The sequence below is a fragment of the Aythya ferina genome (assembly GCF_964211825.1).
Source record: "Aythya ferina genome assembly, chromosome: 3".
NCBI lineage: Eukaryota > Metazoa > Chordata > Aves > Anseriformes > Anatidae > Aythya > Aythya ferina.
The window spans coordinates 79688754-79758550 of NC_140298.1; the positions used below are offsets into that span (position 1 = coordinate 79688754).

The following is a 69797-nucleotide window of genomic DNA, read 5'->3' on the forward strand; positions in this document are numbered from 1 at the left end:
TCCCATTCCTATCTAACTTGGAAGTAAACATTGAATGTTATCGTTGGGGAAGAAAGGTTTGAAATCTTTCAACAGTTTCAGGTGCAATGGCAGAAAGGAAGGATCAACAGGACAGGATAAGTTGCTTATCTTTTTTGAGGAGCCAGCTCAGAACACATCCCTTCCTTCAGCATTGCTTCAGGCTATACACGCTCCCCACTGCTAAAGCCATATAGTAAAATACCCAGCGGAGCATAGCATATGCTCAAAAGCTTTAGAATCTTAGCAGGCAATCCAAGCCTAATTCCCATCATTAATCTGCCCCGAGATCCTCACTGTCTCAAACTCAGTAATTCTGCCACACTGTAGATACCGTAACATGGATTTCCCTGCAAGGAATCACCTCATTTTCCTAAGGGAGCTTGTACCACATACCTGTTAGTTATGCCTGGTCACAGCAAGAATGCACATCAATGCAAAACATCCCAGAGTTTCCTCCTTAACATGCTCCCTTGCGGGGGGGACATGGGTCCCAGGTTCAGGTATTGACCCTGCTTAATTTAGAGACAAGTTCCTTCTAATCAACAATACAGGAAACTCTCAGTCATGTATATGTCTGTACATTTTTGCTACCAAAGATATTTAATTTTAAACCAAGAATCATCTCCCAAAGCAGGGACTCAGTCTCAGTTTCTAATTTCTAAAGCAAAAACTCTCCCCACTGAGTTATCTGGTTATTCACACAGTCACTGGCATGGATATTGAGTTCCAAGTTGTCTGGTCTTTCACAGCCCAAATATGCCCTGCGAGTAAAAGTACTTTAAACGGAAGAAAAATCCTTCCAGAACACTGAAGTACTGAGACCATCCAGTCAACAAAATACCATCTGCGAGCATTACGCATCATGGCTTTCTAAGATTTCAACTAGATTTTAAGTGAATAATCAGGTCAGCAGCTTTGCATGTGCTCCGTATCAGATCCAGGCTGTGGGAATGTGCAGATGCGTATGTAAGATCGCTGTTCCCAAAGCAGTCAGTAGACACCTAAATGCACTTAAAGATTTGGATCCATGTCAGTGAACAAGGGCTACAAGCTCTTCAATGAGCTAGAGCTGCTTCTATAAAACAATTGCCATTAAAAATGACATTTCACTTTCTTAGCAATTATACCCAGAACTGACTGAAGATGAAAAAAGAAAAAAATATCATCTCAGTAGTTACCATCCCTTCAAAGTTGCTTTAAGACACTGGCAACATGTTGGGGCACTCAGGTTTTCCAGCTTTAGGTGCACCTGCTCTGTAAATAAATAAACCTCTCATCTCTCATTTCCATACCAGTTAGAAAAACAAAATTAACTCCAAAGAAAATAATCTTCAACCTCATTCCAAAAGAATTATAGTTCTACTCTCAGCACGGTATTTACCTTTACATACTAATTTCACTAATCTCCATTCAGTGGGTGATTAGAACAGTAAATTTTCTGGCAATTCCTCTGCGGTTGCACACCAAATATGTCTGCCAGACACAAATGACAGGAATGTTAAGAACTTGTTCATTTAAACTGGCATTAAATGATTCAGTTTTAACACCAGTTTCAGTGAAAGCTTTGCAAAATATCAAGAACATTCCTTGCACATTGCCCATCATTTGTGTTTTGGCCTTCTAACCAGCGCCTGCAAATTGGCAGGCCCGCCCCAGACAGTTCCAAAAATGTCCTTCTCTGTCCTTAAGGCATCTTCCAGAGGTAGCTCTCTTCCTGCTGTGACCACCTGTTTCGCAGCCCGAATCACACTAGCTGGACCCTCCGTGTACTGACTCAGCCAGGCTCGAGCTTCTTCTAGGGATCCGCTTTCCTCCGGGGACAGCAAGGTCTCCTCTGAAAGCCCAAGGTGCAGCGCTCTTTCGGGGTCCACCTTGAGGGCCCCGCTCAGCAGCCGGAGGGCAGCCCCGCTGCCGACGATGCGCACCAGCCTGGCGCCTCCTCCCCAGCCGGGAACCAGCCCCATGTGCTTATGGACGAATCGAATTTCGCTGCCAGGCGTCATCAACCTGTCAATGGAAAAACAAACACATTCAGAGGTCAGTCTCTGCACTGACTTTAGCTTTCAGCTCTCCGGCGTTCACTTCTCCATTTCCTCCTCTCCGCTGCTTCCAAAGGATAATCACAGAATCATTAGGGTTGGAAAAGACCTCCAAGATCATCTGGTCCAACCATCCCCCTACCACCACCATCACCCACTGAACCATGGCCCTAAGTGCCACATCCAACCTTTAAATGCAACCTGGCAGCATGATAATTAGAGCCAGAGCCGTAATACCTTAATTTTTACATCACCCAGTGACTTCAGCTGCAGCTCTTGGCCCTTCTCAAAATGAGACCTGTAGACTGCCACAAGTAAAGGTGCTTAGTGCCCACACCAATCCCCGTAGTCTGTTCGAAAAAGTGTTTGAAAGCAGAATTGCAGAGATGAGAGAGTGCATTACACTTACAGTACTAGCACAGTCCCTCTAATTCATGCCTAAAGCAACAGTTTTGGCTAAACTCTGAGCACAAAGCTCATTTCTTGAGGGGATGCATCATGCTCATCTTAGTACTGATATGCACTAGGGGAGTTCTGTCAGCACTGTTGTGTTTGATTATAGTTTTGTTGTTGCTGTTGCTCTATTGTAGAGGGTCTGCCTGAGCTTGATTTTCTAACTACTCACTACAGTATGGGATGTCAGGATGGATCTTCTATTTATGACTCCCAGCATGTAACAGAATTGCTTTCTATCTATGCCTTACACTGTGTAACACAATTGCTCCTCTCCAGAAGACAGCCGCTTTCCTGTTTTCAAAGATTTCACATCTTTGCTTCATTTCTGCAGTCTGTCACCTCCCCTGTTGAAGACCTCACCTTAGGGTTGATTAAGCTGTCTCCCTGGAGGAGCTCTGCTCTGCTGCAGCGGGCTGTACTCTCTCCTCAGTGTTCACATTGGCACATTAGGTTAGTGGAAAAAGCCTCTCAAAATAGAAACACACAGAGCAGATGCATAGAAGCAGACCAGTACTTGCTCTTTCTCAAGATGTTCCGTGGCGTGGTTAGCCGCTGCCGCCTCCAAGACAAGGGATGGAAATTACACTTGTGAAGTAGATTAGCTTCCACCCAAGCACTAATTGGCTTTCTGAAGATAGATCGTGTAATACTGAGATACACACTCAAGTCTGTTTCCTAACAACACAGTTTTCCGTAGTAAAAATACCAAGGTGAGCAGCTTTAAAAAGGGAAGAAAAAGAAAACCTTTAAAAATGCAACTACTACCGGGAGCTCACAGTTCCCCAATCTGCTCAGTTATTGTTAATTGTAAGGTGTGTTTTTTTTTTTTTTTTTTTTTTTTTTTTTTCTTAACCAGAGCATTATCAGCATTCATGATGTAATATAAAGCGCCAGGGCTGAAGAGCTTACACTTTATCCCAGTCCCAACACAATGCACAAAGGCAACAGCTGACACGCCAGATTGCATGAAAGCCATTTTGTAGAGATAGCGGAGGAAGGTAATGTGACAAAAGGAAGAGAACAGAGCATTGCAGGGGAGGAAAGGTTTTTAGCTAACATGAGCCAAGTGCTTCCCAAATGCAGCAAATGCCAGGGAGTTCAGGTCCCTTCTCTTCAAAAGGAAGGTTTGGCAAGTATTCCAAAATTCCTTTATTGGCTCAGCTTACTTTTGCTGACACCCAATGTCCCACTGGGAAAACAGGAATGAAAATATTATTTAGGATTTAATTCTAGCTGTGCTGAGCAACTTAAAGCATTAAAAAAAGAGTGGTCATATGCATCTAGTCACGTGATGCTAGACAATCTGTAGGCAGTCTCGTAACACAGCCGCAATAGATCAGTAAGACAGTGTTGTATTTGTTGAATACAACAAATTGACTTCCCAGATTGTCCCAGGCACTTGTGTTCGGGCCTTACAGACAACCTTTTCAGTGGAAAATGCATGGATTCATCTGGGAAGCTCTCTCAACGTAGTTGGAAGTGCACATGTGAAGTCAAATTTTACATTAGAAAAACAACCAATCCCTCAGTACCAACAAGAAAAAGGCTAAAATAATTTTCTGTATAGAAAATGATATGTTACCCTGCTCAGGCATCACTTCAGCGAAAATGGAACCAAAGATGCAGAAAGGAAAACAAATGGTTGACAGCGAAATCCACAGAGAGCCTTGTCAGGCTGCAGCTTCCAGGATCTCATGGGAATTCCCCTCTCCCTAAAATGCACCTTTCAACAAGCTCCTCAGAGAATAAGTGGCGGTCAGTAGAAGATGCTAAGGTAGTCCCTGGCTGTCTTCAAACTCCAGAAATATATCTGTGTTTTTTTTCTGGCTTTTCAGCTACAAATCCTCTCCTTAGTTATTCCACTCCCTACAGAAACCACCCATCACGCTCTCCATCAGTTACGTGGCCCCCTTGCAGTCCCTATGCCCAGGGAAGCAAAGGAGACTTGAGCTCATTCCAGGAGGCCTTAAATGCTGCTGCTCAGCTCGCCTGGGACCAGCCTCAGGACATCACCAGCTGCAAGCCCTGCATAAATATTTCCCCTTTTTTATTCTGTGAAAGGGGCTGAGTCTATCTTCTGAGACATGATGAATCTGATCTACTATTAGATAAATTTATGTAAGAAAAGTACATCAAACACTGCTAAGTACAGAGATGTAGAAATTATAAAGCTGAAAAGACAGAAGCACCATTCTATTCTCGAGCTGCTCGTAGGTTATTCATCTAGTACTGGCCTTGTCTGAGACAGGAGAGTAGATGAATACAAAACGAGGCTCTGATTTGACACAGTGTGCCTGTACTTGTCTTCCAGGTCAAGAGAATTAAAATCTGGGTCTCCTATAACCCGGGGGAAGGTCGTATCACAGGGCTCCTGGACACACGCCCTCCCTGGACTAAGAAAAAAAAAACACAAAAATCTGTTGCATGACACTGCTGAAAGAAATGTTTATCAAACCTAATTCACACACAGTGTAACTGAAGACCTTACAAGCAGAGAAACAGCCTTCAGAAATGTGAAGGGCAGTGAAATCCTCACGTCTTAAAATGGAGAAGAAAGCTTAAGGTAACATAAGCACCGAAGTGAAGCAGAAGCCTTCTGCGAGAACGTTATAATTCCATGTTACAAACACTGCAGCACCCCTATGAAGAAAGCACAGCTACCATAGGAAGCATCCAATTTTGGGTTAGTCATCTGAAGCAAACAAGAACTACAGCAAATGTTCCTGCTGTATATTTTAAAATGTTCTCAGATTCAGTAAATGTTACAAACCCTTCACCTTTGATGGAGGATTCCTTCGCTCTGACATTTCCTTGCGCCCACGAACTGCTGACTGTCACATCACCTCCCTGACAATGCATCTGAAAAAACACCTCGCTTGCCATTAACAGCACAACCTAACAAACCCCATATTTAAAGGGGCCTGCCAGCTCCCTCAAAGGCAGCACTCCTTGTGAGCAAGTGGCAGTGCTTTCCTGTGCTAAAGTACCTTCCAGCTACTTGAAGCCAGGGCACACACAATGAAGGCTGAAAAGATAATGCAAACAAAAGTGTACTTTCTCAGTTTTTTGAATCTGCTTTTTATAGCGCTCGTGTTACTGACCTGTTCCAACAGGTATAATCAGTCCCTTGGGCAGAACAAAGATGATAGTAAGGTCTGTGCTGGCCCTTGCTTCCTCGTTTCCTAGACTTCTTGGGTCTGAATTAAATTCTGACAAGGCAAGGGCATTAGTGACAAATGCCATCTTCTATTTTATGCCTTTTAAAAGCTCTTACCACTATGCTTCTAAAAGCCACGATGCAAAGAAGGATGCCTACAATATTAGATGTGTTGTCAACAACCTGGATTTCATTCCCATCCCTGTTTGGCTCCCAGTGTCATGTAAGGACACAGCTCCTTACCTCCAGTCTTCTTCTGTGATCTGGCATGACACGGACACATCACGGAGGGACGCAGCCAGTACCACACAGTGCTGCAGCACCTGGTTCTCAGCTATGGTTATTCTGGAGCAGGCAGCCAGAGCTGCAGGAGATGACTTTCATCTCTCTCACAGATACGTTGGCCTCCTGCAGCCTCCCACTGCTTGCTCTCGAACCAACAGCCAACACAAGCAATGGGCAAAGCATATGCCTTTGGGTCATGTAAGTTCTTTAATTAAATCTACCACCTTCCTCTATACATTTTGGCAACTTTATGTAATAACTCTATAAAATTTGGTAAATCTATAACCAACACACACACAAAAAAAGCAGCGTCAAAGTCCTTAGGATGCAATTAAAAGGCATCCATACATTTAGCACACTGTACAGAAAGAGAAATACACAATATAACAGCATATAATAGAATTAGGCATTCAAATACAATTGGACATTTTTGCAAAAGGTAGATGCTAGACACCCAGACACACAAAAAGCAGCAGTCATGGACAGCCACACATGTATTTTGGCTGACTGTCAATCACTCAGTGAGACCAGCAGAATATAATATTGATATCTAAGGCTTTCAACCAACCATCCAAACCACACGCGCATGTACTTTTAGCATAGCAAAAGAGAGATATTAAAGAAAGAATAAAATTACCAAGAAAATGGTAACAGAAAGAAGGTAATCAAGGGCCACACATTTCTTTTAACCAGCAAACAACAGAAGAACCAAGTTGATGCACAATTCAGTTGCTAACTTTTCCAATGTCTACATTTTCCTAATACGCTCATCAATATGCCATCAGCTTAATTAACTCTTGTTAAATTAAGCAACAGCCGTGCCATGCTGACAGGTGGCTAAAACAGCTTTTTAAAATAAGCACTGCTGGAGAGTGGAAGTTACAGACTTCGTTAGAGGTCATACCTTACATTACCTGTGGCTGGTGTTAATCACGCAAACGGAAGTCGTTTTGCCAGGTGGGCATGAAACTTTGATGACCTTGCTTGCAAGTGACAAAAGGTCGCATGTAACTAGTTTAGGATTTTCCAACTGTGCTTGGAAACTACCAGGACAACCAGCAATTGCAGCAGGTCTCAAATCCACATTAAGTAAGAAATCCCGTGTCTATTGTCTACTTCTTCCCTGTCCTACTGCAGCTTCTCAACACTCAAAATTCAATCCCTGCCCCACCGCTTCATCTGCACGTTGCACCCATCCTCTCACTCTACCTTCCTAATGCTTCTTCGTCACCTCAAGTGGCACAGGAGATCCCCATACTGGTGGTGGGTCCTTGCAGCAAGTGACTGGTGACTCAGGCAACAGGCAGAGTTACACAAGTAATATCCATAATCCAACTTTCCCTCTCCACTTGCTGATGCATGCAAAACCCACCACAAAAAAAAAATAAATAATTAATTAAAAAAGAGTGCTACTCAAAGTGCTGCTGAACACAAGCAATAGACAGGGTGGTTTTACTCAGCTAAGGTGTTATTTGTAACCGTAAGCGAAAACAAAGCAAAAGAGATTTGTGTCTGTTGAATTTATAGCATCAGAGTAAGAAATAAACTACCAGTTCCTTTATCTGCACAACAAAAGCCCTGATTTGTGAACAGAAGCCCTTTATTTCAGCTCGGTCCAGCACACCACATAAATAAAATAATATCTTCTAGGCAGCTTACTACATCTCTGGCTTTTCAAAGAAAATAGCTTTAAAGTGAACAAATGAAGAACATTAACTGTTCAGATGAGGTGAAAGTGTGCGGCAGGATGCAAGAGCATTTCCTTAAAAGAAAGAAAGAAGCCACCACGTGTCTTTCATGGGAGGCAGAAGCACTGCCATAGGTCTCTAGAGCTAAGGACAAGCTATAGGACCCGAGCAGCTGGGATATTCCATACCATCCGTAATGGCACATGAAAACCGAGGTTGATCTGTGCCTGAGGAGCTGCAAGTGTGTAAAAGGGCCTTCAGCCAACAGCAGGATGAAGCTCTTCCCATGGCTACAAAAGGAGCACACAAATCTATGATCAGTGCTTGCAGCACACACTGGGAACACCTGCCCTGCCCCAGAAAACAAGTCCCAGTGCACCAAGCACTGCCGTCACTGCACCCTACCCTGAGTTGCTCCTGTAATGCATTCTTCCCTTCTTCTTTGGCATGGGAGACATCCCTGCAAGTCTTAACATATATCGAGCACTCAGTCCTCCTCCAACATCTGCATTGCAAATCTTAAAGTCATGAAGATGCACTGGATACCATGTGCCTTCCCATTTGATGCATCTGAACCCTGCCCTCCCCACCACGCACATACAGGTGTCTATGCATGTAAGAAACTGCACGGCTTTCTTAGTGCTAAAATAGTTCAAATTCTCGAGGACTTTTATGTGCTCTGTGGTCATTTGCCGTAAAACTCATCTGTAGCTTCTCCAGCATCTTGTAACAGCAAAAGCGATTGCTGAACATAGCCCTGAAAACAAGCCCTGAATATGAACCACTGCCTTGACATCTTCACAAAGCCATGGAAAGCCTGAAATGAGAGCACTGTCTAAATTTAACTGGATCACACCAATGGAGACCTAACCTGGAAACCTAAATATTGACACTTAATTGTATTACAACAGTGTGCTCTGTAAGTGACAACTTGACTTGTATAAATATTTAGGCTCTCAAAATATTCTTAGGGTTGTAAGTCTCATCAGAAAGGCTAGGGATATTTTCATCAGTATTTAACTGCAGAGTGTATGGCGTTTTATTTTTAATAATAATAAATATATATATATGTGTGTGTATATATACATATATATTTATAGTTTTAGCCTCTTCCATGGTTATTGCAGAAAGTCACCTTAAGACAACAAATGAATTAACCAGTCATTTTTTCAATCAAAAAGGCATTTTGAAGCAGCAAGGTACTGCATGGAGAACATTCTGTGGAAGAAATATGCAGTACTACACTAAAATAATTTAGGTAGTCAGCAAAGCCGCTGATGAGCGGTTTCTTGTCCTTACTTCAGTTTTTGTGACAGATGCTGTTAGAATTAGACCCTCAAGAATAGGACAGTCTACTCCAAAAAGCGAGCTGGGACTAATTAATCCATCTCTGCCTATGCAGTGTCTCTTTTATCACTATACCATCAAATAACTACCCAGGCACTCTGTAAAGTGATTATCTAGATAGATCAGCTGAAGATTTTTCTGAAATTCAGCTATTTTACTACATCTTCTATCACCAAAAAAAACCACAAACAAACAAACAAAAAAACAACACCATAATTCTATGAAAATACTAACAAGTGGGTTCATCCTGAGTTAGTTATAATTTCCCCTGTTCCTCTCCCACACTTTCTGTCATGGAGAGGAGCGTCGTGTTTCTGACCAGCACAGAGGAAGATTAAGGCAATGAGGCATAACAGCAATTGCTGCTTCAGAGCTGTGGCAACGTGAAGTGAGACTCCCAAAGTGAAAATACTATAAAACCAACAAAACGAAGGAATTGTCCATGATAGTCCATGCAGATTGACATCATAAAAACAAACTGACAAATCTTCACTCTTTCTGAAAATCCTTCAGTCATGAATATCCACTTGAAAAAATACCTAAACAGTAACCACTACAGAACATAAAAATAAAGAGAAAATGGTTTAAGAGAGTTTGGGGAAACTATGCCCCTTGTACATAGCTTAGATACAATTGCACAAAGCTGCTCCGCAATCCCAAATTTTACTAGGGTAAGAGAAGACTGTGCACATTAATCCTCTCTCCTATTTATCAGCTTTAATCTGTACTCTTTATTACAAGATTTCAATGGAAAGAAGTAGGTCCAGCCACTATTTTAATAAGCCCTTTAGAAAGTGAACCCATCAAATCCTTTCAGTGATTTTAAAAAAAATCAAACAAAACACAACCGACTTACCCTCTCTACTTGAGATTTAAATAAATTAAAATGATATCCAAGAACCAAAATTTAAAAGTTCCCACCTAGCCTCCCAAGTACAGAGTGTTCCAGGCACCTCCTAAAACTCAGTGTCAAAGGAGTAGGCTCAATGCCAGCTTATGAAATCTCACCAACACAAGAGCTCACTTTTCTCAGCTCTTTTCAAACCGCGTTGCAGATTATATGGGATTTTATTTATAGTTACCGAATTATTTTGTAACACTCTCAGTGCATTCATTACACCACCACCCCCTCCCCCAGGGTTTACTTAAAGTAGCCTAGGAGAAAATATCTCACTTCTCCCCAGCATCTATTGCCTTTACCTTTTGTTGCTGCCCCCCAGTCAGATTTCCCTGGAAAATCTGGAACCCTAAGAATTAGGGTCAAAATCTGGTCTGAGAAAGAGCCTCCTAATGACAGATGCATTTTCTGGAGGAAGAGCTAACATTGTTCTGGGTTGGCTGGGAAATCCAAGTCCACTTCCCAGAGGGGAGCAGATGGACCTAAACAATGGGATGCACATTTGAGGGGAAACCTTAAAATAACCATTTATAACCGTGACTCTATCATGCCTTCTAACATCAACCCAGAGTCAAATAAAATCTGGAAAAAAAAAAGAACAACAGAGTCATGTTTTCATTTAAATGCACAAAACATTTGGTAGATGCTAAAATCCTGAAAAGTGGGGTCGTGGATCAAAGAAAGGTGAGGCATAGTCATGAAAGAAGAGTTGGAGGTAACAAAAAACTCAGGCAGAGATGGAATACAGAGACACTGAAGCAAAGATAATCCATTTTAGCATGCATTTAGTCTCTCTACTGCCCAAACTTTGAGGCATTTAAAGGAAGGTGAGCTCGCAGAAGGCACAGGGTCAACTCAAAGAGACTGCAGGATTTCCAATTTCAAATGAAGCCACTCCAGGAAAGAAGCACAAAATAATATTGTTACTAGAAAAAGATCCACTGGATAACAGGATTTAAATTCTAACAAGCAGATTACAGAAATCTGAAAAACCAGCATCTCCTCAGTAGCAATGCCTGCACTCAGAAAAAGTATGAAACTGCTCTATCAGCAGCAAAAACGTGTGCGTTTAAGCAGCAGAACACACTGCGTGACCTGGCAAGAACCAGACTAAAAGTGGTCCAGAACATATGAATGACCAGAGCACTAAAGAAGGTTTATTTCTCAAGCATCTCCCTAATCAGAGGAGAACTGCTAAAATAGGGCCAGAAAGCCTGTTATGGAAAGAAAAAGAAGAAAAAAAAAAAAATACACAGGGGGAAAGAAGTTGTTGCTAATACCTCACAAGGGGTACAGGACAGCCTCAACCAAGAAAAGGTAGGAATGGCTCCTAAAAGCCTCCTGAGGTGATGATGCTCATAATAACACTGGCTGCATAATACTGCTGGCTCTTCTAATCTCCTTCTGTACCAGGATCTCCCAAAAGTCAGCTAAGGATGAAGGCCCAGCAGTTCTGGATTAGGGTTTTTTTAAATCAAATTCTTTATTTCAGGCTGACACTTCCTTGCCTGCAGCGTCACAGAAAAGAGAAAGAGAAAAGTGTGCTATAAAAAGTTACATTTCTTCTTAAAGGGATAAATGAAGCTGAATACTGGAAATTATAGCAAGATTTTTTTTTTCTGTAGCAAGAATGAAAAATTGTATTAGATGACAGATCATGGGGCATGAAATAGGTGCCCAAAAAAAGACTGATTAGAACTCCACAAGCACTCTTAAGGGAAGTAAGATGATCCTTTTTGTTTGTTTGTTTGTTTTTTCATATAAAAATAAATACATAAAAATGACAGGGAGGAAAATGATTTGGCCTAACTGGCCCTGGTGCTCCATGGTGCCTGGTCTGCTTCCCTCCCTGCAGCTGTAGTGCAGGAACCTGTGGAGGCCCACTGCATTTTTCCTTCCTTGCCAAGTCCCGATGCCCTTCTCGCTAACACCTCCAGTTCCCAGCTATGACTTTATTTCTGTTCCCCAGGTGCCAGTGGCCCCAATCACAGACACACCGCAACCTCTGCTACCACACAATTATTGTCAGAGCAGCTTCCAGCCTGACAGAGCACTTTGGTCTTATCCACGAAGCAGGTTTTGGCTACGCTTTACAAGCCGCTGAAGTCTAAACACACAAGCAAGCGAAAGCCAAAATAAGGCTCACACAAAAATTACTCATGCTGAAAATCTAAAATGTTACATGAGTCTTCCCTTCCCAAAAAGGAACTGGTGCCATTTGGATTTCGTTCAAATAAACGTTTTCAACACATATGCCTTTTGGACTTGAGCAAAAATTTCCATTAGAAATGGTGATATTTTCCAGATTTTTCAATGAAAAATGACCATTCGTGTGTAACATTCTGTTCTTGCAGCATATATACCTGTGTTAATAACCTGTTTCCCGAATCTTTATTTCTGTCATATATGTTTATCAAGACCACAGAAAGCAGAGCAAAATTCTCCTGGACCCAATTCAAGAGCCTCTTAAAGCAAGAACATTTCAGTCATATTCTTTGCTTGTCTCCACTGCTGACACAGAAAAGGGAGGGGGAGTTTTCCCAAAAACATGGCTCAGAGATTGGTATCTGAAATGTCAAATAGGCAGAGATCACTTTGCTCCACTGATCTCAGCTGATTGGAAAGTAACAACATTTCTTAACATCAACCCTAAGAGTTGCAAGATCCAACCTGCTCTATTACTCCATGATGTGTTTGAGATATCACATTTCTGCAACCCACGGCATGAAAGGATTTAAAAAATATCATAGCATCACACTAACAAACCTTTGCGAGAACTAGGGTAACAAGACACACGCTGAAACTCAACCATCTCTGTGTGCAGTGTTACTGATGCTGAATTTGCACATCCTACACAATGATTTCTGACTACAGCAGAAAGATCATTTGAAATCACTGGTGGTGAAATTATGACATTGCCATTTTAGCGGGATACCAGGTTAATGAACCCATGCCATTTTTTTTTTCCTTTTTAAAATGATCGCAGTGGCTGTTTCGAGTTTTCTGGATATGATTATTTGATTTCAGAACTCATCTCTCTCTTTTTTTTTTATTATTTTTTTTTTTTTTGGAGTGGGGGAGTGGTATCACAATGGCATATCTCAAAAAAGGCTTAACTGGGATGGAGAATTTAACATTAAAATTCTACATTACAAACAGTAACTCGTTTCTTCACCTTTTTAATTTTTCATTATCTATATTGATGGGTAACTACAGACAGTTTCAGCTCACTACCTGGTGATACGTTCAAGACTAGCCAGACAAGGCACAGGCACATTTTCAGCAAGCTGTTGGAAAACCTGCACAAACATGCTTAAGCGTGTGACCATTTCTCTTGGCACCAGAAGTATAATTTCCCCTGGTATCCTTTCATTTCTGACTTTTCTCTCTCTCTAACACAGATAAATTCATAGTAACTGAAAACACTGTTTTTCCCTCAGTCCACATATTTGCTTTTTGTTTACGAATGCATCAATATATAAAAAGAGAACTGGGGGATAACACCTAGTAACAGACCATGGATACACCAGAAGTTCTTAAACATACAACAATTTAAGTAAAATAGGAATTTATTTGATGTAAGAACTTACAATTGTATTTATTTTTACTGTGACTGCTGAGTTACAACAGTAGCAACTCATTTTTTTTTTTTTTTTTTTTTACTAACTACTTACTAGAAGATTGTATTCCCATCCCCTCCTGTTCTTCGTTATCCTCTCCCAAACACTGAATTCCTGCTATATGTTGGTTCTAGCCATTACTAGCCTGCTAAAAATCACCTTAACTCACTAGAGGAACAAAAAACGTCCAGCCTTTCTGTTGCTTTTAGGTTTGATAATTGACTCATACCGGCATTTTCACTGGTGCTTTGCAAACCAGTAAGTAGTGAGTTAGGAATGGCAGCAGCAACATCCTCTTCCAACATCAAGGTGAGCTGTTCAGCTAGTTTGCCCTCCCCATGAAATCACAGCTCAGTATAACCCCACCTCAGAATCAGCAGACTTTAATGTAAAGTCTGAGAAGGACTTAATCAACTTGTGGAGCTATCTGATATATATATTTTGTAGTGAAGAGCAGCAATGGAGTGTCAAACCCAAATACCTGGAGGCAGTTTATCTAAACTGGGGCTGAGTCACTTCACAGATGCAATCATAATGGCTGATTTCCATGCATGCCTACTCTTCCTAAACTAATTCTCCGAGAACCTCGAATGCTTCCCTACAGTGGAACGACAGCCTGGTGTCTCAGCAGGAGTCAGCACGGATCCAGCTCTGCATTCCCTAAAATCTGTCTTATCTAGATTTTCCATTATCTGGGCTATCTCTATTATTACTGCACAGCAGAGAATCGGCTGCATACAGGGTTATTCAACAGAAAGGACATAAGGTTGCATGGTAGTAGTAGTCAAAAAGGTAGATACATGCTGATGACAAAACACTCAGTCTTCCACAATAAGATGATTTGTTTTCCCAATGGGAAAAAAAAAAAAAGGGATGAAGTAAATCCCTACCTAAAATAACAACAACAAAAACAACCTCAAAAAGAAAAACTTCAACTCAAAATCATGTTTTGTTGCTGTTATTTACATTTCCAGTAATACCAAACAGTAGTAAATCTGAACTGTGGACTGTATGCAAAAAAAACCCCTTTGTGTGGAAGACTGTGAACACATGAATTTCAAAAGCCAATAAAAACTGGTAATAAAGAAAAAGCAATACTAGTCCACAAACATAATTCCAAAAATATAGGTTCTCAAGTCCATTTCTAGCAGTGCTGTGATTGCTTAACCAGACATCAAGTGTGCCAGGTCACACAGCCTCCTTAGAGGCAGGCGACGTGAAACTTTTAAAACCATAATGCATCTCTCTGAAAATTCGTCAGAAAATTGTACTAACAAAGCTCCCAGGGATCTAAAATGAGAAGTGATATATGATTGCAATGAAATTCTAAAATTACCAACTGATTTCAAGGAGGTTTTATGCATAGATACACACACATATATGTCCCCCTCTCATATATACGAGAGGGGAAGTTAATAGAGTTAAACGAGTGATTTGTGGCATACAGCAAGCACCTGAAGTTGCCAGAAACCATTCTTAGACATAGCTACCGATTCTGTTCCCAACAATGTGCAGCGACATTACGGAGTCACTTCTGATGGAAAGTGCTTTGTTGGCCCGAACTTTGCAAGAACTCGTGGATATGTGAATTCTATCCGGTAACATTCATATCATGCTCTGCACAAAGAAAAGAGCTACTATGTGCTGAGGTCCTCTTTTTTTTTCAAATGGCAACCTCCTGTATACCTAAAGGCTCCTTCTGATAAAAATGAAAGCTGAAATTCTTGCATACAGCGAAATATTTACAAAGAAGCAAGCGTGTTGTGCTCTGACATTCTGAAACCAATTCTTGGAAAAGCTTACTGTAGAATATTAACATTTCTAAAGCCTTTTTTTTTTTAAAGGAGCAACAAATGAACTGTAGCCTAATAAAAGGATGACTGTTGACTGTCTACAAGCGAGAAGTCAGTCATAGTGGGCCTACATCTATGTAGCAGTTGTACTTTCTTCTGCTCCTGTCATTTTGTCCAAGTTACATTTAATACACTAAGTGCGTGCTTGTAAAGTATATAAACAAGTCATCACAAACACAAACAGCAGAAGCATCTCTTTGATGGAACACATCATCACCTTAAAATAATAAGAAGCACGCCTACATGTTTCACAAAAATGCAGAAAACGTTCAACTCACATACAGCAGGGCCAACTTGATATCAATGCAGTACTACTAGGACAAGCTGCCTCCCCTGTTAAAAACTTCATTCTGCCATTCGAGACAGAGCAGAAGACTGCTCAGAACACAAATGCTTCTTTAAGTCAACGGTGCTTTTTACAAGTTAAGATATTACTCGGCACAAACAACAAGAGTAATGAAATTGGCCCTTTGTAATTTAACTATGAAACATCAGTACCACCTGAAGAAATTATAGTTGATTGATTTATTCTCTAAAAAATAAAATAATACTTCTGCTTCTACTGATGAGCCCATTTTGAAGTCAATATTATGAGCAGTGTATAGCTTTCTATCTTGGTATTCTTGCCCTTTGCCTGGAGACACCATCTTTTAAATTGGATTCACAATTGACTATTTTGACTGCAGTAGCATTAGAGAATAAGAAGGGGGGTGCAGGGGAAGAGACTATATGTTTCAAAAGCACCAGGTACAATGAAGTTAATTTATCAAGTGAGATAGGGCCAGATTTTCAAAGCTGTTGAAGTGTCTAAATGACCTACAGATTACCCAGTGAGATTTCTCAGAGGCATCAATGTGAAACAGAAGACAAGCCTGTTCAGAATTCAAAGCCAGTTGTTCCGGCTATTGGCTGGTAGCCCACTGATGCTAATGTGCTCAGAGATCATTGTGTTCAGCTAATTGCACAGACAGATCCCTTATCTATCCCTTTCTGCCCCATATCTAATTTTTACTTCATTGCCCAGCAAACCACTATAATTCTTGTCCAAATTCCTTAGCCAACCCTGTAAACTCAGCTCTCCTTAAATTCATGTGTTGTGCATACAGGATATACTTCAGGTTTCTGTACACAGAGAACTCAGAATGGGTATTTCATTTCACTTCTTTGTAAAATTGCATCACTGAATCAGGTGAAAGCCTTCCTTCTCTCCCCCCCCCCCCCCCCCAAAACCATCAGCCCTTTTCTACCTCCTCTTCCCAACCAGCAAAAGGGAAGAAGGGAGTAGGGGCTGCAGTCAGTCCCCAATGCTTTGTCTCCTCCAGTCCTTCACAGTCACTCTCTGCTGGAGCAAACTGCTCCAGCACGGGTCCCCCACGGGTGGCAGCTCCCCCCAGACCCCTGCTCCTGCGTGGGCTCCTCTCCACGGGCTGCAGCTCCGGCCCGGGGCCTGCTCCTGCGGGGGCTCTCCATGGGCCGCAGCCTCCTCCAGGCCACATCCACCTGCTCCACCGGGGGCTCCTCCACAGGCTGCAGCGTGGAGATCTGCTCCATGTGGGACCCATGGGCTGCAGGGGGACAGCCTGCTCCACCAGGGGCCTCTCCACTGGCCGCAGGGGAACTGCTGCTGCATGCCTGGAGCCCCTCCTGCCCTCCTGCTGCACTCAACTTGGGGTCTGCATGGCTGGTTCTCACTCCTCTCTTCCAGCTGCTGTTGTGCAGCAGGTGTTTCCCTTTCTTAAATCTGCTTTCACAGAGGTCCAACCAATATTAGCCACTGGCTTGGCTCTGGCCAGCAGCAGGTCCCTTTGGAGCCAGCTGAAACTAGCCCTTATCTAACATGGGACAGCTTCTGGATTCTTCTCACAGAGGCCACCCTTGCAGCCCCCCGCTAACAAAACCTTGACACATGAACCCAATACACAGTCATTTGTGCACTCCACTAAAATGGCTGCAGTGTCATGCAGACTGCAATGTACACTGACATTGGCAGCAGAATCCCACAGCCATCTTCGCAGACTCAGAAAATACACAGTAGTGGCACATTGAAAGCAGTCTAGATTTCTTGAAACTACCACAAAGCCTTGCTGCCAAAACAAGTTTCATACACACAGTTTTATTTTACTCAGATTTACAGATATAATTGAGATAAATAATTACAGTGTCAGAAGCCTTATCTTCCCAACTTTCATATCAGAAAAAAGTCTGAAAGGATTTTAATTACCTTGCACTTGTCTGGATAATTATAATTTTTTTAATCATTTGTTTACAATCTTATAAGGACCTTCCTTCTTATGGAGAGATGTTCTGCAACAGTCCATAAAGTAAGATAAGGTTGAAGATGATGCCTTGGGAAGACATCCTCTTCCAAACTGAAGTGGACTGACTTAAAATGCTTCTGCTTTTTATCACTGCCCTTATGTCAGCAATAAATGTGCCAAAGCTCATGCAAGACCTCCCTAACCTAATTTTACATGAGCTGGCTGAAAACAGAGTAAGAGACAATTAACCACAACAACTGCCACTGGAAGAACAGTGTACTATATCAGTAACATATTAAACCACATCAGATGTTTTAAAATTGAATTTGTCCACACCTCTACTCCAGTATAGATGTGCATCATGCTGCCAGAGTGCATTTCTGAGAAGGTACATAAGCCATTTTAGTTCAAGTGAATCATTTCAACAGCATCAGTATAGTTAATGCAGTACTAAGGTAGAGATGAAAATAAGAAAGTTTTTCAGGCCAGGACCAAGACCTTTATTAGTTTAACATGATAACTGAGAAAAATAGAATTGGATTTGAAAAATTAAATCAAAAGCAGCTACAACTCACTCTCATTAAAAAAAAAAAAAAAAAAAAAAAAAAAAGAGAGAGAGAACAGTGGTTTATTCAACATAAAGAAAGAAAACAAACCTCTCTGATCTCTGTTCTCAGGTTCTTCTTTTGGTATCTAGTGATTCAGGACAATATTTCTGTTCCACAACTATCTGCTCATAGTCCTCAGAGAACTACGATTTTGTTGCCCAGTATTAAAAGCCTCAAATTCAAGAGCAATAACAACAACACAGAGAATGTTTCTCTATCTTGTCTCTGTTATTAATTAAGTCCCATTTGCTTCTTCTGAATTGCTATTATTTAGTTGCACTGGATGGGTGTGTTAGAAAGCAGTGGAAGACGGATCAACAGCTGTAGTTATTGCGAAAATTATGGCAGCACATCAGAGGAATTGCAGCTGCTCACTTCATGCAAATAAGAGCTACTTGACAATGATTATAATTATACAGTATGTCAAACAACATAGCTGAAGTAAGAGTAGAAAGTATATGTTTTAGAAAGGCAAAAGATTTCCATCTCATTATGCTCACATGCCTTAAACTCCTCCTTAGGGATAACAGGATCCACTTTCTGTCAGTGGACTCACAGATTCAGTAAGATCTACTAGGTCTCCCAGATAAAACTGTCTGGTCAACTCTACAGCTATCAAACATGGCACTTCTTACCAGGTATTTATAGTACAGCATTACTCAGAGGCCATAGTCAGAGCTTAATGCATCTTTGTACCTACACTAAAAGCTGTGTAGATATGAAGAAAGATCCAGGTGAATGTAGTTTCAAAGCAAAAGTTTCAAAGCCACTCACTGCTTCTGAGAGGCTCAAACAACATGGATGCCATCTCCTCTTTGCAAAGCCTGGTTTTGATACCTAGAACAGCTTTAATATTCTAATTTACTTTTGCATGTAAGTACTTTCAGCTTGTTTTGGTCAATTTCTTTGTCATTTCAGGCACTAAGGCCCTCTTAAAGAGCACATTTCCTTCTCTTCAATAAAAACTTCACTGAAAGTTCCTAATTTTCAGAGAGGCTGTGTGCAGTGCTTATCCTGCTACATCTGTAGGCTGTCTGTCTGCACATTAGCAACTGTTTAAATAAAGTGACATTTTATTATGTTAGTTTCTTCCAGTTCCTGTTCTGCATTCAGCCTCTTTAATTAAAGCCCTCTATTTTTGCTAGTTGTTTCATGCTGGCAAATGCCTGCACCTGTGTGGAAAAAACAGGAACTGAACCTCATTTGCTTTCCTCTGCATCTCAAACCTGTTTCAAAAACTGTACAACAATTATGTTGCAAATAGTAAATCCACAACACTAAATACAAGATAAATGGACAGTTTTATTTATTTTTACTCACAACTGCTGCAACAAAAAGAGACATAAGGAGATATATAATTATGCAGTCTTCCTGCCTCTCACTTAGGTACAAGATCTTGGAACCACTTTGTCTGTGACAGACAGTTGCTAAAGTTCGTCACTGTTCTTGTTTTACACAGTTTTTTGAACTGTGTAACTCAGCAGTAAGTAATCTTTCATTTGTACTATACCAGGAAAAAAATTTGGAGTTTCCAGAAGTCTGCTGACCAAGGCCCAATTCCGAAGGCAACGAAGCTGGTGAAAGGTCTAAAGAACAAGTCTTATGAAGAGCGCTGGAAGGAGCTAGGGTTGTTTAGACTAGAGAAAAGGAGGCTCAGGGGAAACCTTATAAAACTGTACAATTACCTTAAAGGAGGCTATAGCAGGGTGGGTGTTGGTATCTTCTCCCAAGCAACAAGTGGTAAGACAAGAAGAAATGGCCTGAAGTTGCACCAGGGGAGGTTTAGGTTGGATATTAGGGAAAATTTCTCTCTGAAATAGTTGTGAAGTATTGGTAAGAGGTTGCCCAGAGAAGTAGTTGAGACACCATCCCTGGAGGCCTTCAAAAAACATTTAGATGTAGTGCTTAGTGACATCGTTTAATGTTGGTCTTAATAGTGCTTGGTTTAAGGTTAAACTACGTGATATTAGAGGTCTTTTCTAATCTGAATGATTCTATGATTCTGTGATGGGACTCCAAGTTGAAGTGGTACCTAAAGCTTCCTACTTTTCATACGTAGTCATTAAATCACTGATGCAACAGTGGCTATTGAAATTGTTAATCTTACCTGAAATCACATGCTGTGGTAAGCTCGGCTCCTCCTCCAATAGCTTTTCCTTGGATTAGTGCAACACTGATCAATGGCAATCTACGCAAGAGAATTTTGCAAGCAAAATTCATTCTTTTATTCTGAGAAACAATCAAAGGCAAACTATCTTTACAGTAAAAGCTCAGAAAAACATTCTGCTCTAACTCATTCGTTCTTTGAATTCAAATCTATTGAATTTTTTCAATAACATCTTTGCAGGTTAGCAGCACAATACCAACTCCACTTAAACTAAATCCATTCTTTCATAATTAATATGGGAACCATGATGCAACAGCAAGACAGAAATATCTAATGGAATCACAGTAAAGCAGATCATGTACTATATTATGAAAAAAAAAATAAAATACATACTACGATTATACCTGAGAAGGCTTTCTGCAAGAAGGAATGACAGGACAGTGACACAAGACTCTACACTAAGCCAGGACAGAGAGCAGTAGCAAGGGACCCCAAGAACTGCACAGCTCAGTTGTTGAGAAACAATGAGATTCAGCGTGACAACTTCAGCAAACTTCTTCAATCAGCAGTGCTATCATCTCAAACATCAATAAAACTTTTTTTTGGAGGACAAAACTGTCCTTTGAGGATAGCAACAATCTGTTAGCTATGATGATGCTGTATTCGATCACGTTCAAGGTAATTCAAAGGACAGAAGGAAGGAAGAGTATGTGGGGAGAAACTCTTTTCCTACTGTCATTGTGAAATCAATATTAATAAACAGTGACTGACTTAAGATAAGACAAGTACCCTAAGAAAGGAAGATAACTGGTCAGTCCCAGACCTGATACATCTTTTACTACAAAGAGGCATTTAATTCATTAAGCAGGGTTAAAACCACATTCAGAAGTCAGCCTCCCAATCACAATCTGGTATTTGGTTTTACTTCTACTTTAAGAGAAATGCCAAAAATTTCTTATGGCCCAAGTCCTCTTGCCAGCTGCAGCACACTTAACACAATAATTTGCACAAGGGAACCCCTGGAAAAAGGTAACCTCATTATTCCTACGGTTTGTGGGAACCCAGAATATATGGGTTCGAGCACCCTACATCCACACTCATCTCATCTGTTTGAGGCACCTCCTTCATGATCACAGTTTGCCTCAGCTCCCTCTGAGGGAGATGGATCCAACTAAGATAGATCTTGCCAAAGAGCGATTTAGTGCTCCACCTGAACCACAGCCGCAATACAGTGCAATATACTTTAAGTCAAGATACCTGAGGTGAGATTTTAATCTTCATACATCTTCTTCCTCTTTGTTTTGCCACATCACTTTTGATTATACCAAGGCCAAATTATACAAATGGATTCTAATTCAGATCCTGAGGATTCCTTCCAATACAGTACTACTAAGAATAAGTCTCCAATTTCCTGGGCAGTTTTGCAGAATACTGTTAGCTCATAACATTTTATCATATATACTATTTGAAAACACAAAATATTTATCTTAACAAAGCCCTGAGCAGTCAAAAAATGGAACCTACCATACATGCGTGTAATAGAAATGTGATTTCTTAAAGGAAGCTGAATCTAAAAGAAAGGAAAAAGAAATCAGGAGTACCAGATGGTAGAACTGAATACATTCCTCTTATGAAGTGGGAAGCTTAAATAAATATATTAAATAAATGTTACCTGTGTGGGCTGCATAAGCTGGCCCTGCTTGTTTGTTAAGAGCAAGCAATTTCTACTGAGTTACAGAAGTCAGCTTCAGAAACATTAAAGGCCTATGCTTCCTTAACTATAGTTATCTCTCATCTCTCCACATAGAAACCTATAGGTATTCTTCTGTTCCAATCTCTGGAAAGTCTAATAATAGTTGCAAAATGTCAAGGCCTAAATTAAAATCCACAAATACTTACATAATTAACATATGCAAATACAAGGTCTGGGATTCAAAATTTAATATTTAAAACATCTGATTAAAGAGTTAGCCAAAACATATTTCAATCATTATAATTACTTCATAAAGAAAGGTAAAGAAAATATATTACCTCATAAGTCTGGTTAAGGTGTTTTGCATAAACATGCACATATTCATCCCATCCTATAAAGAATGAAAATTCAAAAATGTTAATTGGTTAATCTTGTCCATAATCCAGTCCAACCCCACTAAGCCCAAAGAGAAAACCTAGTGTAGATTGAATTAAAAAAAACAACAAACACCCTCAATCATTTATTAAAATTGCAGTAATAATTAAACCACTATAAAAATAATTTCAATACCAACTTGCTGTGATGTGAAATTTTACATCCTTTCCTCTGAATCTCCTGTTCTCATTCCTCCCAGATAAACACCCGTAAAGATGAGCTTTAAACATTTGTATAGGACCATGGATGGCTGCGAACTCCATACTGTTCTAAATCCACACAACTTTACAGAAGTGAAAATTTACCAGCTTTTTATTTTAATCATTTGAATCAAAAGCATTTCAGGAAAAAAGATTGTAAAACAAAAAGGAGGAAAGAAGTAACATCAGCTTGCAAACAGTAGTGACTAGGGAATAATTGTTCCCTTCTCTTCCAGTACAAGAACAAAGGCTTTAAATAAAATCAACTGCTGCCAGGTTCAGAACAAATATCTCTTCCTACAACATACACAACAGAACACTTTGCAGCAGATTACTGCAACCTTTAAAGGACTACATGAATTCAAGAACAACTACAAAATCTCACAACAGAAAAATCTGCAAAAGGTTACTAAGTACAAGGTAACACCTTCACATCATAAATTGCTGGAGACTAAGAAAATATACTGAATTAAAATCATTCTCTCTCTGCCTTCCCTGTTCTTACGTTCTTCTCCAGGCGTCTAGTGTTGACCAGGAACACACACACATGACTAAGCCAAATGATACAATATGACCATGGCTGTATATGTATGTTAAATGAACTGCACATGTGACATTTAATCCAAATTAAGAAAAATAATGCTTGGGTATAGTGAAAATAATAAAGTAGGTAACAATTCCATCTTGTCTTCCAAAAAATGGCAGGAAGAAAAAGAAACAACAACATATCTGTATCAGTATTTACTGATTTCTAATGAACAGTTTTACAGGGGCTTTCATGTTAAAGAATCTGCCTTAATTAAAAGTTTCTGACTCATACCTCTGGGAAAGAAAAGACGCAGTAAATCTTCAGTACCTCTTGGAATAGGGGCTTGCAACAGGAATAGGACAATTTCAGCCAATTTATTGTTAATTTATTCATGTACTCCCAAGACCTACTCTGCCCATAGCCAACCAGAATTATGGTATTCAGGGACAGATTTCTGGCAGACAGAAGATGCCATGACAGCAGCATGAGGAGCAGCCAGCAGGCTGAGGGAGGCAATTATCCCTCTCTGCTCTGCCCTTGTGAGGCCGTTCTTGGAGTGCAGGTCTGGGTCCCCCAGCACAAGAAGGATGTTGATCTGTCAGAATGGGTTCAGAGGGCTACAGCGATGATCAGGGTGCTGGAGCACCTCTCCTACGAAGAAAGGCTGAGAGAGCTGGGGCTGTTCAGCATACAGAGAAGGCTCTGGTGTGACCTTATTGCAGCTTTTCAGTACTTAAAGGGAGCTTATAAAAAAGGTGTAAAGCAAAAGAGATGGAGTTACTTAAGTCCTGGACAACATACCCTTCAAGTCTTCCTGATAAGAAAAATAAGGCTACTAGTCAGAGTATTTTTTATCTGAATAAGAGAGATGTTCACTGGAGTCTAGTGGAATAATCACATTTTCAGCTCTAATATGGTCCTCAGAGTCAGAAGAAAACTAGTTAGAAGAAAGGCAGGTAAAATATTGTATGCACTACATGCAAAGACAAAAAAAAAAAAAAAAAGGATTAATAGCTTGGGGTGCAGCTGGGAGATACAAGGAAAAAGAAAGTCACTTTCATAAAGTAGAAAAGGAAACTGTACCGCTGGTTCTTTTTGCTGCAAGAACTTACAGTCATAGAAAAATAGAATCACAGAATCATCTAGGTTTGAAAAGACCTTCAAGATCACCAAGTTCAACCATCACCCAGACCTACTGAGTCCCATCACTAAACCATGTCCCTTGGTTCCATGTCCACTCGTCTCTTAAATACCTCCAGGGACTGGGAACTCCATCGCTCCCCTGGGCAACCCATTCCAACGCCTAATCAACCTGTCTATCAAGGAATTCTTCCTAATGTCCAACCTAAACCTCCCCTGGTGCAACTTGAGACCTTTTCCTCTTGTCCTATCACTTGTCACCTGAGAAAAGAGACAAACACCACCCTCAATGCAACCTTCTTTCAGGTAGCTCTAGAAATAGATGAGGTTTCCCTCAAGCTTTCTCTTCTCCACACCAAACAACTGCAATTCCCTCAGCCATTCCTTGCAGGTCTTGTTTTCTAGTCCCTTCACCAGCTTTGTTGCTCTTCTCTGAGCACACTCAAGCAACTCAATATCCTCCTGTACTGAGGGTCTCAAAACTGAACTCAGCATTTGAGGTGTGGTCTTATCAGTGCCAAGGGGACAACCACTTCCCTAGCCCTGCTGGTCACACTGTTTCTGAGGCAGGCCAGGATTTAGTCCATCTTCACAAATCATTTCCATCTGCTCAGAAGTCCTCTGCTGCTTACTGGTTAGGAACCTCTGTTGTAAGGCTTCTAGACAGAGAACAAAGAAAGTGAAAACCTCCTTCATGCCTCCTTCTTCTTAGCTGTTCTTTCAAGAACCTCTTCTGCTTTTCAGATAGCCAGCTTTTCAAGTTTCACTCCAGAATGAGGATATTGTTCTTGGGAACCAGGTTTACAAGGGCAGAAAGAAAACATTTTTCTTTAACAATACCACTATTAGTTTGCCTGCCGTGATTTGGTCACCCTAACATTAGTGCTCACCAACAAAGAACAGGCAGGGGATCTGGGTTCGTTTCAGGGTTAGGAATAGCTGAACATGAGAGGAAGAGGAGAAGGAGGAAGAAGAGGAGAAGCCACTCAAAGGCACAAAAATCCTTCAATGTTCTTGGCCATTATTTTGCCTTTCCTGCACCAGATGGAAAGGCAGACCATATTGCAGATTATGACAAATACCACATCCATCCAGCCAATTGGTTGAATAAAATAGAAGTGATTTCTGTCATTACTAAAAGCTCTTCAACCCCCAAATTACAGATGACTCCTCTAACTGGACTAAGAGATCATTGCCAAAACTCAACTGGACAAGAGTTACATTTGTTCTTCCATTTTATTCAGGTCCAGACACAGTGTTGACAAAATTGAAACCTCCTTGTAATAGCAGCCACGCTGCTTAAGTTTGTTTTTGACTTGAGAATATATAAGAAGTGATTACTTGTCTTTGCTTTTAAAGGTCAAACTACTGAAGCATGGGTTATTTTATGTGTAAATGCACCATATACTGTTCTGAGAAACCAAAATGAGATTTTTAAAAGAAAAGGCTAAAAAGAATAAGTCATGTAGGAATTCAGAGTTACGAATCAATTACAGTGACACTTAAGCCATGGCTTAAAGTGGTTGCCAGCATTTTTTAAATCATGTGCTTTGCATGTAAAATTGCAGCATAAACACAGTGAAACACCTCTGTCTGATAGGGATCTCTGAATATCAAAAAGCTCATTTTTCTCCCAAAACTTTGTATCACTACTTGCCTGGCTGTTGGGTATTGCTTTGACAGTATTCAAATCAGATCCCGAACAAAAAGTATTTCCTGCACCACAGATGATAAGGCCTTTGCCATCCTTCCAGTTTTCCAGTTCAGCTACCTTCTCCTGGAGCTCTAGCATCATAGTGCCTGTTACGAGAGACGAGAAGCAACGCTTAGAACAAAATGACTATAAGCAGCATGTTTTACACTACATTCTTCACTACCAAAATCAAGTTATCATTAAGATGTGATAGGCTTAAAAACACAAGGGAAAGAATCACCTTAAATCCCTGCCCAGCACTGACATGTTTTTAATCCAAAAATGTACTTACTGAAATTCTGATGAGTATTCTGCAACTTGCATTACACTCACCAAAACAAAACAAAAAATTCAAGTGGCTTAAGCATAAATTCTACCTGATTTATTCTTGTTTATAATTGCATAAATTCAGGACACATTAACTTCTTGTGTCTATCCAAATCAGTCCATCTAGTCATGTCCATCATGTCCATCTTTTCATGTCACTGACATTTCACTCTGCATATTCAAATGTAAATATATTAAAAAAAAAAAAAAAAAAAAAAAAAAAAAAAAAAAAAAAAAAAAAAAAAAAAAAGAAAAGGCTGCAGAGCAAACAGTGTTGAAGGCCAATGGCATTTAGAAGCGTCCAGATTTAGACTGGACATCTAGTCTAGAAATCTAGAAATAGATTTAAAAATTGAAGTAAAATAACTTTTTTAAAAGAACAGTAAAAAAGAAAATTTCTCTGAAACATCTTCTATTCCCTCCCTGGTAACTGTCTAGAAAAGCTGTCTTTACAAAGTACGTCCTAGGCTTCAAATGTATGGATTAAATAGTACCGTCTTTTTACTTCAAATATTCTCACATGTTCACTTAAGAGCTTTCTCATACTACAGACGGTTATAACTGTGCTAATCCCTGGTGTTACACAACAGACTTTTTTGGGTTATTTTATTTCTGCTCTAAAGAAACTGGAAAAAAGGATGAAGGGAAGAAAATTATCAGTGCTATGAGACAGCTATGTAGAGCTCACATTTAAAATGTGGAATTGAGAGGCTTGGACACTTCAGACATTTCGTCATGAGTTGCTGAGAGTAGAATCTAGTTTGTTCAGTGAAAACTCGTTTTACGTACTGCCCAAAGCAACTGCCTGAACTCGCATTGGCAGGCTTTACTTCCAGAGACCTCTGACAACACCTACCTTTCTTCATCAAGTATATATGGAATTCGAACAATTACTGCAACAGCCCATGCCCGTGATTCTTTTAATCTTTTATTGCATAACACTGAGGTGTGAATTAACATCTGACATCCAAAAGTAGTCACTCCTTAGCAAGAAACATTTTCTCATCCATTTACAGATCTCTGTCTTCAATCTACTTCACATTATAGAATATCCAAGTTGGAAGGGACTCACAAGGATCATCTAATCCAACTCCTGGGTCCCCGGAGGGCCACCCCAAAAAAATTTTTATCTATCTATCTATATATATAAAAATCAGACCATGTATCTGAGAGCTTGTCAAAACACTTCTTGAAGCTTCTCTGGGCAACCTCTGCCAGTGCCTCACCACCCTCTGAGGGAAGAATTTCTTCCTTATATTTCATCTAAATCCACCCTCCTTTAGTTTGAAGCCATTACTCCTTGTCCTATCTTCCACACCAACTGAGCATACCCACATTAACTTAAAGCTCTTCCCCTCTGAAGGACTCTCATATGTTCTTAAGAGAAAAATATTTATACAAAGTAATTTTAAAATGCAGCATAACTACAGGATGATGATGCTTTAAGCTCTACCCTCCTTAGATGAGGATGTACATGGACAGACCTACCTTCTTCAGATGTAAATGACCTTTAGATTAATATCTCAAGGAATCTTTCATTTTTTTCCAAGTCTCTTATTTTTTTGACCCTACACACATTTCACTGAATGTACAGTGAACATTTCCTGGCCTAAAACTGCCTGTTAGCAGCCATCCTAACATCCTGAGATTTTTTTCTTCCTACTTGTTTTCCTTGCAGTTCCTTATGAAGTATGCATCCCAGCACCAGGCCAAGAACAAATGCTTTATAAAGGACCTCCAGCTTGGTTTGGTCTCAGCCACTGAAATAGCTAAGACCATGCTCCTGAGGAAAGCAAGAAGTGCACATTAAATATTATATACCAGAACGATTTTTATTTTTTTTAATGGCATACTATATACCAGAACTGCACTTTTACCAGTTCCTTTCCATTTGCTTTTATAATTTGCTCAGGCTATTTGTGTGTTGCAGATCACATCTGCTTTCACTGAATTTCACCTTTTTGATCTTGAGCTCTTTGTAGCACTTAAGCAACTTCACTTTGAATTCCACTCCCCTGCTCCAAATAACCTTGCAAGTTCTTCCAATCCTGGGTCATCTGATAATTTCAGCAGTTCACTTTCTATTCATCACCCAAGATACGAATGAAAATACTGAGCAGAACTAGGCTAGCAGAGGCTTCCACGGATCTTCACTTGAAATGCTTTCCCAGCCTGACAGCATATTCAATGTCTTTCCCGCAAACAGTTCTTTAAATAGGTGTGCTTCAACACCACAGATTTTGCTTTTTGTGTATTTCTCAAGTTTCTTACATGAAAGGTATTTGGACTGGCATCAAAGCTTTGCCAGAGCCAAGACATAGCACAACCACTGTTTGTGGTGCTTTTAATAATGAAAGCAGTGAGGTAGTGAAGAGTCTTTCCAGAGAGTATTATGAACCAAAAATCTAGGTAACCAAAAAACTGAGCTTATAAAAAGGGACTGTATGAGCCAGCCGCATGCAACAGCGGGTGGAACAAGAGAAAGAGGTGAGCACCTGCCCCCTCTCCCTGGCAGAGGATTCCCTCCATTACCATGTACACTGACAACACTGAATTATTATTTCACCAACAGACACATCATAGGATGTCTGATACAATGATGAGGACACAACAGTAAAGCAAATCCTCGTTCTGCCAGTCTTGGTCCTTCAACATACGATACCAGTAAGTTCATGCTCCTCACAGCACTGAAGGTACTTGCAATATTTCATCTGTTTGTATATTAATTGTTAACTAAGAATAAATAGCTTTTTATTTAGAAATAACAAGAAATTATTCTAGATTCTATATTATAATTCTAGAAAATAAGTTTATAGTCATTACCTTCTAGTTCTTGCAGGCTGGCCTCCTTCTCTTTTAAATAAAGTTCAGCTTTAGTTCAGCAAGAGGTTGGGTTGCTGAAATTGGTTCCACCAGGCTTAAACTGACATTATTAGCATTTGTTTCCAAAGAGACCATTTCAAACAGGTGGCTATCAGATTCCAATTAAGAAGAGAAAAAAGGCATAACAACTTCCACATTGCCCATTAGCAATTTGCCAACAATTTTGTTCTGCTTTCAGTTCCATGAGTTGCTCAAGCTTTGAACAAACATAATTCCTCTGAGATAAAAAGCTGCTGTGCAAAGTAAATGCCTGGCAAATGGAATTTCTCTCAGCAGTTTAATGATGTTTTGCAGCTTTCTAAAGGAAGCGTATATGTACATATAAATTCATATCTGCCACTCTTGAGAAGCTCTGAGACACAACATTAACAGAATTTCTTTGAGGTAGGGTATTTCACAGGCTCTGGCAAATGAAGTTAACCAGGTCTTGCTGGAGCAATTTAAGGGCTGTACATCCTATTCCTTTCCACACTTCCCCTGAAGGGTATTACTCAATACACAGCAAATGGAAAAAGATCAAGTGCTTGCTAGTTCCTCAGCACCTATGGATTACAGACAATGATGTTAAACTGAAGTGAAGAGCATTGTAAATTAACGTACCATACCATCACTTGTTTTGGCCAAGGAGCCAACATGACTCTGCTTCTACTCTCCTTGCTGCAACAACAAAAAAATCTGTAGCAGAGGTGCACAGTGAAAAAAAGCAGTTATCTCCTAAACTGCCACTGTAAGATTTTCCAGAGCAAATTTCTGTGGCTATTACCTAGCGAAATGGGGTACTGCTCTCTATAGGGCTCTATACACTCCTATAAAACAGAACTGTCTGGTCCCATGGATCATTTGCTGTATGCTAATCAGGGTCTGCAACAGAGACACAACTATTAATTTCCTCTTAGTTTTTTGTAGCTTCTGTTTGCTACTAGAACACTGAAGTCATTCACATTCACTAATAATTTATTTTCACAGCAGTCTTATAACATTACAGACCACCAACTAAGCCAGAGAGAAAATACCTGCTAATTTTGAGTGTCCAATTTGAGAGGTCTGATATGATTTCAGCACAATAACGTTGTACAGCACTCAGTATAGTCAAAGCACAGCTAACAGTGGCCTAAACAGCAGTTGTGACTGCTCAGCACTTCTGGAAATCAGTTCTGAGACCCTCCCTTCAAGCACCCAGAAAACATGGAACACGGTTGTAAGTTCAAAGTTTAGAATCATAAAATCACAGAATATCCTGAGTTGGAAGGGACCCACAAGGATCACTACGTCCAACTCCTGGCTCCACACAGGACCACCCAAAAATCAGACCATGTGTCTGGAAGCATTGTCCAAATGTTGCTTGAACTCCAGCACGCCTGAGGCCGTGACCACTGCCCCGGGGAGCCTGTCCCAGTGCCTGACCACCCTCTGGGTGCAGAACCTTTCCCTAACTCCCAGCCTGACCCTCCCCTGTCTCAGCTCCATGCCATTCCCTCAGGTCCAGTCACTGTCCCCAGAGAGCAGAGCTCGGCGCCTGCCCCTCCGCTCCCCTCGTGCGCCATGAGGCCTCCCCTCGGCCTGCTCTGCTCTAGGTTTGGTTTCAGCAACTTGACTTCCATTACATCTGATCCCCATAGCAGGCTGGGCTTTATCTGTCCTTCCTTTTTTATTGCTCACTTCTCATGATTCTTCCAAACAAAACAACAAAAAAGCTATGAACACCCAGCCCATAAACTGTAGTTTGCACAGCTCTATTTTAAGTCAAAAAAAAAAAAAAGAAAAAAAGAAAAAAACAAAACAACCTGTAGAAAAAGAGCAAACAGTAGTGTAATTATGATTGTATAATAACATGTATGCTGACAGGGAAGTATTCAGAAAGACAATCTCCATGCTAATGTCTTTTAACTAAACTTCTCATGTTATGCAATGATTTTACACATGAGCTTTTAAGAAGAAACAAAAGAGCAACTGCAGAGACATCTGGGTGAATTACCACAAATTCTGTTATTCTGTTAGGTTTTCTTCCTTTCAGCTAACAATCATTTGTGGACATTCTCCATGTAAACAGCTCTATGCTTTGCTAGTGTGTTGCAAACTTATTTGCTGGCAGCAAAGGAACAGTGAGAACTGGGCAGGAAAAGAGAACAGCAAAAAAGAAATCAACAAGATGACAAATGCATCCATTTCAGAATATTAAAAGATAAAGGCATTCTTACAGGCTTGCAAACAGCTCAAGTTCAGGCACATGTAGACCCTGAACGTGTGCCACTTATGTCTGAAAAGAATTGAATAAGTTGGAATATTGCTAGACAGTTAAAGAGAGAGAGCAAATATACATATCTTGGAGATCAAAAGCTTCTCATTGTTCAAGACTAGTAAAATATAGCACTTGGTTTTGATAACTATACGCTTTTACACTGGAAAATACTTAAGAAGATTCCTCATCTGCAACACCTGAGAATACCCAACTCATCAGGCCTTTCACAAACATCAGTATTTAAGGTACAAGACAAGTGAAGAAGAAATGGAAGTCAGTCTGGGAAACTAGAAAATACCAAATTGCAGAAGCTTAAGTTAGAGGGAAGATTTGAGGTAAAGAACAACATAATAAACTGGCCCTTTCTACACCATCTACAAAACAAAGATCATATTTTCCCATCCCCATAAAAATACCACATAGTTCCAGAGCAGTAGAGGCAAAACAAAAGAAGAAATAAGAAAAAGCACAGCAGCAGAATGGTCCTCACTGGAAAAAAAAAAAAAAAAAAAAAAAAAAAAAAAAAAAAAAGAGGAGAGGTACGTTCTGCAAGACATTCTTTATGTCATTAGGAACTTCTTGCATCTACAATGTTTAGGGCAAAAGTACCATGAAGAAGAGGGAATTTTACCACACCTCTGGTTAAAAATCCAATATTTCTTTTAGTTAAGGAATGGTAAGGCACAGCTTTTCACTTTGTTTATGCAAAACCATAGAAGAACTAACTGAAGGGGGGTGGGGGGGATCAAAAACAAACACAAAAACCAGATTCTCATTTCTGTTAACTAATTAATACCTGTGAAGGCATTCATTAGCTGCGGGTTGTTCACGGTAAGTATTCCAATGCCATTATCTTTTTTGGAAAGGTTGATGGATCCACCAGCAAACTGCTGAAGTTTCTTCTTTATCAATTCTTCCTCATAGCCATGCGCAACATTATACAGTGATACCCTTCTCTGCTGTATTATCCTCTTCTTTGCAGTCTGAAATATTTTTTTGCATAGAGAAACTGCCATTTCTGGAAAAAAAAAAAAAAAAAAAAAAAAAAAAAAAGGAAATTTTTGCTTTGAGTTCCAGCTGATCCAGCTCAGTTTTCTTTCTGAAAGAAAGAGAAGCAGGACAGCAGAAACTAATATGAAGAGGATGGCATCACAGAAGTCTACAAAAATTTGCTCATTACAGACTGTATTCACAAAAATCTTAGTTTGAAACTACTCCCACAAAGTTAACAGCTTGAGTTTTATGCAGTGATTTTAGCAGTTAAGACAGAAATTACCATCTTTTAAAACCTTTTCTTGTAAAAATTACCCCAAACTATTTGGGTACAGAACACAGAAGAGGCTCAAGAAATGCAGTAAAATACTTGCATATTCCATTAGACCAACGTATTCTGTACTAATCTTCCAACCCTCTTCCCCTCCAAAACAAACAAACAAAACATGCACAAAAACCCCGCATCTGTGTTGGAGAAGAAATCCTACTGAAACCTCTAGCTTTCAGGAAGAGGACTTCCTGTTTTTCTGTAAGCAACTATTACAATAATATGTTCCTGGGAGAAGTACTGAAGAACTAAAAAAATTAGGAACCAAAGATCTTTCCCACCTTCAGGTCAATTCCCTATCATCTAATTCCATTAACCTATTTATTACATCCCATCTTAAAACTGGTTAGATTGCCTAGCCCCTAGAAGCCACCGTATGTTTTCTCAGTCATTCCAGTATCTCTTGGAATTGACCTCACTCAGACACAGGGCACCAGAACCTATGCAGTATCCCAAAGGAGGAAAAGTGTAGAGCAGTATTATAAATGGAGTATTGCCCTTGCTTTCTACACAGCTACATAATATTGGTAGTCTACTTCTGTGTACCAGAACACCCACGGCTCATTCCTCCACTATTTCCACTCTACAAAGTAACCACGTGCACCAGGACATAACAAGGAAGTCATTAAAAATATTATTATTTATCTTTTTTAATTAAAATTTAATAAAGTTAAAATCTGATTGAAAACAAAATCAATTAGCTCATATTTAACATCAACCTACTGCTCTGTATCTATGAACATTCAAATATCTGCAACATCTCAGCTATCATCCTTCAAAGCTTTTAAAATTGCTTTTAATTTATTTTTTTTTAAATAGTGGAAACATATATCCAAAGGCAATTTCTTAGCCAAATTCTTTTTCTGATATTCAGGCTCTCAGAAGAGAAAACGTCTTCCATTTTCTCATGTCATCTAGTACAGCAAGGTGCCAGAACACTAAATAAATAAATAAAAGAGCATAAGGGAATAAAGTGACAAATTTATTTAATTCACTCAACTTTGACTTACGGCAATCCATGCAAAGCACTGAAAGCAAGCTGTTGCTCTAAATCTTTATTCCCCAACATATATTCATGCAATAAAACCTCCCACCCAGCTACTAATTTTTGGCCAGGAGAGAACAAACGCTAAAAGCATGGATAGGTGCAGGCTCTTGCTGCAAAACGCAGCTTGCACTATGCCTGATTCAACACAGAGCAATTAGTTTCCAATTTTTAATGAATACAAAGCCTCCCCAATCCTCATAAGAAGAAAGATGAGACTTAATTCTCTAGGAAACCACAATGATTGGCTTGATAGAAAAGAAAAAAAAAAAAAAAAAAGTCTGTTCTTAACCTAACCCCTTGCCAAATTATATCTGTTTGATCATTTTTATACTACCTAGATTTTACTTGTCAAAAAATGTATAGAGCAAAACAGCTTTAAGATATGGAAATTTCATTCCACCAAAAAAAGAGTCTGTCATCTTTAACTGTGTGGTTATATGCATTAACAGCTCTTTAATATTATCACTATGGCAATAAAGAGCATCAGCATGTGCTGGATTAGAAAACAAATTGGACATCATTGCCTGCTGATCGTGACTCATGATTAATGACTCATGCAAGGTATTATCATTGAATTACTTTTTAAAATCCATCTCTTACAGTGCCGGTCAGTACCCACTACTTTTTTAATAAATACAGGATTATTTTTAACAGCTCAGTTAGAAAAAGCTAACCACTGAGGAAAAGCATGAGGTTTAAGCTTCACTGCTCTCAGACTAAAGGAATTTTTGCTGATCTCTGACAAACAACACTCAAAATTTCAGTAAGTATGGAGCAACCCACAGCATGACTGAGACTGAGTTTTTGTACTGCAAGTGAAAGGAATGCAAGAGATAGCTGTTGCTGTAACCAGCTGTACTGGGTCTGGCTGGAATGTTAACTTTCCCGGCAGCAGCCCATTCAGTGCCATACTCTGTACTTGTAGCTGGAACAGCAGTGTTATCACACCAGTGTTGTGTCTACTGCTGAGCAGCAGTGGCACAGCATTGGGCCTTTCTCTAACCCTCCTAGGGGGTGGGCAAAAAAGTGAGGAGAGAAACATCACTAGGGCAGCTGACCTAAACCAATCAAAGGGATATTCCATACCATGTGGTGTCACACTCAGCAATAAAAGGTGGAAACAGGAAGAAGAGGGGAGGGGTGGGCTCTCGTTGAGAAGACGTCGGTCCTCCTCTCGAACACTGGCTGCGTGCGTTGAGGCCTTGCTTCAAGGACGTGGTCAATCATCGCTCATTTGTGGGAAGTAGAGAGTAATTTCTTTCCTCTGCACTTCCATATAGCTTTCATTTATTTTGTTTGTTTGTTTTCCTCCCTTTTTCCCCTTTCCCTTTTATTTCCCCTTAGTTAAATTGTTTAGTTCATGGTAGTCTTTATTTAATTATTATAATTATTTCACTTTAATTAAATTATCCTTATCTCAACCCGTGAGTTGTTCTTTGCTTTACTTCTCCCCCTCCTTATCTAAAGGAGGGGGAGTGAGAGAGCGGTTGTGGGGTTTAGCTGCCCAGCACGGTAAAACCACCACACCAGCACAATGTTGTAGGACAAGCCAAGAGATATTGTACTAAAATTTTCAGCTTAACATAAAATAATTGTCTATTTAGATACATTAAAATGAAATCTTAGTCTGACATGCTATACCCATTAACATCAGTAGCGCACAGAATTTATGCATAGCTTTTATAATGACCAGATTTCTGACAGTATAGGAATAATGAACAATATGGAAAATTTGCATCTTTCAAATTTTGAAAACTGCTAATGTATTGCTGGTAGCAAGGAACAGATAAGCAAATAGTATGTGGAATGTACAGCTCGTGATATCCAATCTTTAGTTACATCAGTACCCAAGTTTTGTACCTCTTATATAAAGCAACAGTTTCAATCCCATATGGTACTCAATTGATTTTTTTTTAATACACTTTCACATGGGCTAGAAGATTATGGGTTAACATGGACACATGTTGGAAGTCAACAGCTCAGTATCAAAGGAATGATACATGATGTGAAGGTGCCATATATACACCTGTAAATGTAGACAGTTACACATTTTCTGTGTATGCATATATATCAGAGGCCTTCTGAACACTTTTGGTAACTGCCTAGTTAGAATTCAGTTCTCAAATTAATATAAAAATAAAATAGAGAAAATATCGGCATCGATATTCCATCTCTAGTAGGCAGATTCCTTGGGAAAACAATACGCCCCAACTCTCAACCAAGCATACCTGTCCTTGCCAAAAAACACTGTTCTATTGCAACCCTAATTTTTCTTTTAAAACACGCTGTATCAAACAGCAACCTTAGTCAGTATTGCCAGCTGCAATTGCCAGAGAGCATAAAGATGACTGGCCAGAGCAATGGTTAAAGGATACACACAGCAACCTCCCGGATGGTCAAAACTAAGATAAACCAGAGAACTGGATGCCGGGAACTCAGGCAGACATTTGAGCTGCATTCTCAAACAAGAAAAGCTACGCTACAGAGCAGCTACACAGAAATAATCTACAAGTCAAAATACGCAAGCAGGGAAAACTCCAACTCCAAGATAGTGTCTGAATTACTGACACAAATCAGGGAAGAAGAAAAGGGGGCGAAAGGATGCAGGGACGTGCTATCACCAAGCAGCTTACAATGACTGGCCGTGATATATCAGAGAAATAAGGATGCTCTTTCTTTTGGGTCAGGAAGTGACAGGTGTGAAGTGAAGACATAGACCTGTGCATCACCTGCAAAGAGACATCAGCTGAGTTTCTGGTTTTGGATAAAGGTATCCTGAGATAAAGTGCAGCAGGAAAAAAAAAAAAAAAAAAGGACAACTTATAAAGTCCTTAAAATATACCAGGGAGAAGAAAATATTCAAATTGCATAATAAAAGAACAATTAGAAAGAAAAATATAAGATACTGCCAAATGTGTTAAAGGCAGCTGACAGGTCAAGAAACACTGGGGAACTTGACCTGACACTGACCTCCAGCAGCTGTAATTTCAGTGACAAGCACAGAAGTGTGAAGGCAGGGTGTGGAGAAAGGGATAGAAAATGTATACTGATGATGATCGTGAGATGATTCACAGCTTAACCATGCGTGTGTGTTACCAGTCACTGTCAAAGGCATCTATCTGTGCTAGGGAACAGTGAGGGTGACTGATGGGTGCTGCACTGGGTTCCCTCTGTGAGGGTGACTGACTACCAAATGGAAGGCAAGTGGTGAGCCAACGCTGAGGACCAGCACAACTGCCTCAATGTCTGCATGAAAGCAGACAAAAGAGCAGAGCAAAGGGGAAACACAACCAAAGCATGAAAATAGCCCATCTGTACAAAATAGGTAGGTTGAAAGTGAGTGATAATCGTTAACACCAGCTGACTGAAACCTGGGACAGCAGGCTGGTGAGTGTTGGAGGAAAAGAAAAAAAAGAAATTCTAGTGTTGGAGGTGGGGAATTCAGAAACTGCAAAGAGGGCCAGCCTGGATGAGAAACCAAAACAAGGGCATGGGCCTCATAGTGAAGAGGAGTCCCCAGACCCTGGATTCCAACACAAGAAAGGTGAAGGCAGGAGGTATCACCCGAGCACTGGCTGAGCAGGCCGCTGATGCCAGCTGCTTGTCAGCACCCCTCACCTGAAGGTTACAGAGCCCTCCATCTCCTATCTCATCTGCTTCATGCATCAGTCCTGTTTCCTTCAGTGATGCATGGCCAGGCAAACTTAAACACCTTACCTGGCAGGTTCTTCCCATTCCAACAACTACCAGCCGAGGCAACCTGAGGGCAGACACCTCTCCAGCTGGCTTTACTTCAGCTGGAAGAAAGCAGTGAGCAGATCTTATGCAGGCCAAGGGATCAGAGGCACAAAACTTGCTCTCAAACCTGCTGAAACTTGTTCAAACTTTTAGTACATCATTGCTGGTACCTACATCATAGCCAAATTAGGCAGGATCAATAATCTCTGCAGTTCAGTGTGAAGATCCTTAAAGAGCTTTGCAATTCCTCTAAAATCAGACTTTAGAAGTACCTAGAATTAGAAAGGACTTTTTTTAGCCATTATAATATATTCAGAGAACAAGCAGTTTGGGCCTCCCAATTTCCACTTTTCAGCATTAGAAACAATGTTTACCTGTCCAGAACTGAGAGAACAAGATGTGAGACATCCAAATAAACTAACTGAAGATGCTTCAAACCACACACCATGAAATAAGTTTTGGAAAAAGATTTTTAACATTGCAAGTTACAAAAAAACATTGTCGGTGATTTTAGTTTTAATATGGTTTACCCTTTACACCTCTTTTCTTTTACAGTTGCTTTTATGTTTTTTTCTCTTTTCAGCTTCTACCTCTTTTTTTCCTTGTTTTTTCTTTGTTTCTGAACAGATCACTTTTTGGGATGGTGTGTGGTTTCTAAACCATTTGTTCTCTGCTTAGTCCCTGCGTGCTAAATTTTAGATTTAAATCGTCTCTCTCTGTTCCTAACCAATTATTTTCCCTTTTAATCACGCTTCAATTATTTTTAAGATTTAGTAAACAAATCACACAGAAAGTTACCCAAATCCAGTGAAAAATAACGGCCTTCAAGGACGTAAAACAGCTGACAAAAGAAGCCCTTCCATAAATACACACGACACTACCCAATGACGTTTGGTTCTGGTCCCACAATGAGCACAGGAACCGAGTTTCACAGCAGAGGGTGAGAGCAAGAACCTGTTATCTTCTGCAGAAAGCACACAGACACCTCATTGCTAATGCATTGGTCTAAAGAGGTCTGTTTGTATATCAGCGTGAAAAAAACTCATTTTAAGTTCATGCAAAGCTCACCGTCCGCTAGGTGTGTTTTGGACACCTTTACGGGGAGCAGACGCGCCACCCCACAGGATCGCAAATGACCCCAACCAGCTCACTGCTTGCCTCCCAGTCACCAAATCCTGACCCACAAAAAGCAAAGCGGTGAATTCATCCTGGCCGTCACCTCTTATGATACTTTCCCCGATACGCCTTGAAAACGACGCGAAGTTTTGTAGCCAAAAAACAGCAGCGGGGACAGCAGCGGTGTCACCCCCCAGCCCGCTGCAGTGACACGGGGCACTACCAGGACGGCGGGGCGGCTCCGTGGCAGGACACACACACACATTTTAGACAGCAGCCACCCTGCGTGGCGAGCAAAGCAGGCTCCCAGGGGTGAAACCCCTTCCCCAGCAGAGCCTCCCTGCCGCCCGCTATGCGGGACCGCGCCGCCCTGACAGCCCCGACACGGGCACCCGGCCCCGTGCTGCCCGCCGCCGCCCCGAGCCCCTGCGCCCCCCTGCGCCCCAAGGCGCCGCCGCAGCCCCGCTCAGCCCCGTCCCTGTCCCTGTCCCTGTCCCCGTTCCCCGGGGGAGGCAGGCACCGACCTGCCCGCAGCCCGGCCCGGCTCCAGCTGTGCCCCTTCCCCCGGCAGGGTGGTGCTGCGGAGAAAGCGGCCCCGCCGGGAACCACCACCGCGCTGCCGGGGACCGCTGCTGCTAGGGTAATTGGGTTGTGTCTCCTCCAGTAGTAGTGTGCACAGCTGGAAGCTGGGTTTTCAGCCAAAAAACCTGAGTTTCGGCCCAAGCCGGTGTGGCGGGCAGAGGCCAGTGGGATGAGGTTCAGCATGGCTAAGTGCTGGCACAACAGCACCGTGCAGCGCTACAGGCTTGGGGCAGAGGGGCTGGAAAGCTGTGCAGAGGAAAAGGATCTGGGGGTGTTGGTGGATGCTCCCCTGGACATGAGCCGGCAGTGTGCCCAGGTGACCAAGAAGGCCAACAGCATCCTGGCTCATATCAGGGATAGCGCAGCCAGCAGGAGCAGTAGGTGATCATCCCCCTGTACTCTGCTCTGGTGTGGCCACACCTCAAGTACTGTGTTCAGCTTTGGGCCCCTCACTACAAGAAGGACATCAAGGTCCTGGAATCTTATCCAGAGAAGGGCTATGAAGCTGGAGAAGGGCCTGGAGCACAAGTCCTGTGAGGAGCGGCTGAGGGAACTGGGGTTGTTCAGTCTGGAGAAAAGGAGGCACAGGGGAGACCTTACTGCTCTCTACAACTACCTGAAAGGAAGGTGTGGGGAGCTGGGGGTCAGCCTCTTCTCACAGGTTAACTGATAGGACCGGAGGGAATGGCTTCAAGTTGTGCCAGGAGAGGTTCAGGTTAGAAATGAGGAGACATTTCTTCTCAGAAAGAGCAGTCAGGCACTGGGACAGGTTGCCCAGAGAGGTGGTGGAGTCACTGTCCCTGGGGATGTTCAAGGAAAGGTTGGACCTGGTGCTTAGGGACATGGTTTAGTGGGTGATATTGGTGGTAGGTGGATGGTTGGACCAGATGGTCTTGAAGGTCTTTTCCAACCTTAACGATTCTATGATTCAAGAAGTTAGTGTGTCCCTGTCCCCATCCATCCAGGATGACACCTTGCACTGCAACATGTGCTTCTGCCCCCAGAGCCCTGCCTGCAGCCAGGCTTAACTTAAGTCAGTGTATTTGGCTGTCCCAACCCCTGTGGCCATGGCCCTTGCCCACACCAGGCCTGCCCACCACACTCATGCAGCTTATTGCCACAGGCCCTGCGCTGCCATCATAAGGAGCAATGCCCACTCTGCGCTAACATGTGTCTGGTTTGTGTTGTTCTAGGTGTGAGCAGCTACCGAAAGGAGAGCTCCCGGCCACTGCCTCCCCAGCATCAGGTACCGCTCACTGGCACCAGCACTCTCTGCAAGCTGTCCATGCATGGAAAGTAATTCATCCTGGAGATTCAATGTAAACTTAGAGCTGGCATGAAATGGCACTGTTACAGCCCTGCCTGTCCTGTCTTTCCCCTGGCCGTTTGTTTTACCTCCTGGAAGGACGTGTGCTGCCCCACCAGGAACTAGACTGAGGAAAATAAATGCTCGTTTCAATGCAGATCACTTTGAATACACAGCTGCTTTGTGTATTCAAAGCAATATGCAAAAGCCTGCTGCTCTTTATTGCTATGTCTTTGTTAATATACATATGTAAGATGACTCACTTTAAAGTATTTGTAGCCTGAATAAAAAAAAATATGCTTGGAAATACTTCTCCACCTTTATTAAAACTGTTTTTCAACGTAACTGTCAATACAAATGGCATAAAGTCGGTCTTGTTGATTAAATATTATGATTGAACATGCAAAGGATTTCAATTAATCATACATTTGGAAAAACAAAATCTTTGCACTCTGAACAGATATTTCTAATTTTCTATTGTTAAGAGATCCTGTAAGAATATGAAATATTCTGGTCTCAGATGGCAATATCTTCACAGAACAGACAATTTCATTTTCCTTATTATGACATTCCCAGCATACATAGAAATATTACAAGAGGTGAGCTTGCCTCTTATTTCAGTGTAAAGGCTTTTTTCTCTTGTTTGCAGAGGAGAGATTCTTCCAGCAGGATTCAGTCATGTATTTATTACTGTAAAACCTCAGTCCCAAGTCAGAAATCTGCACTAGTGAAGCAGCTTTCAGCATGTCCTGCTCCAATGCAGTATCCTCTTCTGTTGAAGCAATGTCCAGGCATTGTCCTAACTGTCCTAAGCAGAGAAGAGTGGTGGTGGTTGGAAGCTCGTGGTTTTCCAGGGAACATATTGCCACCTAGCAGCGCTCAGAGAGAGTAGCACAAACCTGACCTTAAGTTTCATACTTTGTCTCACTTGTCATTGCGTTGTACCATGTATAACATGATGATTGGAAAAGGATATATTTAGACTACAGAGTGAGGAATGGAGGAAAACAGACTAATTGTAGCCTCCTCTGATTACTTATGCGTTGAAAATTCCACCAGCAGGACAGTGACACTAGTTCCTGCATGCTTTAATGTACAATAAGAAAGAGAGAGAGAGGCACACAATTCTGTAAATAGCTTCTTGTTCTTATTTATGCAAACAATCCCACTGATTTCAATAACACTTTCTCCTTGTAATGCTAAGCCAGTACTGCCATAGGAGAGCCAGGTCATCACTTGAATTATTGAGTATGTTCCCGTTTCCTATCACTGACCCCAAAGCGACTTCATTACAGCTGATGGCTGTGTACTGGCTAAAAGAACAAAGCCCCGCTCTCAGATCCAAGGCTGCCAGACTGAAATATTGAATTCCAATATATACAAAGCTCCATGGTACTATTTTTACAAACTCCTTTCAGAGTCACTGAACAAACCAATGACAGATTGGGGCTTACATCTTAGGAATTATTAGATACTAACTGACACACAACCCCATGGTCAATTCATAACGAGTCCCTTAACTGTAATTTTTGGGATGAAAATGTCATCAACTCTGTTTGGAAAAATAACAGGCCAATGGTCTAACATATACTCCAGAGACTAGATCCACAAAAATGACTCGGTACCTGCATTCTATTTCTAAAACCTTTCTCAAATTTAAATCTCAAAATCATGATGCTCTGTTTCTCCTCCCCAAGCGTCTGTCTAACTCTGGAGGCTCTCAAGTCCCATTGGTGCTTGACAGCCTCACTTCATGGGAAGAGACGATTCATATCAGACTGGCTAACAAGACTAGCACCCCAGTTGTCTCTCCTGTCTTCACTGCAGATACTTGAAATACCCCTGAGCTGCTGCAGCTTTCTATACACGGCCCCACATGCCAAGTTAAATTTGGTTTGATTTCGTTGGGCTGGGGCTGGCTGGGAACAGCACAGTCACTGTGCATACCTCAGGACTGTAACCTTATCAGTCACTTGTGTGTCAGCCTGTCCCTCTCATGAACCAAAGCAATCAGCACTCAAGACTAGGGCTGCTTCCCACCTAAGATTCTATCACTGAGCATGTCTACAAAGGGCTCAGCTCTTTCTGGGTAGCTCCATACCCATCCCACCATGGTGTGTTGATTCAACATTGTCAACCCATGCCATTTAAGGGTCACCATCCTGTGGGCAGAGCTGACCTGGCTCCACCAAGACACAGCTGGAAGAAGAGGTGAGGAAGCATCTGCAAGGAAGTACCCACCTGTTGTACAGTGGCATGGGAACCATCACCCAGCAGGGCTGAGTGCCCTCTTCTGCCCCAGAAAATGAGCTTGTTTCTCTGATCACCAGTCTCTGGCATGTTCTAGGGAAGCTAAGGGAGACCAGCCCAGGCCTTCGTGCCAAAAGCTATTTCACTTGCTGTAGCATAATTAAATATCCATTAGGCCAGAGAAAAGGAAAGAGGTTCAGCATGGCCACAGCTTGATGTTTGCTCAGTCTCTCGGTGACCCAGCAAATATTGATGTATTTAAACATTAATACCTACTGTAAGTTATTACATGCAGTATAGAGCAGTTTGAACAAGCAGGATGAAGCAAGTTCTTGTTCTGCAAAGACCTCTGTCTGGTTATGGCTCAGCACTAGAAGAACAGGCCTGGTGTGGCTGCTGCCAAAGGGTCAGCAAGCCCCTGCTGTGTGGTCCCACCTTTCACTCTTACCAGCACCGTCATTTGTTGGACATTAATTTGCTGTCATGAAGTGTATACCATACAAAAATAAGCTTGTGTGGGGTTTACCTTCCTACACAAGAGCTTATTTCCCAATACTGCTTAATTTACAGTACATCTTGAATTAGCAGCTCACCCCCACAGAGGGATGGTGGTCCCATGCTTCTTTCTCTTCCTTCCTGGGAATGAGGGTGACTGCACAGTGAGCCAGCTGAGCTCACCCAACAGGCAGAAAACTGTTTTAGCACAACATCTAGTGTTTGGTTTGTTCCCAGGGCCAATGAACAGAACCAGACTGGCTTGCTACCAGGTGACCCTCAGGAACACAGAAATAGGGGAAAGAAGTAGGAGGAAACCTCAGGCAGAAGGCTGTCCTGTTTTAGCAGCGCTGAGCTATCAAACGAGCTCTGTCATGTTTTTATACCTGGCTCCCATGGTGGACAGGGTATTGCCAATTTGAGGAGAAGGAACAGGTTAGAAAATACGTGCCCCAAGAAAAAGCTGAGAGCCATGTGAGCATCTCTGAGGGGCAGCTAGTCACTGCATCAGGTTAATTGTACTGGAAAAGCTCAGCCTAAATCCCTCTGAAGATCCACCTCTATTTCTTCCCTCTTTCTCAGTTGTCTCTTGCCACTGTGTTCTATAAGATTTCATACTAAAAAAAAAAAAAAGGCATTGTACCTTTTTCTACAAGAGTCTTTGAATTGCATAGAAGTAGGCCAGGTGATAATTGCACAGCACATTGTAGTGCTGCTTAAATGTCAGCTGTTAATTAAAAGCCTCTCCTGAAAATGAGGACATTAATTAGGACAAAAGCAGCCATCCTATATGGGTTCTCACTAACCACTGAGGAAAAAAAAAACAAACAAAACAAAACATTATTTTAGCATTGATATTGGAATTGTTAACTTTTATTTGATGGGGCTTATTTACTATTTAAAGAAAAAAATAAGAGAAAATGTAACACTGAATTTATTGTACTTTCTTTTAAAGAGAATTTAAAATAGATATTCTGGCACAAGAATATTCACATGTACACAGATTGTGATAGAAAATATTTCAATGTTAGCTCCAGATGTCTCTAGCAGTTGTATAACTTCAGTAGGAATGCTAAAACTCTGTAGATACTAAAACACAGCTCTAACCTGCAAAACAGCCCATTGTGGCACTTAACATACGTCTTTCTGTTAACAAGCAAATGGCACTATCTGCATGAACAATGTTACACAGGCACCAAAATGTTTGCTATATCAGGGCCAGAAAGTGAGGCTTCCTCTGAAGCTTTTCTAAATCACCCTGAATCATTAGGGAGAATCATCATATCGATAAAAGGTCCAAATTTCCCAGGCCAAAGAGTCATGCAGCTTAACCATTTCACATTTTTTCCTCTCTGGCCCAGGTTCAGCAAGGCAATTAAGACCCTGAGTAGTCCAGTCGATGTCAGTGACACACAAGCACTTTGCTGAATCAGGCCCATCCTGCCTGCCAAACCTCATGCTCTCTCTCCTTGCAGTGCATTAAAGATTTCCAAAGAGCAGTTGCAGTATTTATCTGTAGCTGCAGCATGAAATTATGGTAGGTGTTGGCAGTTTCATGCCTATGCCTCAGGTCCATCCACCAGCAACCACGGAGTGAGCTGGTGAAAGATTTTTGTCTTTTGCAACAGTGCCATGGCATTTGCATGAACTACATTGAGGCACGTGGCTGGAGATGCATAACAATGATAAATAATCTCATTTGTGATGAAGACTTTATCCACATAGTAGCCAGATCTCGTAACTTTATCTCAGGTAGCAGCAAGAGCTAAGGCAAGCACTTGCTTCTCCCAAAATCTTCCCACTCCGGAGGAAAAACATGATGGATGCAATGCTGGGGTTGCTGCTAAATGAACAGAATTGGATGTTGTTTTAAGGCAGCATTGTTCCCTACTTTCATTTGCTTTTTCATTGGTTTTCATCCTTCTTGCCTGGCCATCGTTCTGTTTGCTTACCATATTTTTATACTTCACATTTTATAGATAAAGAGCAAATTGTAGCAGTGAGAATTAGGCAGCAGCGGGAGCTGCAGAGCACTTCTCTTTAAAAGCAGAGGTGTTTTTATTTGTCTGAAGGGCACGTTATGTAAGTGTATCGCTTTTGCAGCTGAGATATTTCAAAAGATAAATAAGCAGGCTCTCAGCTGGCCTGAGGCTGAGCAGCCTGCCTGCTCCTATGACCCCGTCCCCACTGGGGCTGCTAGGCCTTACGCCGAGATGCTGTCCAGCTTAGGGCTTGCCTGGTAATAGGCCACAATGAATGGAAACACAGCATATTTAAAAATACTGCAGTGGTAGACGAGGAAACTGATAAAAAGAAGTTTTTGACTGACTTCAGAGATTTCATGGTTACCCATGAAGATTTTTAAAATAGTGTTAAAGAACTAGTTCTGGCTGTGATCAAATATCTGAATAAGTTAATTTAGGAATAAACTCACACCTACACATTAGTGTTTTTTGTTGTTGTTGTTTTGCTTTTCGGGAGGGGGTGTATTTTTTGTTTGTTTGTTTTTCAAAAGAAAAAGCTTGCATATCTGCTGTTCTTAGAACCTTCAAAGATAACCAGCACCTACGTTTTTCCTCCAATGAAAGCATAATCCTGCACGCGTGTAACAATCTAACTCATCACCCTTTTTATAATATTAAAATGTACTGCTCTTGTGGCATAACTCAAAGCTAGAGCCAAAGGCAGAAAGATCTGGAGGCAAAACAGACCTTTCATGATTCCTGTTCTGCCACTGATGCTTCCTGCGCTGACCCATCTCTCCCTGTTGACAGAAAACAGCTGGACAAACAGCATACGAAATCTCCATTAATTGACTTTTTGGAAGTAGCTAATTTAAGCCCAAAATATCACTGAACCTGAATAACACAGGCACACGAGTATCTTTGAGTTACCTCGTAATTTGTGCTATGTTTTCACTAGCAGTGCAGTCCATCTATATTTTACTAAAGTCAGTCTAGGTAGGTGCACAGTGCCAGCTGGCCTAAACTAGCAGGGGAGCCAAATCACTTGATTACCAGTGGTAATTAGGGGAACCTGTGCTAACTAGCAGGCTGGAGTCAGCCTGAGCTTAAATTAATGTGATCTGTGTCATTGCAGCAGGGTTGGCCCTGCTTGCATTGGTTGCACATCATCTGCTTGTACCTTCAGACAGCTTTATTTTGGGATGCTGCTGAAGATATGATCAGCCTACCCTGAACGGCACAAAGCAATGAAAAGATCATTACATCACTTTGATCATCTATCTCTATTGCCTTTCAAATACATGTGAATAAAATTGGATTTAAATTATTAACAAAAAAGTGTTAGTCTTCATAGAATGCCTTTCTGTCTTTCTGGTATTTAAATAACATTCCCCTTCTCTCCCCCACCCCCCAGTAATATAGTAAAATAACAAATTTTACAAGCTTTTAACTGCTGAATCAAACAAATAAATCATAATTTGTAATGCATTCAATGCAGACAGTTATTTTTTCTGCTCCTACAGAGGTGATGATGAGGCACCGTGCCACTATTTCAGAAAGTGGTTAGGATTTGTGTGGTTTTTCCGCCTGCACTTTTTAGCCAGGCGTTACTGGCTGGCTAGGTCGGTCTGCTTAGATGGGAGCTGACGTGCATGCTCACAGCGCTGAGCAAGGGTCTGGGAGCAGCTTCGCTAGAAGCCAGAGGAGCTACGTGACCTGACAGCAGGGATGCTCTGCCAGTGGGGTCAGGCTGAGAGCAAGCGAGCATTCCCCATCAGTAAAGATGCTGGCTAGAGGAGCCTCCTGCCCTTCCATTCACCTCCCTTCCCCTTCTGCGTAATGAGAGAGGAACAGCTAGGCAGACATCCTTTATAAAGCATTTTGTAAGACTGGATACTGTTATTATTTACCAAATATGATCAAACATTTGTGTCCATGTATATTTCAGCAGCTTCTGACCTGGCATGCTGTGCAGTATTCCCTTTGTTGTTTCCTCATCAACACAGGATGAGATAGGGATGGAGCATCATCAAATCTTTATATATATACATATATATATATATATATATATATATATATATATATATATAAAAGGAAACTAAAATAACAGAAATGAATCTTTATATAGGCCATACATAAAGGTGCTGTGTAGGGAATTAGCTTCAACTCAAGGCCAGGTGGTGAAAAGCCTGCCTGGGACCTGGCACCCAAACTGCCTACAAAGTAGGAGTCCAAAGCACTGCCTTAAATGTGATGCAGGTCTTCGAGACAAAGGTGGAAAAAAATGGGTTGAGGCACAGGGCAACAGAAGCCTGTAGGATGTCTTCTACAGCAGAGGCCAACAGCTTTGCAAGAGTTTTGTTTTCAGGCACCCAGAATGTCACCCCAGAAATTCAGAGAAGCTTATAAAATGGGTGAGGAGGTATGGGTAAGTGCATGTTAGCATGTACTTCTGTAGTGCTGTAGGTTCAGTGAAATCCTGGTGGTCAAGCGCCTTCTTCCCTGTCTTTACAGGGAAGGGTGTTCACTGGGAGGGGTTTATTTGGGGCTGGCATCCCCACTACCAGCCCCTGCAGCTGCTATGTCACAGCCTGGTAGAGGAACAAATGCTCACAGCCTCCAGTGCTCCCTGACACCGTGGCTGGTGCTGTAAGAGGTCAGCAGCAAGGGTGGACCTAGTAGCTCATAACAAGGGGGAAGCCTTGGAGAGAGCCAGATCATCTGGAGTAGAAATTTGCTTTATGGCTTTTTTCCCCACCTCTACCCCTTCCCTTCTTGATAACTGACTTGATTATGGCATCTGTTTTTTCTCCTGGCTCCTGCAGTAAGGAAGGTTTGCCTGTTTTTGCTTCAGTTTTGAGGCATGAAGATGCTTTTGTAAGAGCCCACCTGGCCAGATGGCTGCTTCTGCTGGCCTTAATGCTTCAGTAAGCAAATGCAAATTGTCAGATTACATCGCCCTCTGATCATACATGAGTTTGCATGCATTGCTTATTTATGGCATAATAACTTCATGAGTTATTCATAAGAGCTAATCAGCAATGCAGCAAGAGAAGCAAGGCCCAGGAATGAGGACCACCAAAATCTCTCAGTATATCTCGTCTTGGGCTACAGGCTTATGATCACGTGCTGAACTAGCGTGGATTAGAGGCATTACACTAGTGTTTCTCTGCGTTTGAGAACAGTGCTGCTGAAGTTCATACCCTCCACCCTCCTCTGGGAGCTCATTCCTAACTCCTAACATTCCTAATCTTTTTGACATTTCATCTGCCTTGACCTGTGCTCTAACGTTCCTTTCTGGACTTGGTCTGCCCAATATGTGTAGCTGCACGTACCTTATAGCCATTCATACCAAGGAAGCCTCTGTTTTTTCCTACACAGGCAGTCAGATACAGCAGCTATTAGGACTGTTTCTGGCACATGTAGCTTCTCTTTGGCACCAGCCTCACACCCATATGCACTGAATCATAGGGCTGTATCCGTATCTGTCACCTACAAGCAGAATGAGCCCAGAGAAGGATTTTATTGTTGTAATATGGTCATCTGCCTTATATATTGGGGGCTTCCTGACACACTTTCCCAGGTTTTACAGCCCATGTGATGTGGGTAGTCTAAGGACGTTGACTGCCTTGCCTGATTCTCCCAGGAACATGACAGCAATGTGGGGAGTGAAGCAAATCTATACAGACTGCAACCCGTGAGCAGTCGAGCTTTCATCCCCTTGTAGTAATAACATTTCTTTCTTTTCGAGGGGGCTGCTTTTCTCTTCTTTCCTTATAAAGTAAAGCCAGGAAGGAACAAGGAGCAAGACATTAATAACAATGGCAAGTTTATACTGTGAAGACAGAAGGTAAGTGTCAGAAGAATAAAAAGGAGGAGGAGGGGGAGAAGGCTGGTGGGGTGCTGTGCACAGAGAGCTTGCTTGGCCTGGCCGAGACAGGAGACAATCAAACCTATTTACAAAGGCAGTGTTGGCAGGTCAACACTTTTGATATGAAGCAGGAGTCCTTTTTTGTGGATGTGGTTTCTGAGTTTTGCAGCTTCAGAGCTTATGCTGACAGGTGAGCACAGTCTGTGTGGCATATCAGCACCCAGGTACCATCCTGTTTGGGGTGGCTGAATGACACAGAGCAAAATCCATTTATTGAGGTTTGCATGAGAAAAACAAGATGAATTTCTCTAGCATTTCTTCATGGTGAACCACCTAGAGAAGAAATCAGAAAGCAATCTTTGTTTTATTTATATAGATTGGTAGGTGTGTGTGTGTATACAAATTGTATTGGTCCAGTTTGACCTCACCATGCTGTTTGAAAGAGTGGCATGTTTCGGTATCTCAAAGGAGGCTGTAGTGAGGTGGGGGTTGGTCTGTTCTCCCACATGCCTGGTGACAGGACGAGGGGGAATGGGTTTAAGTTGTGCCAGGGGAGTTTTAGGTTGGATCTTAGGAAGAACTTCTTTACCGAAAGGGTTGTTAGACATTGGAACGGGCTGCCCAGGGAAGTGGTGGAGTCACCATCCCTGGAAGTCTTTAAGAGACGTTTAGATGTAGAGCTCAGGGATATGGTTTAGTGGGGACTGTTAGTGTTAGGTCAGAGGTTGGACTTGATGATCTTGAGGTCTCTTCCAACCTAGAAATTCTGTGTGATTCTGTGTGTGTGTGATAATCCTGAGGTATCTACTCTACGTACCCTTGCCTTGTCATAGAACCAAAATGGTAGTTTTAGTGGTGGGATCACTCTGGTCTCTTTTATGAGAGAAGAGTGGATGTGGAGAGAGAGGACACAAAATTATTGTCCAAGCACACCCTTCAACAGGGGCTGCACTGAGTTTCCAGAGGAAAACATGAGGAGGGGCTTGGTTTAGTCCTTGAGACTGGAAGGTCATATAAACAGCATGGTTCATGGCAAACAGGACAAAGAGGAGAACACCATGACTATAGCAGGACAGAGGAACAAATGGCATTATAGCTGGCACTTTGGTGAAGTTAATGATACAACTTCAGGAAAAGCAAGATAGCAATCAATATGCATTTTGGTTTGGCATGGTATTCATGAAGCAAGTCTGACTTTAAGGAGATACAGAAGCCTTGCATCTCGGGCTTACCCCAGATCATAGACTTCAGGAGTTACGGCTTCTTTGTAGGAGAATGCTTCAACTTCTCATGCACTGCTGTCTTCAACTCCTTGTGAGGGATGCCAGGCTTTCCGCAGTGGAGATGCCAGAGGAAGGACACCAACAGGTAGGCCCTCAGTCCCTGGCAAGGATGAGGAGGTGAGGAAGGCAGCCCCAGTCTGCAGCATTATGCTTCACTATGAAGACTCACATGTGCCTTGGCTTGATTTCATCAACCTGGTGCCCTTGCAAGGAGAAGATATCAGCTTCCATGGGGTGCTCCATGTTGGCAGAGAAATACTGTGATGGGAACCAGTGGCTGAGAGTTAGTTCCAGGGGAGACATCTTCCATGCTCTCAAGTGAAAAAATAGATGCTGGTATTCTAAGCCCACATGGGTGTAGTGAGGAATCAGCCACAGCAACAAATGCCAAGAAAATGAGTGGACTTTTAAGCTCTTGGTGTGCATTTGACTCAAATGTCTTCCAATCAAATTCCCAAGTAATTGTGCTCTACGTAGGAATAAATCGGTGAAACCACAGAATCACAGAATGGTTTGGGTTGGAAGGGACCTTAAAGACCACCCAATCCCAACCCCCTGCAGGGATACCTCCCACCAGACCAGGTTGCCCAAATCCCCATCTTGCCTGGCCTTGAACACCTCCAGGGATGGGGCATCCACAGCTTCTCCAGGCAACCTGTGCCAGGGCCTCACCATCCTCTGTTTTGCTCATCTGGTCAGGCTGTCCTGGCTTCGATGTCTATAAATCAGGGTTGAGTGCCATCAAGTGCCATCCTGAGTCAGCGTGTTGTGGAAGGCCAAATGCTCCCTGGGAATAAAACCAAACATTTTAAATAATATCACTGTGGGCAGGGCACGTATCATGTTATAACCTAAACTTCAGTCAATGGTGTCACAAATTACAAGATGTTGTGGCTGTCCTACCAAGCCCATCTTCAGCTGTAGCTGCCAAGGTGGGAGCTGCCAGCTGTTCCTCTGTAATCCAACAGCCCAGCTTCATGCCCTCCCACTGCCCTGGCTCCAATCCTGCAGTCAGAGACAGGCAGCAGAAGTTGAATCGCTGTAATTATAAAACTGCCTTGACACAGTCAGCAGGCAGAAACAGATGTGTGTCCATCTTGCTGTGATATAATCCAACGCTTGCTGTTAAATGTGCTTTCAACTGTGTTTCAGGAGGTGGTTTCTCATTCCTGTTGAGTGAAGAAATCAGCAGCCTGACAGCCACAAGCTGCTTTCTGAACGTGGTATGGGCCTCATCAACAGTGAAGAGAAATGGGCGCTGTATGACCTGGTTGAAGCTGGCTTTGGCTAGAGGTTTGCAAAGTGACTGGTTGGAGCAGCTGGTCCCACCAAACCAGGCTGAAGTACCTCCAGACCAGCCTTGTTCTTTTTCCTTATTGATCCAGTTGCTCATGGGGCCTAAGTGATTTGGCCACGGAAGGTGAGCAAAGAGCCAGTTTCCTGCCATTGTGGGCAGAACACACCTATTTGTCACTTTAAGATGAGCTTTTTCAAGCTCCCCCCTCAGGACTAGATCCCTCTGTGTCCACAGCCACACTCAGCTAATGGCCCAAGCCTGCTAACATGCAGCAACTCTAAAGCAAGCTTCAGGTTCATGGCCACTGGTGGTGTTACAAAACAGCTGCAGCAGACTGATGGATCTGGCCAGCGTGGTAATCAAATATTCGGGAACCTGTGTGGGAACAAATGGGAGAGTGTAAAAACAGTTGACTGTGGGAAGGTTTTTGTGGGAGAACTGAGGAAAAAATATCCTGTGGTGCCAAAGACTGATGGTATTTTGAAATTGCTCATTGTGAAGCTTAGTTATTGCTCTGCATATCTATGCCAGGGAATACTCTATTCCCTTCCATACAGTTACCAGGGAAATTAAATAGGAGGTTGCTACTATTTCAGGGCTCAGGATGAAAAATAAGAGTGCTGGTTTGCTGCAGCAGAGTGAATTTACAGGAAGTTTCTGGGACAGGCTGTTGAACCAGACTGAAAAGTGCCCAGGGAACTTTACTGTTCTTGTCAAAAGCAGCCCAGGGCTGATTCTCCAAGCAGGATGAATTACAGTGGATGTGTGCGCCTCTCACCTTGCCCGCAGTGTGGAGGGACAGAAGTTGGATGTGCAGATGCTACTCAGTAAAGCACAGCTCTGCCTCTGTTAAAGGTGCTGCAAAGACCTCACTGGGGTGAGTGCTTTTCTGCTGCTCAACTACTGCTGTGCCTCACTTATAACCCCTGGTTGTTCCTCTGACAGATGCATACAGATACAAGGAGATGGCTAAGAGAGGCTGAGCACTGCTAACGGGGCTCAGGGAAGCACTGGGACTGAAATTGTGACCAGAGAAATTGCTGCGGCATGGCACAAAGGCATGCACACCATTCGCCAGGCATTCTGCTTTATTTTTCCACCAACCTAAAACAGCTCAGGTGTATATTGATGCAGGGATCTGGCATTAACAATGAGGATAATGCGGAGAAGCGGAGATATCTGCTATATGGATTATTTATTTATTTATTTATTTATACAGCTTCCCAAGGAGGAGAAGCACAGAGGGAGGTGCTGGTCTCTTCTCCATGGTAACTGATGGCGAGACACGTGGGAACAGCACAAAGCTGCTCCAGAGAGAGTCAGATTGGGCATTAAGGCAAATGTCTTTACTGTGAGAGTGGTCACACACTGAAATAGGCTTGTGAGAGAGGCGATCGATGCCCCATGCCTGTCAGTGTTTGAGAGGCATTTGGACAATGCCTCCAATAACATGTTTTAACTTGTAGTTAGCCCTGAAGTGGTCAGGCAGTTGAACTGGATGATCTTTGAAGATCCCTTTCAAATGAGCTATCCCATCCCATGCCATCCCATCCATCCCATTACATCAAGTCACTACAAGAAGAGCAGTGGCAAGCAAAATCCTCCCCTAAGTTATACCCTGATAACTTCATAACATAAGACATGGTACAACGGTCTGGAATTCCCTCGTAGTTCCTCCAAGATGCTCTTTCTTCCTCTGTGCTCTGTAATGGCACATGAATAATGCATCCTCTGCCATCAGCACTCCGAGTCAGAGAGATGAACGATCTCCTATGAGAAACCATGTCTTCATTTCATTGACAGCGTATCAAATGCCAAAAGTCCCCAGTGAGCTGCAGAGCATCTCTTTGAACAAATGACAGGGGATCAGGGCAAAGAAGAACAGGATGTTAAGCAGATAGTGCTGAGCGGTGCCTCTCTGCCACTGGGACAAGCTGCACTGGCTGACTCCCATGATTGGTGGGACAGTGTGAGGTGAAATGGGAGAGCTCAAGACCCCTGAAAACAGAGCAGGCCAGCCAATGCTACACCTCAAAGTATGGCACTGCTGTGCCCTGAATTCATGCCCAAAGGGACAGGAGACATTTTCAGATGCTGCTTCAGACCTCTGCTCTCCTTCTCGCTCTCCCTGCCTGTAGCTGCAGACGTCTCAGTTCTCCCTCAGTGACACGTAAAACAACTGGCTGTGCATCTGTCAAATCTGTGAAATATTTACCAAAAATATCACAACTTGTGGTTTTGCTAGAAATGCCACAAGGGGGAAGAACTGCATTATTTACAGGGCAGCATTCCTATGAAAAATTTGGTCTGCACAGAGAAATGAGTTTGCTCTTCATACCCTCTGTTGGGTGAGGCAGGGAGGGAAGGAGAAGGAAGGACAAGACCCAAGGAAACCTCAAACTCTTCAAACAATTCTATTTCTCTATTTAGCTTGGCCAAACTGACAAGTTCTACATCACATTGGGGTAAATATATATAAACAAATAAATTCTGGCCTATATAAAATCAATCTCTTTCAAAAGTATTCATAGCTTTGCTCCTGGACAAACTGCTTTTGCTTAAATTTTTCAGTAATCTGTTCAATGAAAGAAGATTATAAGGGCTCAGTTTAACAGAAAGTCCAGGTCAACAACTGACTAATCCCTCTCTTTTTAGTAATATATCACAGGAAAAAACAAACAAACAAACAAACAAACAAACAAAAGCTAATATGGTTAGTCAAAGTGCCTGTAGGCTCACTGGATATGATTTTCATTTTAAAAATTAGGGTTTTGTTTTTGCCTTTTTTTTTTTTTTTCTTTTCATCATTCTAATGATATCTAAGCACCTTGGTGAAAAATGAAAATCCCAGCCATGTTTCAGGTTCATTTCAAAGCACCAGTGCTTGCCTAGCATGCAGAGCTGCAATATTTGCTGACACGGAGCTCCAGAGCACATCTGTATGATGGTGGGGTAGTGGGTTTTACAAAAAAGAAGCAGAGGCCAAAACAACCTGCTGCTTCAGATTAGCACATCAGCTTTGCAGCCTATGAAATGTAACTGTTGTAAATGTATGTATACATGCATAAGCATCATTATGCTTACGGGTTGACATAATATAGACATGCTTGTGTGACACTGTCATTTGGATGCCCGTAGATAGCTGAGTAATGAGGTAGTGTAATGAAATACAAAGTGCAAATTGCTTTAAAATATTCTGGGATGATCCCAAACTTTTACATGAGTGGTTTGACTGTAAGAACAGAAAAAAGAGAGGCACTGAATTAGCAATCCTAGGAAATGAATAAACTGTTGCAGCCAGAACGGGAAGACAAACAACATTTTCTCTCCTCAGGAAGTAAAGAAAGCTAAATTAATTCTGCAAAATATAACAAGGACTGTTTGTAGTAAGTTAAAAACAGCAAACTCCAGCTGGTCCTGGAAGGTTCATTTTCAATGATAAAATGTTTCTTCTTGCAGGAGCATTCCAGAAAAGAGATTTCATCCTCAGTAACTGTGCTGAAAGTCAGATTGTATGGGACATATGTTTACAAGCTAGTAGAGGAGCTCTCTGATGCCCCATTAAAAGCAAAAATTGAACACGCCAGATGAGGATTTTAGCCCAATTTATAAAAGATTGGTAGAATGAGACTTGCCTGTTCTTTTAACTAGAGGTTCAGCCTCTATTATGAAAGCTGTCTCCTGGCTTGCCAAGGAGCACTTTCTATTGCCAATCCATCATGCTGAGGCATCCTGGGGACAAAGTAACTTCTGGCACAAAGCAGGCTAGCCTTAGGGTGTCTAACTAGTAAAACACTGGACTGTCTAACTACAAAAGTATCTCTCTAACCAGAACAGATATGGCATTTGGACTTTTTTTCAACTTCCAGTCCAAATCAGCTTCCTCTTTACTGTTCAAGAAAATCTGCTGTTTCAGTGCTGTGCTTCTGCCCTGGAATAAAAGATGCTTTAAGTCCTTTTGAGAAGGAGTTGCCTCAGTGGTAGAAGTCAGTCATGTTAAGGATCTGGATGCCCAGTTCCACTGTGATCATAGATTATTCCTTATGGATATGGAAACAAACTTGTGTGGTGGCGAGAGGAGAAAATTAAATGTAAACTGTGCACCCAGGCAATAAATCTGGCAGAACTCCCTTTCCTTTTGGAAACATGTCCCACATAATGTCTGTTTGGATGGAAAAGAAATGATTTCATAGTTTCTGGAGTTCCTCACTACTACATGTCAGTTCTCCCAGGAAAAAAAAAATCAAAACTGTAGTGAGATTTTTAAGTCTGCCTTCACCTGCACTAGAGCCAGCCAGCCAACCATCAGAAAAAATCACGTCACTTCTGAGAGCAAGCACAGCGAGAAGTGGTGTCAGGGTGAATGGCTTTTTTATCCTTCAAAAGCTATAATAATGCCAGGTCATGAGTGAATTTAACCAAAAAACACACAGGAAGAAGGGCACTTGTACTGCAGGCAAATTAAGATAGATCCACAGAGTGGTTTGCTCGCTAGCAGTTATCCATGCATATTGAGTAAATAACTAAATAAGTGTAGATAACTTCCCTGTGTTAACAGGAGAGAGAAGACAATAGAAGTTACAGTTATACATTTGTTTCACATTCTTCTTTTAAGATATGTAAAAACAGAATGGGAAAGCAGTAAAATAGAAACTGCTGAATTTTTCTTCTATCCAGAGTTCATTCAAAGGATGCCCAACTAAAATGGTTAGTGTAAGACAATGCTGATTTCACCCATTGAAGAAATCAGTTGACAGAAGTAGCTTACACACATGTAACTTTTTATGGTTTTAAAAATTCTATAAAGAGATATGACCTTAACCTAAAACCTCATCCAACTGTGTAACACAATCTGTATTGAAACAACATTTTTCTTTTAAAAATGTGTACTACCTCTCACTCCTATAAAAGATCTGTGTGACCACATATCTCAATATTGTTTTTTAGTGAGGAATCATGACTGAAAAGTAATTTACCTTGGGAGCTTCTGCAAACCTCGGCTTGAGTCTATCAACAGCCATTATTTTTGTCAGGGACCAAGAAGTAAACATAAAGTCACTGCTACTAAAACTGGTGGTTGAGGCAAGACTAAAGAAACAGACAAAGATCAGGCTAAGACTGTCAACTGTAACGATCTCTGTCAGTTGTTGAACTGAACCTATTCAAAATGGCTTCAACAAGAAGTTGCAAATTATCACATCAGGGAAGAAGAGATACAAGCCAGACCAACAAACTGAAAGACACTATCCTGGGAAACAAGCAAATAAACAAAGTTACCTAAAGAGTCTGATCATGAAAAAAAGGTGGCACAGTTACAGCACGCTCATGAAGAATTCTGTAGAGTTTAAAATATCTCTAAGCGTATAGACATAGTCTAAAATCAGTGTTTCAAAAATTAAGCCAAATTGATACACGTGAGAAATTACAGAAATATCTGTACCTGCCCCTGTGTATGTGTGCAGATGTATGTATACACATATAAACACAACAATAAAGAAGTTACTGAATGGTATGACAGTCTCCATCTCTGTTGTCTGTAGTCCCTTACTAGATGGAGTAACACCCTTGGAGCTGGTGATGCTGGAGGGGTCTGGTTTGATGGGAATACGCAGTGGAGGATATGAGCATTTGAAAGAAGAGTTTATCAGGGCAGGAAATGACTGAGCGGTGAAAACCCAAGGTTGAACATGGTGTTTAGAGGCAGGCAGTAAAAGCCAGCAGCCTGGAGACAGAGCAAATTCAGAGCCTGCTTCCACACACCCTCCTTTTCCTGGCTGCTGGCTGCAGCAGAAAGTGAGGAAACTGTCAAAGCCAAAACATCTTCCAAAACCCCACTGTCCAGAAGCACTGCAAGAGGGCACATGCCTTAAGGCCAGCCAGCATAGTGCTGACAGTTTTGTTGTGTTGCTGAAAAGCTGTGTTGCCAACTGCTTGTGGTGCAAGAACCCAGCATGACCGGAGGATGGATAGAGCTCACCCTAGCAATTGCACCCAGCTGCATTGGAGGATATCTTTTTTTTTTTTTTTTTTTTTCCTTCTGTTCAAATGTGGTTTGACCTAACTTACCTCTGAGCACATTTCATGCACTGGGGCTGCGAGTGCCGGAGCTGCTTTTCCACCCCACTACACTGGTGGCAGCAGGGGGAGGCCCTGGTACCCGTGCACCAGTGCAATTTGTACCAAGCTTCACAGATGGCAGCTCTCACATCTAGGGCAGAGCTTGTGCTTGCAGGCTCAGCAAAGGAGCACAGGACATACTGCTGACAACAGTGAGATTCAGGGCAGGTTATGGCACTTAGCCATGGATGGACTGAACAGAAATTTTGGAAGTGCAAAAAGAAGTTCTCTTCACAGAGGTTTGTCTCAAATCCCCAAAATACTTTGGTGCCTAATTTCCAAGGAAATAAATAGCAATTAAATATCCTGCTACATTAAAGAAGCAGGAATGAATCACTTCACCTCTGCTCTCAGAATTGCTGTATTACCATGATGAAGCTCTGAGAAAACCTCACAAACAGGGACAACATTAAAGGAGGAAAAGCAAATTCCAAACAAATGCTGTGAACAGTTTCTTGACATTCAGAGGTCATCTCCCAAGAGCATCCCACCCCAGAACTTTTCTGGAACAGTTTGAAGGATGTAGGGTTTCAGGCTATTAAATTCCTCCTTATAGGTTTTGGATACAACTGATTCACAAAAATCAGAAAACCCTCATATTTGCCTCACCATTTCTGCTATATAATAGTTTAAGAAAATGAAAATGAACAGGGCTTAATAGATTCTTTCCACACAAGTATTTACTGTTCTGGCTCCTCCTTCACCAGATGCACATTGGGATCTTCCCCCAGCAGGACATGGTGAAGCAGCACAGGAAGAGTGAGTCCCTCCCTCCCTCTCTCCCTCTCCCAGTTTCCTGAGCTGAAGTCAATGCTGAGCCTGGCTGCATGATTTCAGAGCCTTGCCCCTCTCAGGGGGCTGCCATTTCTATTCATATTTTACAGATGTGCTCAGTGGTTCTTTTTGCCCTTGGCCCACTTTGTGCTCTGGTCTCAGCTTCTGAGCCCTGCCTACAGAATCCACAGGCAGTAAGCACCAAGGCAGGGAAGTATTAGTATGCAAGTAGCTTCACAGGCACTTAAATCTACTCTTACTGTGGGGCCACATCCTTTACGAGAATGCTGCAGCTTACAAGAGCGAGACCAAGGAACTGATTTGCACTTCTAATTCTGCCATGGGAGGTTCCACAGAGCACAAATATACGAAGGAAAGCTAAAGTCCACTCCCAGAACACATTTTGCATGAAGTTATCATGGCTTACTAAATGTAATGCTTGTTTTCCAATGGGGGTGTTTTCCCTTCAACACAGAGCTTGTCTCTGCTATCAGATACTGAAGGCATGTGGGAGCACTGGGAAGACTTGCTGTAAATTGTGCTCACAACAGAGAAGGAAACAGGGAGTCTTTGGTTCCTCCAGTCCTTTACTCTCCACTGTGCTCGCCCTAGCAAACCTTATGCCTCCGCCTGCTGCTGGGGCTCAGCAGAACTGCCTTGGCTTCACCATGGGCACCATTTTTTTGCAGGCTGCCAGACAAGCCTACCACCTCTCTCTCCATCATCACCTCCATGCCTGCAGAACAGGAGTAGTATTACCCATCTTATGCACTTTGGCCTCTTTGTCACTCAGCAATGACTAGGAAGTGCTTTGGATGAAGGGTTCACCAAAATACTGGGCCTTATCCTTACCATGCCAGTTTTGGCTACTTATCCCCAACTCATTATGTTTGGAGTTTATCATTGTTCCTCTTTTACTTATTCCCTGAAGGTTAGCATTTTTTTCCCCCACCTCTGTTTTACACTTTCAGTCTCTCTTTTAATAATCTTGCTGTCCAGTCACTTGCCATGCCTTCTCTCGGGGCTGTGGCTTCATGACAATTGGTACCAGACCTGAGCACTGCCTGGCCTAACAGGACAAATGAGATCAAACCACCTCATTCCCCCCAAATCAACCCAAGTCCACAGCAGCTGTCAGCGGCAACCTGAGGCTGTCCACAAGCAGCAGGAGAACAGATGATACCTGATGTGGTATGAAGTTAAAACAGCGTCACAAAGCTGATAAAAGCATCAGGGTTTGTTGAACATGTGGGAGCTGGTAGAGTATATTGCTGTTGGACTGGCTTCAGGTGAGGGATGAAAACTCTCAACAGATCGAGCCTCCCACTACCCCTTTGGGAACTCTGGTGTTTGGAAGCTTGTTATGTCTGTGCATAAAAAGCATTTTGTCTTCCCTGATGGCAGCAGAGTTCTGGGACTAATATCATTACTCAAATGTTGCAGAATGAGGGCTCATACACATTGTCATTTTCTGAGTCCTGAAAACCTAGCTGTACATAAAAGGAAAAATAAAATTGCAAAACCACACATCTTGGTTGTATTGTAAAGATGGCTTTTTAGAGTGTAAAGAAAAAAAAAAAAAAAAGATAGGATTTAGGGCCAAGAGAATAATTTTTGTATAGATTAGCTCTATGGACAGCTTTGTAGGTTTATGTAAGAAGTGAAATTAATCCATTCAAGATGTATACTCAGCCCTTTCCCACAAATAAAATAAAGCACCCAATCACATTTTGAGAATAGGAAGCAATATGTGTGTTGCAAGCTGGTCTAGCTGGGACTGAGTTAAATTTTAAATTATTCCCATCTGTTTCATATATCCTGATGCATTTATCACAGTTAAAATACTTAAGAGCACCATTTCTTGACAACCCAAGAGAATAAGCCTCTACTGTACCTGGTTCTATATGCTCACTCCCCCCATTTCCCTAACCCATGAAACTCACTTTACAATCTTTATGCAAAGAAGCCAAAAGCCAACAAAAATATTTGTAGGTTTGGTAGAGGAGCCGCAGTGTGCTAGGGGGATATGCAGATAGTTTTCCGCATCCCTCTGGCCCTGCTTGTGTCCTGATAGCACTGCCAGCTTAAATGCAGTACATAAGCTTGAGCAAAGGTCTGGTCTAAAGCTTGTGCAGGACCATGTTCAACCTCTTTACAGCAGGGAGCCTTTGGGCAACCATTTTCTGGCAGTGTTTAGACACAGAGGGAACAGCAGCATCGATAGGACTGCCCTGGAATAGGATCTGTGTGAAGATCTGGGGGACAAGAAAGCAAAAGCTGAAAGGAGAAAAGGGAAACCAATTCCCCACAGCAATGGTGGGTAAGAGAAGAAAGCAGGGCTTCAAATTAAGTGCAGCATTGGAAATCCTGTTTAGCTTTTGGACAAAGCTCTCCAATAGCAGGGATAGCAAGGCACAGGAAGAGAGCTCTCTCAGGGACTTCAAGTCTGGCTGATCTTTCTTTGGTATTTGAGAGGGGTCCTGAAGCTACTTCCATCTCTCTTTCTCACCATTTTTTGAACTATACCATAAGGCAACTACTTTTTCCTGGGATTAAACTAGCCTGACCAGTGAAGTGTTCCTCAATATTAGGCCTTACATCACAAAAATATAACTTTTATTAAACCTCTGGGCATCTGGGAGTCTCACAGGCTATTCCAGGTGCTAATAGTTTTTAGTGCCATTTTCTTATGTGCAGATGCACATAAGATGTTAAGATGTTAAGTTAAGATGCGTGTAATTCTCTGAGAATTCCTGTGTTAGTAGGTGGTCTCCCGCATCAGCCAGAGAAAGATAGTCCATAAGAAATATAGCTAATGGCTATATCATCTATCTCTGGCCATATAGTTTATATATATATATATATATACATATAAAAATACATAAATAAACAGAAGGTGTATGTGTCGAGAGGAGGATGAGAAACAACAGTGGTAGCCCTATAGCTTACTCTGGCAAAACCATAAGGCTGTAAACATGCAGGCAGCCCTTGCTGAAGACAAGCTAAGCTAGCCCAGTGCTTTCCACCTCTCTTTGTTTTCAGAACACCAGGCAGTTCCCAGGGGAGAAGCAGACCTCTCTTCTCGCTTTTCTTTTCCTGCTTTTTCTTCAAAAAACTCCTCAAGGTACAGTCCGTGCACACCATTGGCCACAGGTACTGCTATGGGAGACAGCTTGCTCAGAATAAATTTATGAGCTAATTGGAAATACAAAGGTGCAGAAGGGGAAGGAATGGACTGGTGGAGTACTGGAAGCTCGGTGATTTTCATGGCAATTCACTACACAATTAAAAATAATCAATCAATATAATGACAGTAACAAGTAGCAATTTGTTGTCATGGAGTGCAGAGCAGGCACACAAGGAGCAGGTTCCCGTTTCCCGTACCACACCAGCAAGGTGCTCTTGAAATGTGGAATTGGGGCCAGCAAAGCATAAAAATCCTTTTGACCTGATTTTTGATATGTTAGTACACCCACAAGTGTTCCTGACATGAGAAGGAATAGCACGTGTCAGCATCTCTGCAAAACAAGGTCCTAACAGGCGTGTGTATGAGTGCAGCGGCGGGATGTGGGCTGTGACAAAAACCAGCCTGCTGGTGCTCAGGTTTATTTACAGTCTGTTTCAGTCAATAGAGTTCTGTTTCTAATGAGATGCCATAACCCAGACCATTTCCCAGGAACACCTAAATCACTAAGGAAAGACCTATAAAACTGGATGATGCTCTCAGGAGGTTTCTTTTAAGATATTATAGCCTAGAAAGCTATAAAGTAAATAAAGCTTTTTTTTTTTCACATCTGTAAGTCGAGATTTTGAAGAGACAGATACACTGAGATTATATGGAAGAGAAGAATTTCTATTCTTAGTGCCAGGTATTCATACTATTTTTTCTTGTCTGTGGAGTTCATCTAATACATGTTCTGTTTTTATGTCTTTAAGTGATTCTCATTACATCTTCATGGAACAAAAGCCATTTTCCAAAAGAGCTTGCTGCTCAGGCATGTCTGACTTTTACAGAATTCTGCTTTATTGCTCTCTTTAATGGAGCTGCTGCTATTGGCAATGCCTCCCCACTTAGTGTTGCAGGCAGGCTTCTAAAACAACCCTCCAGTAAGTTTGCAGCGCTAATGCACAGCAATTATTTTGGTGCACAGTCCCTTAGATACCACTTTGAACATGATATTAAAACGTTGTTCTCTGATGTAACACGTGGAAACAAGATATTTAAAATGCTGGTGAGTACTTAACTGCTTTATTTGCTAATGCATTCTTAAAGCTTTCAACACACTTTAGCATAGACAAATTCCCAAGCAGGAGAGCTGCAGTGCATGGTGCCTGCCCATGCCACGTACTGTGCTCCTTGGCCCTGGGCATCCTCACCAGCTGACACTCCAGGTGGTAGCACACAGACACTTTGTTAGCAGTGGGCGTCTTTGGGGCCACCAGGAGAACAGCACTGGCACAGCTTGGAGTAATGACACTGAATCAAGTTGGTGGGGAAATGCAGGAAAGGCTTCTGCTGCACTCTGTTCTCAGTGAATGAATAGAATCACGGAATGGTTTGGGTTGGAAGGGACCTTAAAGACCACCCAGTCCCAACCCTCTGCCATGGGCTGGGACACCTCCCACTAGACCAGGTTGCCCAAAGCCCCATCCTGCCTGGCCTTGAACACCTCCAGGGATGGGGCACCCACAGCTTCTCTGGACAACCCGTGCCAGTGCCTCACCACCCACTGAGTATGGACGGTCTAATCTGCTATTAGAGTATCTAATCTACTCTCTTTTACTTTAAAGTCATTACTTCTTGTCCTGTCACCACACTTCCTAACAAAGAGTTCCTCCCCAGCTTTCCTGTAGGTCCTCTTTAGGCACTGGAAGGCCTCTATGAGGTCTCCCTGGAGCCTTCTCTTCTCCAGGCTGAAAAACCCCAACTCCCTCAGCCTGTCTTCATAGCAGAGGTGTTCCAGCCCCTTGATCATTCTCATGGCCTTGCTCTGGACTTGTTCTAATATGTCCATGTCTTTCTTGTGCTGGGGGCCCCAGTGCTGAACACAATGCTCCAGGTGGGGTCTCACAAGAGCAGAGAAGAGGGACAGAATTGCTTCCCTTGGCCTGCTGGCCATGCTTCAGTTGACGCAACCCAGGACACGGTTGGCTTTCTGGGCTGAGAGTACTCATTGATGGCTCATGTTGAGCTTCTCATCATCCAACACTCCCAGGTCCTTCTCCTCAGGGCTGCTCTCAACCCATTCTCCACCCAGTCTGTATTTGTGCTTGGGATTGCCCTGACCCAGGTTCAGGGCCCTGCACTTAGCCTTGTGGGTCCCTCATGAGTGTCCCACAGGCCTACTTCTCAAGCCTGTCCAGGTCCCTCTGGATGGCATCCCTTCCCTCTAGTGTGTTGACTGCACCACACAACTTGTCTTGATGTCACTGGCAAACTTGCTGAGGGTGCACTCGATCCCACTGTCCATGTCACCAACATAGATGTTAAACAGCATCAGTCCCAATACTGACCCCTGAAGAAAACCACTCATTACTGATCTCCACCTGGACCCAGAGGTGGGGCATCATTCCCACCAGGCACATCCTGCTCCTTGGCTGCTGCTTCGGCAGCACAGCCCCTCCTCATCCTCACAGGGAGAAGATAGGAGGAAGCACTGACCAGAAACCTGTGAGCAGTACGTACAACGTGGGGATGCCTCAGCCAACACCAGAGAAGTCTGACAGGGCTGGGCTGCAAGTCACCACAGCCGTGACTGAAACTCTGTTGAGGCATGGCACAGAGTTGGCAGTTTTACGTTCCTTGTTGCTTCAGCTTGTGTTTTTTTTTGTTGTTGTTTTTGTTTTTGTTTGTTTGTTTGTTTGTTTTTGTTTTTCCATCATTCATAGTAGCACCAGAAGTGCGTGACAGGTTGTGTGGTTGTCAGCACGCTGCCAGGTGAAGTGACATGAACTTGCAGTCACTTCATCATAACAGCATGGGTTGCTCCAGCCCCAGGCCACCTGGCCCCAAGCCACCTCAGCTGTGGTGGCATCTCACTTGTGTTGCCCTGGGGCTGCTTGGTGGGGGGCACCTGCTGTACAGCCCTGCTTCGCACTGAAGAACACAAGGTCACGCAAAGACCAGGTTCAGCACCCTGTCCGATGCACACACAGGCCTGAGGCTCAGCTGGATGCATGCCGATGCCCACGCAAAGGCAGAGCCAGGCTCAGCAGGGCAGCTGAAACCAGGGCTGAGATCGCACCTCAGCTCCCCGCCTGCTGCTACATGATGTACAGCATAGGCATATATTTGGTGGGGTACAAGCACAGCTATCCAGCAGCAGGCAGTGCTTCAAGCACAGGTTAGTTAATTCCTTGTTATTCTACATCCTTTTTCATCCCTAGTGACAGTTAATAAGCAATAAATAAATAAATAAAAATACTATGATACTTTAAAAATAGATCTACTGTGTGAACACATGGTTGTAATTACTTTCTTTATGAACAAGTCTATTATTTTTCTTTCCTTACATCTCCTCCTTTCTACAGGAAGCATGCCAGTTTTCAGGCATCTTGCTTCATTGTTATTGGAAGGAAATTTCCAAAATGCAGTGTGTTTAACACAGGCTCCTAAGCCTATCCTCGAGTCAACCTTAAAAACTGGGCTGAAGCAAGCCTGAATGAACTGAAATGTCTAACATTTATGGGCACGTCCTTGACTCTCCATTTTCATTCTTCATTGTTCTCTATTACATTAACCTCTTGCATGTTTTCATTCCCTCTTTTTTCCTCCTGATTCTTCTTCCCCAAGCCCAGCCTCCCTTCACCTCTCCCCATTATGTTTTCTCTGGCTCAATCCCTCTTCTGTCCACAGCTTTCCCACCAGCCCTCATGCCATCCCCGATGCTGCAATGCAACATGTGTCCCTCTGCGGCCATGAAGATTTCCCTCCATTTCCCCATAGCTCAATTCCCTCCCAGGAGCTTGAAGCCACCCTCTCTCCTCATTTTCCCTCCTTGCCCTCTTTTCCATGATTTCCTGTCTCACCACCTTTCCCCTTTCCATGATTTCCTGTACCTTTTCCCCATCCTAGCCCCACATCCTTTCCCAGTCCCCATCTCCCCTTCCCTCTGCCCCCCTCCGTTGCCTCTGTCCCCCCCAACATTCTCTCCTGGGTTCCTCGCTCACCCCCTGAGCCATGTCCCCAGCCGGCTGTGCTCCCACGTCAGCTGAAGCTGGGGCTCGGGGTGTGCAGGGGGGCTGTGGCAATGCCGGGTTAGGTGGCTGCAGGCATTGGCAGGCTCTCTCCACCTCTGTGCTGCTCTGGCTCCAAGAGGCTTGTTTTTAATGAAAACAATCCTGCTGGATTAGGGGAAGCTGCCTCTTCCAAAATACACATTGGATTTCAGCATTAGAAGGGGAGAAGTGGCCAAAGTAACATGACCCATGAAATACCTTTGAACTCTTGTGTTCTTGGCACACCAGCAGAAGGCACAGCATTGCATCCAGCCACCAGAGCAGTTCTGCTTTCAGGGCTAAAACCGCTCCTGCTACCACTTCGAGGGTAACCGCACAGCCCTGCCTCCCAGCTGAGAATGTCAGAGGGTGACACAAATGTTAATTAATGAGGTGTCAGAACACTGTGAGCAGATAAATATTCTTGTTCTCTCACACAAGCATCCAGATTGGGCATGGTGACCTAGTGTTTCCAGTGCCACTTGGCACCTTCATTCTCACATCCATTCAGTACCAGAAAGATAGTCCAGCTTAGTATCAAATGTTATTTTATTTTGTGATATCATTTATTGTCAAATAATAGTTAAGATCAAAGTCAGTTTGAGTTTCAGGGAGGTTCTTTGACCACTGAATGCCCAATACCTGCCATTTCCAGCCTGCACACACTGACCTTTCAGGCCAGCGCTCAGCGTTTCGCTGCAGTTCAGAAGTGCTCCCAGAAACTGGGTAAGCAGTCCAGTTTGAATCAGAGGCAAACTGATGGGTGTACTTCAGCATCACCCAGGGAGATACTTGCAGGACCAAGCCACATGCAGACCATGGGTGAGTTTGTTGCATTGTTCACTATTCTTGGCGAGGCCAGGAAGGGGACCAGTAAAACCGCTGTATTGGACTTTCGGAGGGCTGACTTTGAGCTGCTCAGGACATTGGTTGGTGGAGTCCCTTGGGAGGCGGTTCTGAAGGGCAGAGGGGTCCAGGAAGGCTGGGCGCTCTTCAAGAGGGAAGTCTTAATGGCGCAGGAACGGTCTGTTCCCACGTGCCCAAAGACGAGCTGGCGGGGAAGAAGACCGGCCTGGCTCAACAGAGAATTGTGGCTTGATCTTAGGAGGAAAAAGAGGGTTTATAAGCTTTGGAAAAGTGGGCAGGCCACTAAGGAGGACTTTAAAGAAGTAGCGAGGCTGTGCAGGGACAAAATTAGGAAGGCCAAAGCTCATCTGGAGCTCAATCTGGCTACTGCCGTTAAAGATAACAAAAAACGTTTCTATAAATACATCAACACAAAAAGGAGGACTAAGGAGAATCTCCATCCTTTACTGGATGCGGGGGGAAACTTAGTTACAAGAGATGAGGAAAAGGCGGAGGTGCTCAATGCCTTCTTTGCCTCAGTCTTTAGCGGCAATACCGGATGTTCTCTGGATACCCAGTACCCTGAGCTGGTGGAAGGGGATGGGGAGCAGGATGTGGCCCTCATTATCCATGAAGAACTGGTTGGTGACCTACTACGGCACTTAGATGTGCACAAGTCGATGGGGCCAGATGGGATCCACCCAAGGGTACTGAGGGAACTGGCAGAGGAGCTGGCCAAGCCGCTGTCCATCATTTATCAACAGTCCTGGCTATCGGGGGAGGTCCCAATCGACTGGCGGCTAGCAAACGTGACGCCCATCTACAAGAAGGGCCGGAGGGCAGACCCAGGAAACTACAGGCCTGTCAGTTTGACCTCAGTGCCAGGAAAGCTCATGGAGCAGATCCTCCTGAGAGTCATCATGCAGCACTTGAAGGGGAAGCAGGCGATCAGGCCCAGTCAGCATGGCTTTATGTAAGGCAGGTCATGCCTGACGAACCTGATCTCCTTCTATGACAGAGTGACGCGCTGGGTGGATGAGGGAAAGGCTGTGGATGTGGTCTACCTTGACTTCAGCAAGGCTTTTGACACCGTCTCCCACAGCATTCTCCTCAAGAAACTGGCTGCTCTTGGCTTGGACTGGCGCACGCTTCGTTGGGTTAGAAACTGGCTGGATAGCCGGGCCCAAAGAGTCGTGGTGAATGGAGCCAAGTCCAGTTGGAGGCCAGTCACTAGTGGCGTCCCCCAGGGCTCGGTGCTGGGGCCGGTCCTCTTTAATATCTTCATCGATGATCTGGACGAGGGCATCGAGTGCACCCTCAGTAAGTTCGCAGATGACACCAAGTTAGGTGCGTGTGTCGATCTGCTTGAGGGTAGGAAAGCTCTGCAGGAGGATCTGGATAGGCTGCACCGATGGGCTGAGGTCAACTGCATGAAGTTTAACAAGGCCAAGTGCCGGGTCCTGCACCTGGGGCGCAATAACCCCAAGCAGAGCTACAGGCTGGGAGAGGAATGGTTGGAAAGCTGCCAGGCAGAGAAGGACCTGGGAGTGATGGTGGACAGTCGGCTGAATATGAGCCAGCAGTGTGCTCAGGTGGCCAAGAAGGCCAACGGCATCCTGGCTTGTATTAGGAACAGCGTGACCAGCAGGGCTAGGGAGGTGATCGTCCCCCTGTACTCAGCTCTGGTGAGGCCGCACCTCGAGTACTGTGTTCAGTTTTGGGCCCCTCGCTACAAGAAGGACATGGAGGTGCTTGAGCGGGTGCAGAGAAGGGCGACGAAGCTGGTGAGGGGCCTGGAGAACAAGTCCTACGAGGAGCGGCTGAGGGAGCTGGGCTTGTTCAGCCTGGAGAAGAGGAGGCTCAGGGGTGACCTTATTGCTCTTTACAGATACCTTAAAGGAGGCTGTAGAGAGGTGGGGGTTGGCCTGTTCTCCCACGTGCCTGGTGACAGGACGAGGGGGAATGGGCTTAAGTTGAGCCAGGGGAGTTTTAGGCTAGATGTTAGGAAGAACTTCTTTACAGAAAGGGTTGTGAGGCATTGGAACAGGCTGCCCAGGGAAGTGGTGGAGTCACCATCCCTGGAAGTCTTCAAAAGACGCTTAGATGTAGAGCTTAGGGATATGGTTTAGTGGAGGGCTGTTAGCGTTAGGTTGGAGGTTGGACTCGATGACCTTGAGGTCTCTTCCAACCTAGAAAATTCTGTGATTCTGTAATTCTGTGATTCTGTGATTCTGTGATTCTGTGATTCTGTGATTAGAGTGAATGTCTTCCCTGAAGGTGAGCGGGACAGAGCTCAGGGCTGTTCCCTCTCCCACCATGAGATGCTAATGCAGGGAAAAGATATGGGGCCAGCAACATCTTGAAGATGGATCTTCAAGTACACTGGTCCTGATGGCCTATGACATTTTTTTCCTGTCCTAAAATAAGATTATGTTGCCTTTGAAAGTGGCATTATGGCACGAGAGACATGCCTACCAAACCAGAGATGTGTTGCGCCCTTCTCCTGACTCAATGGGAGCAGCCACCAGCTGCTGTTAGCAAAACCTCATCAAAACAAGAGAAGAACCAGTGAAGGCTGCACAGCACGTTGTGGTGCTGAACTTTTCCAAGTCACAAGCCTGGGATGAGCACATGAGCTAAAGGCAGTATGTTGACAGCTGAAACCAAAGAAAAAGCATCATGGACTTCTGAGGAGCAACAGAAATCAGGCTTCATGGGCACAGAGCTCACTGGTGTGGCAGACTGGGGGATGCTGAGCATGGAAAATGCCTGTTCCTTCCAATAGTCCTTGGGAAATCAAGGCTTTGTGCTTGTGGGTCAAGTACAGTTACACTGAAGGACACTTGATTCATGTAATTGGTAATTTCTCCCAGTGAAAGTGATCCTGAATATCAATGCACTGTTGCAGCTGGACAAGACTTCTCTTATTTCAATGTCTGCTGGGTACTGACAGAAAGAAAGCCAAGGAATCAAATCCATTGCACTTTTAAATTGCAATTTTTTCCCTCCAAAGAAACTGCAAAACACTAGAAAGATCACAAGCCAGAATTAAACTTGTCCCTCACTATATTCACCTGTCACAAAACCTGTCAGGA

The 69797-nt window shown here is 42.7% G+C and overlaps 1 protein-coding gene across 5 annotated transcripts; it reads right to left on the reverse strand.

Annotated features, from left to right (window-relative positions):
• Positions 1-1331: 1331 nt before the first annotated feature.
• Positions 1332-39348, reverse strand: ECHDC1 (ethylmalonyl-CoA decarboxylase 1). Of its 5 annotated transcripts, none has more exons than XM_084515946.1 (6): positions 39224-39348; positions 32273-32494; positions 25992-26134; positions 22369-22421; positions 20338-20418; positions 1332-2028 (listed from the first exon to the last, which is right to left on the reverse strand). In XM_084515946.1, the coding sequence occupies exons 2-6, from the start codon at positions 32490-32492 to the stop codon at positions 1623-1625; spliced, it is 903 nt and encodes a 300-aa protein (XP_084372072.1). In that variant the 5' UTR covers positions 32493-32494; positions 39224-39348; the 3' UTR covers positions 1332-1622. The 5 variants fall into 5 exon arrangements, with proteins under 5 accessions (XP_084372072.1, XP_084372074.1, XP_084372073.1 ...); XM_084515948.1 differs by lacking the exon at positions 39224-39348 and adding an exon at positions 37758-37836; XM_084515947.1 differs by lacking the exon at positions 39224-39348 and adding an exon at positions 36479-36602.
• Positions 39349-69797: the final 30449 nt, after the last annotated feature.

Coding starts and splice junctions, on each gene's coding strand:
- ECHDC1 (XM_084515946.1), bottom strand. CDS start 32,492: ATGGCAGTTTCTCTATGCAAAAAAATATTTCAGACTGCAAAGAAGAGG. Junction 26,135..32,272: donor GCTAATGAATGCCTTCACAG/GTATTAATTAGT, acceptor CTCTCGTAACAG/GCACTATGATGCTAGAGCTC. Junction 2,029..20,337: donor ACCACAGCATGTGATTTCAG/GTAAGATTAACA, acceptor TTCCATTGACAG/GTTGATGACGCCTGGCAGCG.